The 72,089-nt window shown below is 38.0% G+C and overlaps 3 protein-coding genes across 3 annotated transcripts; 1 reads left to right on the top strand and 2 right to left on the bottom strand.

Annotated features, from left to right (window-relative positions):
* Positions 1–4,184: 4,184 nt before the first annotated feature.
* Positions 4,185–10,858, bottom strand: rnf2 (ring finger protein 2). Its single transcript, XM_084119089.1, has 7 exons — positions 10,735–10,858; positions 9,807–9,919; positions 9,169–9,329; positions 6,730–6,945; positions 6,318–6,590; positions 6,012–6,183; positions 4,185–5,254 (listed from the first exon to the last, which is right to left on the bottom strand). Exons 2-7 carry the CDS (start codon positions 9,897–9,899, stop codon positions 5,153–5,155), a joined length of 1,017 nt encoding a protein of 338 aa, XP_083975215.1. The 5' UTR covers positions 9,900–9,919; positions 10,735–10,858; the 3' UTR covers positions 4,185–5,152.
* A 2,141-nt stretch (positions 10,859–12,999) lies between these two features.
* niban1b (niban apoptosis regulator 1b) lies at positions 13,000–36,283 on the top strand. The gene is made up of 14 exons (XM_084118957.1): positions 13,000–13,180; positions 24,056–24,186; positions 24,323–24,451; positions 24,543–24,657; positions 25,037–25,201; positions 29,010–29,125; positions 31,002–31,106; positions 31,437–31,599; positions 32,608–32,795; positions 33,018–33,164; positions 33,443–33,553; positions 33,672–33,779; positions 34,351–34,462; positions 34,564–36,283. The coding sequence occupies exons 1-14, from the start codon at positions 13,126–13,128 to the stop codon at positions 35,532–35,534; spliced, it is 2,616 nt and encodes an 871-aa protein (XP_083975083.1). The 5' UTR covers positions 13,000–13,125; the 3' UTR covers positions 35,535–36,283.
* Positions 36,277–66,808, bottom strand: kifap3b (kinesin-associated protein 3b). Its single transcript, XM_084118958.1, has 20 exons — positions 66,656–66,808; positions 66,086–66,217; positions 65,829–65,980; positions 65,597–65,658; positions 64,966–65,107; positions 64,621–64,720; positions 63,102–63,226; positions 62,913–63,011; positions 62,646–62,824; positions 59,009–59,171; positions 56,916–57,016; positions 51,589–51,697; positions 51,291–51,403; positions 50,951–51,116; positions 50,155–50,280; positions 48,614–48,712; positions 47,539–47,624; positions 43,829–43,994; positions 43,395–43,476; positions 36,277–37,547 (listed from the first exon to the last, which is right to left on the bottom strand). Exons 1-20 carry the CDS (start codon positions 66,685–66,687, stop codon positions 37,463–37,465), a joined length of 2,319 nt encoding a protein of 772 aa, XP_083975084.1. The 5' UTR covers positions 66,688–66,808; the 3' UTR covers positions 36,277–37,462.
* Between the last annotated feature and the right edge of the window lie 5,281 nt (positions 66,809–72,089).

Here is a 72,089-nt window from a genome sequence, read left to right as displayed (position 1 = left end):
CCCAGTCCCAGAAGGCAACTTATTATGCAGCGTCTGGTTTTAGTTCAGATGAATCCCCTTTGCTCAAGCTGTTAAGCATCCACATCCCATGGGTGAAAAAAAAGTACTTCTGGGACTCATTACTAACTCTGCAGACTGTTCAGAGAGTAGAAGTGAAGAACATTTATTCTAATGGATGTCTATATCAAAATTCATGATTATTGCTAAGAAAGATTCTGAAAAGTGTCCATTCAAGTTAATGTATAACAAAAAGGTTACTGGAATCAGGAAATGTATTCTTTGTTTAATGACTTCCAAAATTTAGTTTGTTATTCAAATGTTTAGCTGAATAGAACGTCATAAATCACATGTACACAGATAAGCTATGTGTACGTGTGGTGCATGATCTGCTTAAGAAATGGCTTCAGGCTGTCACGTGATTTATAGTGAACACAGCGTTCCTCTGTGAAGTTCCTCTGATTTAGGAAGTCAAAAAACACCTTGTAGCAACAGCACACCAACAATTGTCCCAAATGCCCAAATGGTGGCATGGTGCCCAGACGTTTAGATTTGGCCCAAGAGTTTCTATTGCCCTCTAAACAAAGGAAGAAAGTGTTGGAAGCATTCACATACAGAGCACCAATCACAACACGGCACATTTTGTACTGCTATCTAATTGGCCAAGCAGGCTTGATTCAGAACAGAGTGAAACTTTATTGAACAACAACAAAAAGGTTTTGTGGCTTGAACGTGAAGAACATGTGCTTACCAACAAAATTTGCACATGATAAACTAAACAGTCAGTCCAGGAACATGATAAAATACTAGAAGATAGCTGGCAGCAGATGCATGCAGGGAAGGTTTAATCACACAGGGCATCAGATAGTTAAAGAGAACCTTGTTTATACAGAGAATATTTCATCAGTTGTGGTGTGTAGTCTGTGACCAAGCGTTTCCGGAAGTTTCCTTTTTCAGATGCTGAAGAGAAATACATGAATGTAAATGGCTTAATTAATTAATTAATTAATTAATTAATTAATTAATTAATTAATTGTATATATATATATATATATATATATATATATATATATATATATATATATATATATATATTAATATTATTTCATATGGTCTGATATACTGAATATGACCTATGTATTTTATTAATTAATTAATATATATAAATATATTCATATCTACATAATATTATTTCATTTACAGTATGTGAATATACTGTAAATGAACTATTATATGTATATACGTATATATATATATATATATATATATATATATATATATATATATATATATATATATATATATATATATATATATATATAAAATTATATTTATTATATATTTCCCCAGAAATTCCCAGAGATCAGGCAGAGATGGCTATATCCCTATATAGCCATCTCTGCCTGATCTCTGGGAATTTCTGGGGAAATATATAATAAATATATATAAACATAAATTTATAATTTTTAATATAGAAAATTATATATGAATGTATTAAGTAGACTTACATACTAAGTCTGTTGCTATATCATGTACTGTATCACAGCATGAACACTGTACTGATCAATCAACATCCAGGACCAAAATTTCATTCTGCATATTAGATGAGACATGGTCAAAAGTTTCTGGACAGTCAAACACCATTCTAGTAATTCCAAAACCATGAACATTGCTGCTATAATTGCTTCTGCTCTGATAAATGTTTTCCACTGGATGCTGGAACATTGAGCATAAATTCTGACCACAAAATAATAAAAAAAGTGAATGGAGGCTTTAATCATAGACAGGGGATGCGGTTCCTGTTCCTCACTGTGTGTCAAAGCATGAATATCTGAATACCCTCAACTCTCCAAACACACACTTACACTAAGGTCAACTGACTGCAAGGAAATATCAGCACAGCGTTGCCATCTGCAAACCGCTGAGTGGCAGGCGGCGTCAAACTACGAGTCCTGACGACGTAATGACAACCGATTATTGACCAGCTTAAAATGAACATCATCAGCATATTAATAGGTTTTCTAATCTCATGCTTACATCTGTTTATGAAAGCTGTGAGCATCAGATGAACTAACAACAAGCAAACACATGAGCAGATGCCAACTAATCTAAAGAATGTGGACATTCATGCTTGTATACTTCAGACGACCAAGAGTTAAACAGACTCTTTCAGTATCTGTCAAACGTCAACACCGAATGGTCCACGGAGATCATTTCTGATCTGTGAAAATGCCAGAGTGCTTAAGGTTATCTGGGCATACTGTCAGGGGCTTTTACAAATGCATTGGCCATCTTTTGATGTGGGAGGTAGCAGCTCTCAGGCCTTTCAAGGCAGCGGGGTGTAAGCGGCCCCTGCCATGACCTCGACCGCATTAAGTTCAAGACCGCCCTGAGAGCGCTAGTAAAAACACATTTCTGAGACTGCAAGTGAGGGTCAGCTGCCTCCTCGCTGTGAGGCTGTAAAAATCCATTCTGAATGGCTGCATATCAAACTATGCAGAACTGACACAGACAGGCACTGACTGCACATGAACCACATGGCCTGCCTGAATCTCTCTTCTCGACACATAAACGACTGGTAGGTAGGAGTAGGCCGCTAGTGAAATATCACAGTCTCTTAAGCTTCAGGGTACAGGAACTGAGAAGGTGAGACATATATTTGTGAATCAGTCCATGAATCAGATGTTTCACAATATACAGCGCGCGTCGAAAATGATTTCGACATGTATTTTGCATTAGAAAACAAAATATCAAACCAAGTGATGCTAGATCTTTTCTCAGACTCAGAACGTCTTTCCTGAGATATTTTGACCAAAAACTTGGAATCAAATTGATTTTTAGTGGCAGTATTAAGATATCTTTTCAGTTCTAGTAAGCACCGGTTGAGTTCATCACATTAACTATGAACATGTTAAACTGAGCTTGGATTTGCTTGGAAAGTTGGATTGTTATCTTTCTTTAAAATATATGACCCTTGATTTGATACTTTGACATCTAATGCATTCATACATTTTAAATACTTCAAAGAATAGTTCACCCAAAAATGAAAATTCTGTCATAATTTGCTCACCCTCTCGTCGTTCCAAACCTGTATAACTTTTTCTTTTCTGTGAAACAAGACAATATTTTCATAAATACTACTTGGGCCAATATATGTGCACAAGAGTGTGAACAAAATGAATTTATGAGCCTCGAGTTACAAGGCAGCTGTGAATTAATAAAGCAAGAGTGAGTTTGATCAAACACTGATTTAGTCTGATTCATCATAAAGCTCATAGAATGAAAATGTACACACAGCTTGTAAATGAATTAAAATCAATGTGTGATTATTATATTTATAATATATGAAGAAGATGACAAACACAAAGAAAAATATGCTGTTTGTGTTTCCACTGCCATTCAGTCATGAGGACGGGCAAAATGCATGTGTATGTGTATATAGTATTTGACTATTAAAAACTGTATAAGCAGACACCACGTGCATCATGTGTTAGAAGAACATGCTGAGCTCGTAGAAGAATAAATGATACCAGCCACTATGACCACAAGTCTCAAATGTCTGCAGTCCACTTCAGAGAGATGAGAGACAAGAAGAAGGAAAATAAGTCTTTGGGGAGAAAATGCAGCCAAAATTGAGTGTCACATGACCTGAACTATAATATATGCAGCATCTAACACTCACTTTAAGTTAATATTTAAGATGCACATTTTACCAAATATCAGAATTAATATCCATTTTCATGCTGTACATTCTTACGATGCCTTGATTCGCTTTTGTTTTCAAATGACTGATTTGTGTTTTAGTTTTTGACAAAATAGTACAAAAATAAATACATATTATTGGTCATAATAACATGAAAATAATTGTTTTATCATATTGGCAAGATTTTTATTGGTTCATCCTTAATTGATAAAATAGCTGGGTGGGACACATCACCTTACTGTACAAAACACGTTCTGCTTTTAAGTTAATCATTTGCTATTTGTATTGTGATATGTGTTTACACCATGGCAATTTATTGACTTTTCTATTGTATTAATTGTCATAGCCTTAAATTAACTGAGCACTAGCGCCACCTGCTGGTGATGTGTTGTTGCTACTCCACTGTCCCAAAGAACTTCTTAAAAAAAAAAAAAAAAAAAAAAAAAAAAAGCCATTGCATGACACAAAGAGTGTGACACCAGGATTTGCATACATTTTTTTTTATTTTCCAAACAAAGAACGCTGTATACATTTTTTCCCCCAAATAACAACATTAACTCAAATGTATGCCAAGGATGTCAAACTAAAAGTACTTCATGCTCTAAAAAGTTTTTCCATGTCTTGGATGAATTGTCTATGAAATGCAACTATCAAAAACTGGGTCCAAATGTACAACTGCCAACTTATGTTTTTATGAAATGGTACTAGTTGAAACAAAGGTTTCAATATACATTTTCCAGGTAGTTATTCTATAAAGTGATGTAGTATGTACAATCCCCGAAACATCTGACGACCAACATAGTAGTACAGACTAGTGACATGACAAGTGTCATGTGAACTAAGCCATCACATTGTACTGGTACACAGTGGCAAGATGCAGTCATGTTAGTGAACAAATGTTGCTGCTACAGGAGTGGTGTGTCAGAAAATGCACTTAAAATCTCTTACATGTTCTGTTGAACGTCATTGGTCAAGTCTGATATTAAAGAACAGCGCCATTGGCTATGAAAGCCACCTTCCGACAGAGTCTTTCATGAAGCACTCAGTATGATTTCCTCATGGTGTTACCGGTGCAATATCCATTTTGACTAAAATTTTGGCATGTTGAAGGCAACGTCTGAGTCCTCTTGACTCAAAAAGGACTCAACATGAAACAATGAAATGGTTGTGTCAACTGAAAGGGTGAGAAAATACAAACAAATCCACACTGGTTTGACTTCCATGGCCCTCCCACCCATTCCCAATGATCAACCCTGGTCTCGTTCTCATACAAAAAGACAATAAAAAACAAATCAAAGCAGCCACAGTTATTGAGGAGCCAGGGCTCCAGAGACTATTTTACTCCAGATGAGGAGGAACAGCGAGAAAAAAAAGAAAGAAACAGGTAGAGAGAAGAGAGGATGAACCATCAGTCTGTCCCGGGTCAGCTCGGACCCTCGTGTCTCACAGGATTCATTTGTGCTCCTTTGTTGGGGCGAAGTACAACTCCATGGGCTTGTTGACTTTCCAGTACTTCTCGCTCACCAGCTCCAGGGAGAAGGAGCCGTTCAGGACCTGTGAGGGGGAAAGAGACACTGTCATGCTGATGAAATGTACGTATGACACGTTTATAAAAATAGGAGTCCAATGGTAATCATAGGTTTCACGTGACTTCACACTCGTATAAGAATGACCAAACTACACGGATAAGCAGATGCGCCAAGAATATGAACGTAACACTAAATTGCATGTTATGCATAATGTGGCTTAATGCATTAAAGATGCGGTCATGTTAAGCGTTTTCCCATGAAAACCATTATAAAGACAATGCTTATGTTATTTCGTGCATTGTGTTCATATTCTGGGCTCATCTGCTTGCCTGCATTTAGTGTGCATCATTCAATAAGGTACATACTGAATTTGATCTTTTAACATCAGTGTCTTAATACATTAAGCCACAATAAGCATTGTTCCCTCTTCTTTTTGAGGGTTTTAGAATGTCCTGCTGTTTTTAGTGATTGAAATATTGCGTTGGGTGCTGTATACGGATCACAAGTGCCCCAAAAAAAGTTTTTACACGGCTTGAAACAGATGGAAAATTGACAGGGCTGTGCTACAGTTCTATGGGTTTGCCCTCCAGGTCTCCACGTCAGTCACATGACTGAAAACTATTAATTAACTGCATTAAAATGTTAATTGGTGTAACATCTAAGCAGCAGTATCAGATGTTAAATGTTTATCCTATCGTAATACATGTCAAAATAATCATATTTTGATTGCTTGATTGTGCAGTCCTAGATGTCTTTAGTATTAGAAGCGGCACCAAACTCACTGTGAACTGGTTGTTTGCTGTAGGGATGTAGATGGTGTACTGTTTTTCACTGGCTGCCTCTACGTTGATGGGGCTTCCTTCTTGGTTCTTGCGCATTTCCTCCAGAGCCAATCTGACAGCCAAGTATTTTGAGAGGTGGTCCACTGTGGCATTCCCCGAAGTCTTAATATACCTGATAACAAATTCCACATTCAAACTGAGACTAAATAAAATTAACAACAGAAACCTGCTTAAAACACAGCTGAACCAACATTAAATTTGGTTAAGAAAAAATTGATTAAGAAAAGATTAACAGAGATGGTCCACCTTGTCTGCGCGGCGTCTTCTTTCTCCATCAGCGTCGGATGAGGGCGGAACACCAGCTCAATCTCGCTGGCCCCGTCCAGAGCCAGGTCTCCTCCTCCGTTCTCTGTGGCATTGTCCATGTCCAGTCCTGAGTCGTCAGAAGTTTTGGTTCGTTTGATGCTGGGCCCGGCCTCTTGGTTACTGTGCACTGATGCATTGCTGCAGTGTGAACTGTCCCCATTATCCTCTGCCCCGCTGCCATTTTCGATCTGGTGCTTCTTCCCCCGCTGCAGTCTATAGTGGTGGAAGTGGGAACACAGTAACAAAAGCAGATGAATAAAAAAAGGCTAAACCTTTATGTCAATTACTGAATTCACGAAAATGAATATGTTATTAGAATACATTCCACATGGATGTACATCAGCCATCTAACCTGTTCATGGCCTGGATTTTTAAGCCCTCTTCAATACTGTGGCTGAGCGCCTGCTGGTTGTTGTGCTTGCTGATGCGGGCCAACACTCTTTCCTGGTGGGCTTCGTACTCGTCTCTGCTGGGGTAGATCTTACTGATCAGGGCGTCAAAGTTGGGGTCTGGACGGAGGGAGCGCTTAGACACCAGCTTCTTCCTGCATGTCGGACACTCCTTATTCCTGTGAACCAGAGAAGAAATGACAAATGATTAAAGATTACGAGAGCACATGAATTAAAAAAAAAAATATATATATATATATATATATATATAATGATGTGCACAGTTAAATCATTTATTAGAAATACTGCAATTTTTCAATTAATTCTCTGTAAAAAAAGAAAAAAAAAAGGAAGAATTTTTAATTCATGGTGACATTAATGTTTTTGATTAAAGATTATCAGGGTACTTGTTCTTTTTTAACAATGATATGCATTAACACTACAACATTCCATTAAAGAAAATTGTCAATTTTGTGTTTAGGGATGCAACGATTATAGATTGTGTTAGTACGATTATAGTCTGATAATCACAGATTCACGATTATCACTATTCATTAATTTCACAACAATGTATAAAATCACATGAACATTCTTTAGATTTTGTATGATGTTATATTTATTGCTGCCTTTTGAAACAGAAATAACACAGTAACCAAATAATACAGCACAAAATAATAATAAAAACAAGAGTCCATCTCTCCCTTTGGAATTAAAGAAAGGTGACCTCTGCCCTGTGAACATCCATGTCAGTATGAGGGGAATAAACTGAACTGTTACTGTCATCCATAAGTATTCATTTTAATATTTTTTTTCTATTTATATTACAATCATGTCTATTATTTTGGTTGATATAATTTTTTAAGTTTCAGTAAAAATTATAGAAAGAAATTGAGAACATCCCTCATGGAGTGTTACAGGGCCGGCGCCATGAGGGAGCAAAAGCGGACATTGCCCTCTCAGATCTAATTTGTGCCTCTCAGTTGCAATCTGTCCCCCCTCCACCCCTGAAACATGATTGATTTGAACCCATTGACGCATACGATCACACCGGTGCGATAGGGGTGTTGAAATTAATTGTTGCATCGATGCAACGCGGACGTGGACGATTCTGCATCAGTGCAGTAATAGACCATTATCGATTATAGCCCAGTGACATTTCTCTGACATCATTCGTCACATATACGCTTCTCGCGCTGGCGGAGGGAGGCGAAACACAAAAGCGAGTAATAAAAATACAAATTTACAATTTAGAGCATACGAGTGTGTGCGTGCAAGTCTGGATGTGTGTGTGAGTGCATGTGTGCGCGCGTTATTGTAACTAAAGCACATTATGTGACAGTATCATGCACTTTTAGTATTATTTACTACTGTTCTAAACGGTCCTGTCGTCTGCTGTGTTCAGACTTAAGTTGTGTTTGATGTTTACTACATTCAGGAAGTGTACTTTCTTGGAGCAGATAAATAAAAAGGGAGTTCATATATCTGACTTCTTGTATTCATTGACAAAAACATTGATATCGAATCGTTGACTGAAGTCTATGGAAGCTGCAATATTAATCCTTTCAATTATAATTTGATGTTGTGTTTTATTCATATCAGATGCACATTGTGTATGAAACAAAGTTTATTCTTCTCCCATGTTCACTGGCCGCTTACTTTTATGTATTTTGGGGAAAATGGATGAATTTACATGATGTAAATCCGACAGATCCTCTGAATTGCAAACTCATCACACTTTATATCAACGAACATGACAATTATTAAGGCGTTTAAACGACAACGCATTCACTTCCACATATTTGACAATAGGAATATATTATTGAATTCATGATATAGTTATGTTTGTGAATATTTTGAATAAAAATGGAAAACCGAAATAAACGCGATAGCTGCATATCTGTAAAGTGGCTGCATGACGCATCGGCATGGAAATAATACGTTCTAAAATAACGGTCGCCTTAAACTCCCTCTGGGGGTTCAGCTAGAATATAGACTGCAGACTTCAGGCGTTTCTGTGGAGGAAATAAAGCTTTGCTGTTTGGTTTCTCTGTCATAGTTAATCAAGTGTGTAGAGTAGTAGTAGCCTCCTCATCTCTGATAAGCACAGCACTTTATGCTGGTGCACCGCTGGTGTAACTTTGTTTTCGTTTTGTGCAAGTTGCAACAGTTCCATTCAGTGCAACAGAAACACTGTATTAGCAGATCCTTTACTATTAATTAACCGTGACGTTTTTAAGTGCGGTTAATCATGAAATTGGTTAATCGCTGCATCCCTAGTGTTAACTTTAATATAATTATACCATGCACACTCCAGTGGTACTATCATGTATTCGTTCACTCCACAAACAAAATGTACATTACAATATCTGAGCACATAAATCCTACGGATAACACAAACCCACCCTGATCTGAGTGCAGTGATGATGCAGTCGGCACAGAAGCGGTGCAGGCACTCCTTGGTGGTCATGGTGTTCTTCAGCATGTCCAGACAGATGGGACACATGAGCTCACTGTGTAAGCTGCGCGGGGACACAGCGATCTCCAGACCATCCGTGATGGCCTCCTAGAGGAGCACAACATCACAGAAGCTGCATTGAGGGTCAAAAACTAAGCAATATATATATATATATATATATATATATATATATATATATATTTTTTTTTTTAACTACAGTAATGTAGTGGTAACTGTATAATTTATTTATATTAATACAAAAAAACAACAACATTTATTTTAATCTAATTTAATAGATTGTTATATAACTAATATTTTTTATTTTACATTTTCACATTTTTTGTTTTCATTTTAATCTAATTTATTTCCTTATTTTATTCTTATCATTAAAATAATATATCATTATTATTACATATTTATTTATTTTTACAGTTTTTCTCTAAACTTTTCCATGGACCCCCTGTCACACCTTTGCAGCCACCTGGGGGTCCCTGGACCCCAGTTTGAAAACCCCTTGCACTAGCATAGTCAGAATCACACTTGGGAAACCTAAATGTACAATAATTGGCATGTGAATTTTCTTACCTGTGGAGTTCTCTGTAATTCATAGAGACTAAGCTCCCATGTCTTGCTGAGGGGTTGAACCCCATTCGTCTGGACCGTCTGTGTCATATTCATACACTGTGTCTCCTTCACCTCTGTGAAAAACAGCCAAAGAAAACATTACTGACATTATGTGCAGAACATAATTTGAAAATCTACTATAAGAGCTACATGATATGATGAGATACAGAATCAAAACAAAACAATAATAGCATGTTTTATGTCAAAATCCATACATGATGAAATATTTAGGACTTATTAAAAACCTATTGAAGACAATGATCTTACAATGTCCTTGTTTAGGACAAGGATAGCAAAGTGATTTTCATCATGATCATCTCTGACAACTGACATCTGAGGGATGTTATGGTCTGATGACGTTGGTTTAAGCCGAAAGCTGGCGCGTGATTACGTATATTAAACTCTATTCATGTTTACTTCAATCATCAACTCTGCATTGTTTTGTTTTGTTTTAGATCATCATACTATAATAAACCATTAATCTGTCTAACCCTGCAGTCACAGAGCTAGCAGGCTAAAATTAGCTTCTGAAGGCACTTATAACTCTTTGTCACTGAATAGACGAAGCATATTCCTGTACGTACAACGTGTCTTTTGAATGACTGTGCCTGCTCTCCAGCAACGGAGAACAAAAACAAAACGAAGAAATCGGAAGAGAAAAAAAATAAAGCGGAAAGGTTTTATCTCCTGCGCTGTCATGAAAACGTAGAGCTAACGGCTAACTCTCTCTGCTAATCCAGATGCTGTATTTACAGGCTGCATTAAATCAACTTTGAACTCAGTGTCGGCGAGATTGTGACATATAAAACCTTTTGCGCTAATGGAAACGTCAATCTCGACAACCAGAAAAAATATATTTTTGAACAAACGCAGCTGTTTACATACTTACATTTCAATGTTGTGAACACTCTCTCTCCTGCCAGCGCGTTCTGCTGAGCTCAATATGGCGGATTCATTGGGCCCAGATGAACTCTGGGAAATGTGGTATTTTTCAAAAACGGAGTCAGTTTTACAGTCACCCACTTCAATAGCCTACTGTGTAAAATGAAGACATGTAAGTACATAGTTTATTTTTCTTTACTTTTCTTCATATGTTAATTTGAACAAACTAACGTTACGTGTCTTGTTCATCTACGTTATACGGTAGGCTAATATTTATATGTAAAATAATATTTAAAGAAAATTGAAAAACTTGACTACAATTTTTCTGTTTATGCTAGCCCTTTGATGGACTAGCCACCTGTCCAGGCTGTTTCCTGAGACGCTGGGATACATTACACGACCTAACAATGTATAAACGGTAGGCCTACAGATGGATGGATGGATGGATGGACCACAGGTGTGTGACTATGATAGCTTTAACGTGATTAGCCTTTAAAAAAACTTAATTAGATTATTAACAGGTTGACATAAAATTAGATTTATTTGAATAGCATTATAACCAAACTAAGCCAATTCCCGCCACACAAGTAAAAGAAATCATGCTTTGGTAAATAATAACGACATAAAAAGTCATATTTAGGCCTAGGCCTATATGAGAAAAGAAATCTGAACTTCTGACAAAAAGGTACTATTCTGACATAAAATAAAAAATGAGATACTAAGTCATAATAATGGGACACAAGTCAATTTTAAGGGTTTTTCCTGGCTCAAAAAAAGGTCTTCAGTGGTGGCTGATGAACAATTTATATATTATAGAGATATATTATAGATATACTGTATTTTATCTTATAGTTATACAAAAAAAATGTCATATGGTATGCAAAATTAAAAACTCCATGTACACTTCTCATCTTTCCTTATACATCAGGGCTTTAGTCCATAACTGTGCTCAATTCAAATTTCTTTAGAGAAGAGTATTATTATTATTATTATTATTATTATTTTACATTAATTGAAAAGCATTATGGAGCATTAAACACATCATGTAATGTTCATACTGGACGCCCTCCTTCAGAAAGTCCACAATATAGACTCACAGAGGTAGTTGTTTTAAACACTTGACTGACGTTATATAGTGGGTTTGGAACAAAAAACATGATATTAATATCATAAGTTGTTGTGCACCTGATGTGCACCTGTTGCCAGGAGCGATAAATCCACCTAAGATCACTGGATCTTATTGGGAAGGGCACCTGATACAAACGCAAGAATGTGAAGTTAGATGTTTAATCAAAGAAATAAGACATTTTTATTCACACTGTTTTAATCGCTTTAAGCTTATAAATAAAGCGTGTCATGCCGCCATCACAAGTGCAGCTGACATTAGATGACCAAATAAAGCTTTGGTGGGACAAAAATCCATTTTGGTGATCACCAAAATAAATTTCAATGCAGGAAAAACCCAGCCAATTATGATATTATAATGATGTCATTATGACAATTTATGTCATAATTTCAACTTTTTATGTCATAATTTATGATTATCATTTACCAAAATATTGTTTTTCTTTTTATGTGGGGGAAATGGGCTAGTCCTACACAAAACTATCGCAGAACACCATGGAGATGAAATATTTCAGTAGCATTTTTGTACATTAACCAAGGAGAATAAAACTAACTTCAAACTGTGCCTCTAGGGAGTAGTAGAGTAAAAACATACGCCTTTTGGATAACTTATAAACTTTAGCTTTAAAAAAAAAAAAAATCTATTCTGCATAACAATTTACAAATTGCATGTGAAACTCCTTGCGTATTTCTACGCACCTTAGTGCACATTTTGCTCTTATTTTTTAAATGTGAGTAGCCTAATTTCAACAAGAGGACGCGTCGCGAACGTTTTCTTTTTTCGTTTTATACTTTGTAGACGGTCTCTAGATTCAGAATAATCGAGGCTGATTAAAAGAAATATAAACTGCGATGTACGTTCTATTCTACATTCTAATGCTATTCAAATGAAACAGTTGTTATGCCATATCTTGCCAAACCGTTAATCCATTGATCTGTTGAACTTTTTCCAAAATGACTTTTCTGGAGTAAAATACAAAGACGTTTTGGAGATACATTAAAATTATTTGTAAATACATTAATAAACAAACAAAACAGTCTAACGTTAAAAAAAAAATTTCTAAAAAAATGAGCAAAATATTGTTCGGATGTTGACAGAGCGGAGAGGATAAGCGGGCGGCGCTGCTGCAGTTTGAGGAAGTTTGAGATGCTTGAGTCACAGTTTATTTGCGCTCGTCAATATCTGACTGTCAAAATAGCGACTGCGTTTAGAACCTAATCGGACTAACGGGAAAAAGCCTCCGCTCGGGACCGGGACAAACCACACTGCACAATGGGAGCATCCTCATCCAGTCTGTTGGACGAGAGTAAAATAAGCTACATACGAGGTAAACGGATTTTCATTTAGTAGCCTACTCAAAATGTCTATATATCCTACATAACGGTTATAGCTCTCTTGTGCAACGTTAAGATTAATGACTATAATTGAATGGGACTTTCTCTCGTGTAGGCTACACTTTATTTATCCGTGTTGCATTGTGCTTTAAAGTAAAATTCAGCGTCTAACCACTAAACCATTATCATTATGTTAGTTATTGTAGGCAATTGAAATCCAAGAATACAACACATCAGACATGCATTTGACAGCCAGCCTAGTGCAGGAAATGTCACCAGTTTCATGCAGTGCACACCTACCCAAACCTACGCCCACCACACCTTTAACCCCACCTATTATCAGTTATCCCACAAGTTCAATGTCATGCAATAGCCCAGTTTAATCATCCGTCACTTAAAGTTCAGGTTGCTGTGAATTTACATAAACACCGAGTTATGAACTGTGAGAAAGAGTGCTGTTGTTCTGGATATCAGCAGACACCTAATATAATTTACAGATTCAGATATATGCAGCTCTTTTGCAGCACTCTCCGAATCAATGATATACTGCCTTTGTGAATGCACTGATATGTGATTTCACAGGAATGTCACACATTCTGAGCGCATATACTGCAGAGAATGGGTTTCCTTCCCCTGATGGGGTACACAGCTGTTTCTGCATAATGGGGATTGTTTTGCTCTTATTTCATCTGGCCAGCAGTGAGCAGGAAGTATTTGACCAGAGTGGAAACTCATTCCAACATTCACTTCTCTTTATTGTTCAGTCTTTTCAACGGAATATTTACCCACATTTGTTTGCTGACTTAAAGTAATAAAATTGTGTTGCCTAAATCCTGCATAAGTAAAGGACTTGCATGTGAACTAAAATGTAATTTAATAAACTGCACATTATAGAAATTATAATGTCCCCAGTTGCAATGATATTAAGGATACCTAATACAGCTGGACAGATACATTGTAGTATGATCAAATCAGAATGACACTATTTATAATTGCAGACATAGTGACATAAAATTTGTGCGGTTTAGCTGGTGAACTATTAGCAGAATAGGAGTCTATAAACTGAAACAGACAGGGCTTCAGTCTTGGAGTGAATACCGCTCTTGTGCTCCAAAAACTCAAGTTATTTGCCACGTCCCCTTTTTGGGCTTTGGCATGTATTTACTCAGTGCTGTCCAATGTATACACACACAGGTTAAATGAGGACTTCAGGGTTTGTGCTGTCGTTAGAACGCTGCATGTTTGATTACATTTGTTTTCTGTCCAGTAACACTTAATTACTCGCCATTAAACACTTCATGTGGACGAAAACATAAAGAATAGGCATACAACAGTATAGGGGTGTGGGCTGACGTAACAGATGGTAAAAATCAAACAGCACCAGCATATAAAATGTGTCCTTAATTATGATGCGCTATTCACCACTCCCTCCTCCACTAAACTCCTAAATGATGTCATGGGTTTTTGGCACTAACTTGGATTGATTTAGCTGAGAGGGGCCTGAAGTGCTCTGGACTCTGGATTCTGTAAAATGACCCATATGCTGCTGCTTAGCACAACTGCGAAAGCCAAAAATGAATGATCATGTTTTGTTTAGCTAACACTTTACAACAAGGTCCCATTAGTCAACGTTAGTTAATGCATTAACTGTTGCATTTTTCAATGCATTTGTTACAGTATATTTATCTTTGTTAAAAATAAAACTCTTCATAGTTAATGTTATTTAAGGTCCATTAAATAATATTAAGAGATACAACTTTTGATTTTAATAATGTATTAGTAAATATTGAAATTAATATTAACTACAATTAATACATTCTTAAGTACATTTCATTGTTAGTTCATGTTAACTAATGTAGCTAACTAACCTTTATTGTAAAGTGTTATCCAATAAATATAATTCCCAAGAAATTACAATACAGTACTCTCACTGTTTTTTAGCATTTAAATACATGCATACAATAATAATTAGTGCTTTCTGCAGGCCTGTAATCATGTACATCCAGCCAATTTTACATTTACACTATTAAAAATAAAGGTTCTAACATGTTTTTGAAATGCCATAGAAGAACCAGTTTGGGTTCCCAGAGAACCTTTCAGTGAACGGTTCTTAAAATAAATATTTTTTTAGTGTGATTTTAATAATCTAAAAAAAAAACGTTATCCACTATAAAGAACCTTTTGTACAATGGAAAGATTCCATCAATGTTAAAGGTCCCTAATGGAATCCAATATGCCAATAAAGAATCTTTATTTTTAAGAGTTGTAGAATGACATTCTAATAACCTTTAGAATGACATCCCATAATAGTCAATTTATTAGTCACATAAAAAGTTTAAGCACGGTACTGCTATTTTAAAAATGGAGTGTTTTAGATTAATAGATGAAGTAATGCTGATGATGACATCCAGTTGGAATCCAGTTTGTGTTGCTGTTTAGTCTTCACATCATTTTATATTCAGACCTTACATTTTGATAGATTATTAATCCACATATATCACGCAGTATAATGACGCCACTAAGTGTATCTTGTGTTGTGATGGTCTCAGCACAGTTTTAACACCACTATATTCTGTGCCCACTGAGGTACTGTATGATGGCACCTTGCTGAGGTGTCTTTTTCATGGGCTAATTCCTCTGAGAGGAATCAGATGACAGTCATCCTCTGTTCTTCAGATGTTCCTTGTCCTCTTTGCTTTTAAATGCTAGCAACTCTGGCATTAAAAGATAATTGTGCAAATCTATGATCTGGATCCACTTTCCTGATGCAGTGCTTGAATGAAGCAGTCGTTCTGTCCATATGTCCTTTGCCACTTACATTTAAAGTTTTCAGTGGGGCTCTAGGGGAATGATCATGGTTCACACTGTCCTTTCCTCACCATGTGTGAGGAAGATGTGTTGGGATTTCAACACAGGATTTTATGCTAAGGTTTTGTAGGTGATTGCTAGGGTTTCCTGGATGATTATTGGTCCAAGTCAAAAGAGCCTACCCAAGTCTTTATGGCATTCTGGCTCAGGTCCCTCCTCCATTGTAAATCTAACAGATTTTTTTTTTCTTCCTGTTTATAATCTGCCACACAGGTGACAAAAAATAAATGTAATCGCTTAGAAACATAATAGCACACCTCTGATCAACAAGACAAATGTTTTGAGGTATCATTATATGCAGAAACAGAAACAAACTTGGACAAGATGTTAAGAGGTTTTGAATAAAAAAAGCGTGTCTCTGGGTGTGTTTCTGCTGTTGGGAGGAGTATCAGTCAGTGAATCAGTTTGATTCTAATGGGAGGAATGAGAGCTTCATTCCGGGACGACGTCCCAAACCTCCAGAGGAGAACAGCTCAAAGCCTCTGACCCACGCCCTCACAGATTCATGATTCTAGTCACACACTGACATACACACTAAAACAAAACTGAAATATGTGTCACTCTATCATGTCTTATTCTGAACTGACAGTAATGTTAAAGGTTTGTATCTCAACCTCAACACCTTATTGTTTTGGCTTACAGTTGAGTCCAAATTTAACAATTATTTTATCTGCATAACAATTTGAGTAAAAAGTCGAGTTGACATTTTTTGGAGTGTCTCTCATTTGCTTTGAGATAGCAGACCTCGAGCTGCATGAACTCACAAAGTTTGTGTCACTGATGATAATGTTCTTCAGCGTGATTTGAGATGATCCAAAGAGCATCTTGTATATTTATCTTCCTTTATATACAGTGAGGAAAATAAGTATTTGAACACCCTGCTATTTTGCAAGTTCTCCCACTTAGAAATCATGGAGGGGTCTGAAATTGTCATCGTAGGTGCATGTCCACTGTGAAAGACATAATCAAAAAAAAAAAATCCAGAAATCACAATGTATGATTTTTGAACTATTTATTTGTATGATACAGCTGCAAATAAGTATTTGAACACCTGAGAAAATCAATGTTAATATTTGGTACAGTAGCCTTTTTGCAATTACAGAGGTCAAACGTTTCCTGTAGTTTTTCACCAGGTTTGCACACACTGCAGGAGGGATTTTGGCCCACTCCTCCACACAGATCTTCTCTAGATCAGTCAGGTTTCTGGGCTGTCGCTGAGAAACACGGAGTTTGAGCTCCCTCCAAAGATTCTCTATTGGGTTTAGGTCTGGAGACTGGCTAGGCCACGCCAGAACCTTGATATGCTTCTTACAGAGCCACTCCTTGGTTATCCTGGCTGTGTGCTTCGGGTCAGTGTCATGTTGGAAGACCCAGCCTCGACCCATCTTCAATGCTCTAACTGAGGGAAGGAGGTTGTTCCCCAAAATCTCGCAATACATGGCCCCGGTCATCCTCTCCTTAATACAGTGCAGTCGCCCTGTCCCATGTGCAGAAAAACACCCCCAAAGCATGATGCTACCACCCCCATGCTTCACAGTAGGTGGTCTTGGGATGGTACTCATCATTCTTCTTCCTCCAAACACGTTCAGTGGAATTATGACCAAAAAGTTCTATTTTGGTCTCATCTGACCACATGACTTTCTCCCATGACTCCTCTGGATCATCCAAATGGTCATTGGCAAACTTAAGACGGGCCTTGACATGTGCTGGTTTAAGCAGGGGAACCTTCCGTGCCATGCATGATTTCAAACCATGACGTCTTAGTGTATTACCAACAGTAACCTTAGAAACGGTGGTCCCAGCTCTTTTCAGGTCATTGACCAGCTCCTCCCGTGTAGTTCTGGGCTGATTTCTCACCTTTCTTAGGATCATTGAGACCCCACGAGGTGAGATCTTGCATGGAGCCCCAGTCCGAGGGAGATTGACAGTCATGTTTAGCTTCTTCCATTTTCTAATGATTGCTCCAACAGTGGACCTTTTTTCACCAAGCTGCTTGGCAATTTCCCCGTAGCCCTTTCCAGCCTTGTGGAGGGGTACAATTTTGTCTCTAGTGTCTTTGGACAGCTCTTTGGTCTTGGCCATGTTAGTAGTTGGATTCTTACTGATTGTATGGGGTGGACAGGTGTCTTTATGCAGCTAACGACCTCAAACAGGTGCATCTAATTTAGGATAATAAATGGAGTGGAGGTGGACATTTTAAAGGCAGACTAACAGGTCTTTGAGGGTCAGAATTCTAGCTGATAGACAGGTGTTCAAATACTTATTTGCAGCTGTATCATACAAATAAATAGTTAAAAAATCATATATTGTGATTTCTCGATTTTTTTTTTATTAGATTATGTCTCTCACAGTGGACATGCACCTACTATGACAATTTCAGACCCCTCCATGATTTGGAGAACTTGCAAAATAGCAGGGTGTTCAAATACTTATTTTCCTCACTGTATTTCCATGTTTAAATCAGATTTTGTATCTCAGGTTTTCACGGTGGCCTCAGACTTGTATGTCTTACTGAGTGATCAGCTTGCCACATTACAGTTTGGATTCAAAACTATTAAGGACTAAAACAAACTCCTCATAAGCCCACACTGACAAAATAAGCTCCTCCAAGAACTTCTCACTTTTGCTGAACCACATGCTATTTTTTTAGTTTGGACTGGAAGGACAGTGGAGAGAGAAAGAGAAAGAGAGCGCTACAATCTGATATGTTAGTCATGGAGCTGTCTCCCTCGTTGGGCGTTTCATGCTTCAGATCTCTTCTGCAGGCCAAGAGGTGATGGGAAAAGCAGGCTCTCAGCTGGCCATCCAAACCACTGGACTGATACTTCAACAAGAGTTAGACAAGTGGCGTCCCCAGTAAAACATTGTAAAGTGCAGTAAAACAAGACAATAAAGTGTAATTAGTTGGCTCTCTAAAATTGTTTTGCAAGCAATTTGAGCTGCACGCTCACTTTTAAAAATAAAGGTTTCAAAAGGTTTTTTTGTTTTTACATTTTAATAATCTAAATAACCTTTTTGCCAGTTGTGCAATGGAAAGGTTCAATGGATGTTAAAGGTTCTTCATGGAACCATCAATGCCAATAAAGAATCTTTATTTTTACGAGTTGTAGAAATATTTCCAACACCTTTAAACTTAAGCCATTTCAGGTACTTATTTTCAACTGAGAAACTGGTCCTGAAAAATGTTGCACTGAGAAAGCAGCAGTTCAAAGCAAACACTCAGTTTGCTTATAAATTCTGCATCTTTCTGTCATTTTTATGTTTCGGTGGTTCTGCTACATAAATGTTATGTATTGGCAGCATTTCAGGCTGTCGGCTATGAAATGCAGGACATTCTGAAATATGTCCATAAAGAAAAACTCTTTCCAGTCCCACTGTGACATCTGTAGATAGAGAATGGAAATAGCTATTCTTTCCTTTTTCAGTTTCAGATGGTAGTTTAAATCATTGGCCTCATCTGAGGTGTAAACTCTGTACTGAACCTTTCGCTTGATTTCACAGCTGCCTCGGAAGTTAGCTGCACTTGTATTTGCAGGAAATTACTTCACTTCACAAATAACAAATACGACAGATTCTTTATGCTACGTTTCGACTTTTGTCTGTGAAGAATTGTGCAAGCAAAAGCAGTGTCAATGCAATGAGGTTTTCTCATTACGCTTTAGGTCGCATGATTGTGTGTTTGATATGTTGTTTCAGATCAAAGTTGTTGTTGTCCAAAAGAGATTTGACATACGGGTGGGTTACACTTGCCTTTCTTTCTTCCTGCTCTTTCCTGCATCAAAGGAACACACATATGTAGGGCGAAGGATAAGGGACATATAAAACATCAAAACTGAAGTCCCAGACACCATCCTCTGTCAGGATATCACGATTGGGGAGAAACTGGAGACGGGGGCTATTTAAAACCCTGTTTGTGTGTGGGGAGATGAAGGGAAGTTTAAGACCAAAGTTATTGCACAGATGTGCACATAGCCATTCTGCTATCTGCAAAACAGTTGAGAAAACACTGTTTTTATGAATTGCCCTGGGAGACCCACAGATCTGCTTAACTCATCATTGGACACAATACATTTCAAATTGTTTAACACTGACCATCAGCCCCCTTATCTGTTGTGTGTCTGTTTTGACATTCACTGAGTTTTTTTTTTTAAAGAAAGTAATACTTTTATTCAGCAAGGACATTAAATTAGTAATAACAGTTATAAGACATTTATAATGTTACAAAATATTTATTTTTCAAATAAATGCCATTCTTTTTAGCTTTCTATTAATCAAATAATCATATAAATCCTTATCCTATTTCCACAAAAATATTAAGCAGCACAATTTTTCAGCATTAATAATAATAAGAAATATTTCTTGAGCAGCAAATCAGCTTATTATTGTAATGATTTCTGAAGGATCATGTGACACTGAAGACAGGAGTAATGATGCTGAAAATTCAGCTTTACCATCACAAAAATAAATTACATTTTAAAATAAATTCAAATAGAAAACAGTTCTTTTAATTTGTAATAATATTTTGCAATATTACTGTTTTTACTGTATTGTTGATCAAATAAATGCAGCATTGGCGAGACTTTGAAAAATATTTAAAAATATTACCGACCCCAAACCTTTGAGCAGTAGTGTATATATACATATATAAACCTCAATACTATTTCAGCCTTTTCTCTGTTTCCTTGACGGTTGAGGATGTATCTGCATCAGTGCATCCTGCAATTACACTAGATTATATTTAATTGCACCAATTACCTAGAAAAGGCCACATGCCATATAAAGATTCCATCATCACAAGCTGTTTGAAATCTCAGTCCACTAGCGGTCAGATGAAAGGATGCCGAGGACAAACATAAACATGTGTGTATTCAAAAAGCTGCAGAGGTTGATGTTTTCTGTAAGGACTTCCTGGGATGTGTAGTAGATTTGTCCTCAATGGATGCACATTTGCTCTCTTGTACCTCTTCATGTTTCTAGCCTGTGGAAGATTCAGTGAATTTGGACAGTGTGGGACAATATCAAAATGCTAAGTGCTCTGTTGCAACACTATTAGTTCTGACTGTACAAAGGGACATGTTAGAGAGGTGTTGTGATGTGTGTTGTTTTATAGCTTTTAGAAAGAAGAATTAGCTGAGTTGTCCAGGAGCTTCAACGGTCATGCTCTTAGCACAAGCGTGTTTGTGTGTCACAGGAAACCACTATCTCATCTCCCTGCCCTCGTCATGCAGCTGTCTGTTCTCTAACTCACTTTATTCACTTCAGCTAGTTAAGTCCAATTTTATTTGTATAACACCTTTAGAAACAACTTTACCCCAAAGTCCCTGAATTCAAACACTATAATAACTTAAGAGGGCGGAAAATTATTTTACAAGGAAAAAAGAAATCTGTTTAAAGCTAACTTTGTATCAAGTGCTTTTTAATAATTTATTCCAAAATAATAACTATAAGAACACAGTAACATATTTCATATTGGCTATATTTTATTTGTTTACTGATGTTCAGCTGTTCTTTTCGATAATTTATTTTCTGATCATCAGTCATCGAAGCTCGTTATATTTCTACTTAGTTTATATACTAATGGGTGGTGAGATTCAAAAGTAGGAATTAATTATATTTTTTGTATAATTTTATATCCAGCTTCACTCCCTTTTAACCCAGGAATTGTCACTCCAAGAAAGACAGAATATTCTTGTTGTCCTGTGTATCTTATGAAACTGTGGAGGATCCACACGCAGTAGTTATTAGAAGGGTAATTCAAAATCGTAATCCACACAAATAGTCCAAACAATAACTGAGTCCAGGGCAGAGGCAGAACAGAGAAATCCAGGAGACATGAAACCAGAGAGAATGCTCAGAAATGCAGTACAGACACATACAAGACTTAGCAATGAATGACAGAATTGACCAGGCTTATATAGGGCGAGCAATTAAAGTAAATGAGACACAGCTGAAAGTAATGAGTTCTGATGAGTCCAGGCAATGCATTATGGGGAATCCGTAGAGAATGACAGTTGTCTGTGATGGAGTGCCTCCTTGTGACTCTCAATGGCATTCCTGCTGGTGATCGTGACATTCTTCATATTATGCAATTGTTAACTGAATTCATGGAATATTTAACCCAAAATGGAGAATTTAAAGTCTTGATTGATTGTTTATTTTGGAGAATCTGTTCTGCACAACAACAGTTTGAGGAATATTGAATATTTTAGTCAGTTAAGCTCTAAAACAGGACAACAAAGCACAATATTCCTCATGACTAATGTGCTATATTTAAATATTCTAATGTAATGTGAGAGATTAATGTGTGGAACAGATAATCTTAAATCAGTTCAGATCATTGAGTCAGTCATCTGAAATCGAGAATTGGGATTTACGAACTGGATTTACATACCTATCATGTTCTGTGGCCATTTTAACACAGTGAGCAAAACAACACAGACAGGAAAAATCATGGTATAACGGGTGAATTGTGTATATGATGTATATTACGATGTTATGATGATCTTTATGTCTTTTTCCATTGACTTTATATGATGTTCAAAGCGTAAGGATGCTGATTTTTAGAAGGCAGCTTTCTGACTCTGAGATGGTGAATGGGAACATGGTTTGTGTAACGTTAGCAACACATTATTAGCTGTTTGATAATGTAGTCAAGCAAAAGGCTAATCATATGTTCACGTTATGTGCCTGACGTTGTAGAAAGCGACACATAAGACGCATTACCATTCTGACACATCGACTTGTAGACGAGCCTGTATAATTAGCTCTTCCTTTTCTTCTTCTGAATCATTTTCTGGTTCAAACAAATATGGCTTTTTTTAAACCATAAGTGAACCACAAGTCAGTAGTATTCTGTCATTTTCTTAAATGTATCAGACACTGTTTTGTAAAGCTCTTTTAATGGTTAATATAGCGTGTCTAATGAGCACCGTAAATTAGATACTATTCAGCCATTGCCAGTGGCTGAGCAGAACTCCATCCAGATAACTGTACTATTAAGTCCTTGGCAGAAAATAATATTTCCAAGTAAAATCAAAGGATATTTTCCCTTAAAATCTTGGAAATTGGGATCCAAGCACAAGAGCTATTGCAAATAAAGTTTTAGGTTGCACAGTGGAATAATGCTGAAATGGACTCAGGCCTGCACTCTGTGCCATGTCATTTTGGCAGTGCAGTGAAATGGTAAAGATGGCTCAGTCTTCTGGAATTAGTCACTGTCTGTCAACTCCCTTAGAGTCAAGAACAATAAGATGAATGTGCTAATTAGACCCGCCTCCACTCACTCACACCAGCTCAGAGAACCAATCGGCCAACTCTACTCGAGTAAACGCTGCACAATGGTATCGCTGTTTACAACGTCGGACACATAACGTTAATTAATATGATTAGCCTTTATCAAACCTTACCAACTGTTATCAAACAGCTAAAAATGTGTTGCTAATGTTACATGAACCATGTTCCCGTTCGCCATCTCAGTTTGCCTTTTAAAAATCAGCATCCTTAGAAACGCTTTGAACAACTCAGAACTCCAGTGGAGAAAGGCATATAGTTCACCGTAATAGACATAATATACATAATTCACTCGCTATTTTGCTAAATGTACATGATTTTTCATATCAACATAAAAATATACCTGGATAACCTGGCTTATCTTGAGACTCCTCTGCTTCAGAGAATATTTAATGATATGCTAAATGACAGGATTGGTTACAAGGTAGTTTGTGACGTTAGAAACTCTGCAATGACTTATGAATTTGCACATGGTTTGTCTTAAAGCTTATTAAAAAACACCACATAGACATATAAACAACATTAAAAACTTGATTTTCACCACAGGGACTCTTTAAGAATTAGGCATGAAAGTGTACTAAGGTTTTTTTTTTTCTTTAATGTTGTATTATCTGCATGTACATATTTGAAGTACGCTACAAGTGCACATTCAATACAGTTAATGGCACTTGTTTTTCACAAGGGTAATCTGATCTTTCATATGTGTGTAGGCCGGACAGAGGCTGAGCTGAAGAACTTCAGTCCTCATTACAGAAGGCAAAGCTGTGTTGCCTTCTTTTGCCATCTGAAGGATGAGGTGGAGCAGCACAGAGCAGGACAGGCCCAGCTCCTCAAACAGAAGGTGAGAGCAGAACTATCTTATCATGATGTGATTTATGATGTGATTGTATTGTGCTATCACTTACGATGTCAGTGTTATCTGATTCATGATGTTGCAGTGTCTTACTCTCACTGATTCTAATACGTTTTGCTTCAAGGAGCCTCCGCAGGCTTCAGAAGTCCTGTACAAGGACAGCATGCTTTACTTTGAAGACAACAGAAGATGGAAAGAGAGATTTGTCGTGGTCCGTGCTGACTATAGCCTAGAGCTACACGATAGCCAGGAGGTCTGTAAATGTTATCTTTCATCATCGACATTTAAAAGCTGCTTTTTTTGATAGAACATGCTCACGATTCTGTTATATTGTATGCATCCAGTCGTATACAAAGGGAACCCCTGCACGCCACAAACTCCTGCCAACAGGAGGCGCTGTATTGACCTCAGAGGAAAAATACACTGCTGTGGTAGACAAGGTCTTTCCCGACCTTAATGGTGAGTGTTTCTCTAGTTTACATCCTGATCTCTCTCTTCCTGTTGGAGTGTTCGGCGGCGTCAGAAATTGCATACTCTCTATTTTGAAAGTTTGTTCCGTATAGTATGAATGTGTGTAGTATAAATGACAGGCTAAATTCGCCATGTTGTCATTATCATGTGACCTGTGTCAGTTACGTCACTTCACCGGCATTCACAAATCCTCTCCCGTGGGCCTCATGGGATAGTAAAGTGTCAGAATCTCATCAGAAGTATTAGGTCATTACTCTTTTATGTGTACTGTGAATTTGGACATACTTTTTTTGTCATATACTGTTTTTCGCCTACTATATAGTAGGGAAGTATGTGATTTTGGATGCAGCCTTTGTTTGTTGTTCAGGTTCTAAGGAAGAGCCCTCCGTTCCTGTGGTGGCGGTTCCCGGTCCTCTTCCTGTGTACCTGAGACTGCCTTACAGACGGGACTCGTACTTCTGTTTCCAGCAGGAGGAGAAGCGGGCCCGCTTTGTCTCGATCCTGAACGACTGCGTTCGTCATCAGAACCAAGGTAACAGATCAGCACTACCTCAGTCTCAGAGGGCACTTTTGTTTTGCGTTGTTTGTGTTTGCAGTCTGTTTGATCAAATTCATGACTTATACCCAACCAGGAAACATTTAATTCCTACAGAATTTCTATTTACTCATTATGAAAGTACGTCTTGAATTTGGTCTGACTAATTCTATGTACACACACCCAAACTCAACCCTAAACACATGGTATATTATAGTAGTGAGGCTGATCAGAGGATACCTCAAGCTGCTCTGCTCTCTCCTCGGTTTACTACTGTTTTTCTTTGGTGGTCATGGTGATACCCTAATAATATTCAGAATTGCAAAGCTCTCTTCCTGCGTACATGTCACTTAGCGGTTACACAGCCTCTGCAGAGCACGAAGCTGTGTGCAATCATTTTCTACTTCATCACACAACTTAAAAAGTCTCTTCACACCTTAATGCATTACATACTAGATGAGAGGAGAATTAACCACCTACACAGAGTAAAATCAAACTGTTGTTAACACTATTTTAACATTAAACATAACCTTTTTTGTTGTTGTTTCTGCTATTGTTAGCTGAAAGTCAGATTAGAATAGACTTTGAAATAAGCCTCATGAACTGAGGTATCATTCATGTTTGTGACATAAATGCTGTAGGACGAGATATGCACCAAAGGTTCTCAGAGTTAAGGGCAGGGCTGCCAACTTTCTGAAATGGAAATAAGGAACAGTCAGTGAGCGGGGGTGGGGGGGTAGAAATAACACCTGAAATGGGGGGGGGGGGGAGATAATACCTGAAATGATGACTTCTGGTGAATATTGTGGAAACTAATTGATACATTTATATAAATATATTTCATACATTATAGCACATTATAATACAACTTATTAGGCCTATATATTTATAGAATAGCAAAGTAGGCCTAATCAATATACAAGACTGAACCACATAGATGTGAAATTTAAAGGCTATCATGATCATTTTGCCAACAATGAACCATGGATTTGTTTAGTTTATAATACGTTTTATTTTTAACTTAAACAAATACAACATATAACATTCAAAACTCATCGGCTTAGACTGCATTTGAAGAAAAATAAACACAACAGTTTTCTGTAGCCTTGTGCGAACTTATTCAATAGAATTAGACTTCTAGAATGTTCTTTCCAGTGCAAAAAATATTTTTAATTTAATTAGACAGCATTTTAAGGAAGTGTAGTGCAAATATCTTTATATAATTATACTTCCATTATAGTTAACTTTCTTTCCAGTGCAAAACAATACATAAAAAAACAGCTAATAAAGAAAACATAAAATATTGCACTCAGATACTGCATTCAAGCAATACAACACCGTAGGCTATGTATATTTTTGTGCTCTTTTCTTTTTCGCCGGCTGCTCGGAGGTAGTCATTTTTACATTTCCTGCTGTTGTCACTACGTGACTCACAATGACTGAAACGACCAATTAAAAGGGCATTCTCTGATGATGTTCCAAGATGTTAAAAACGCTACGCTGATCATAGACAAACAGAGGGAGAAATTAATATCTACCGCACCGTCGTTTTTTTCTTTCTTATTATAGCCTAGGCCTACTATGTCTTCGTTCATAGTCTGACATATATTAGAAGCTATGTGTCTGTCATGGATTTGCACTGAATTGATTCTCAAAAATACGGAACAAAGTGCGTTCTGTATCAGTTCAATACGGAACAAGACTTTTATGTGTCAAATACGGGACGATTCCGTATTATACGGAACGGTTGGCAACCCTGGGTCAAATCCCAGAACTTTATTATAGAAAATAATAATAACTGTGATGATGCATTTAGTTAGCAAGCAGCACAAATGACTGTATATATTATTAGTGTTGGGGAATCTACATCAAATCTGTAACTTGCCAAGCTAGCTACTCATAATGTAAAGTAGTTAAACTACATTCACACCACCCTTACAAAAAGAAGCACACCTACATTTAGTTTTATAAACTAAACTTAAGCAGTTCAATCATATTTTCCAAGCATACTTTATGTAGTAAGACAGTATCAATGTATTAGTAGTATATTTGTAAGTGTACTATTTTAATACTTCTTTTAGTTTATAAAAGTATACATAAGGCCGTGTGTCCACCAAAGCGTTTTTTCACGCGGCTGGCGTGTTTTTTCAATTGTTTCAATGGGAGCGCCGCGTTTTTAAAACGCCATGAGCGTAGCGAGGCGCTGAGCGTTTTTTTTTTTTTATGCTGAAGCGCCGAGCGCTCGGCGTTTTTTACAGGTCGCCGAGAGTTGAAGAATGTTCAACTTTGGGTAAAACCATAGGGTAAAACGCAGCGCTCATCACGGTCACTTTTTACCCAACCATTCAATCACAGTGGAGGAGGGGCGCGACTAATACCACACCGACCAACCGCCACATTCTGCTTGTACAACGTCAACAGATGACAACAACAAGCATAATAACGGAACAAAATCATTTAAAACAAGAGCCAGAGAAAATGCATTACATTGTATCGACATTGTTATGTAGAATCAACACAGAAACAAAATATGTGTGGAATGAGATACTAGTAACAATCTCGCGGATATTCCGTATCATAACAAGCAAAGTGTCTCAACTGAAAAAAAACCGCAACGCTGCCAAAACGCTCTCAAGCGCCCATAGATAGGCGTTTTCAGCAGAGCGCATTGCGTTTTCAGCTGGCTAAAAACGCTTTGGTGGACACACGGCCTAAGTGTTCTTTAAGTGTAACAGTGGTAAACTTCGAATACACAGCTAGTTTAGAAATTGTATTGCAATTACATATAATGTGAACTGTCATATAAGTGAACTTATAAGGCATAGTGTTCGTTTACTAGCTATATACTTCTAACCCACATTTTAGTTTATGAAAGTACACTTTGAAGTATACTCTTACTTTTCTTAAGTATATCTTGGTCAAAAGTTTAAGTATAAGTAAAGGCCTCATTTACTTGTCAGTAAGGCAAGCCAAGTATTAAACATAAGTACAATTTTGTAAAGTATATCTCTAATAGTAATAGCACACTTAAACCTCTTTTTGCATTCTTTTGAAGTTAGTTTAGACTACAAGAATTTAAGAGGACAGTATCTTTTAAAATATGTTATTAACAATTTATATAATTTAAAACTATTTATTTATTTATTTATTAAGCAAAAAAGGTTTTGATTGAATCCTGATCATGGTTATGATTATGGTAACGGTTAATTTACAAAAATGTAATGAGAGAAACTGAATAGAAAACATAAGGAAGAGCAGCATTCAAATATTTATTTTAAGAAGGCACAGGGACTTCTGCACTGAAGCTCAAATCAGTGAGTCGTTTCTTTTTAAACCGGTTCATTTACATTAACAATCCAAATGAACCGACTCACTAAAACAAATCGTCTTCCCAATGCTTCTTATGTGTTATTATTACCTCATCTAAGTGCACAATACAGTGTCATTAAAAGTAGCAATGTAGCGTTTTGTCGCGCTGCTTCGAAAAATTTAATTTATTAATGGATTTTTTGAAAACGGGTACTTTTAGGCTAAATGTAAAATGTAGTTGTGTCAGTGGTATTGCAGCAGTGATTGTTTATCCCTTATTTAACAGTACATGTAATTTATGATGGGTTTCTCAGCTTTCTCTTTTCATCATAGCCTTTCATCATACTTGCTGATTCCTGGACATTTTTGTCTTGGTCATTTTCCTTTTTTTTTTCATTAACCAGAAAAGAGAAGTTTCCGAGTAGCGCTCACATGATCCTGTATTACACAATTAATTCATCTGACAGAACTATTCTCCTCTCTCTATTATCTGCAGATTATCTGAAGAGTATGGCATGTGAAGTGCAGGCTTTCCTGAAGGCCATTCACTTCTACAGGCAGGAGAAGGGCCACTATGAATCATGGGATATGCTGATGGGCCGTGACTGTGAGGTGGGCATTCTGGTCTATATTACTCACAAGCAGAGTTCACTTGTTTTGAATGAATCAGATGAGTCATGCTTCTTTTCTGAAGTAGCAGCCAAAGAGATGAACAAATAGACTGGCTGTGGATGTCATAGTGTGGTCAGCAGACCGGTGGAGTCAGAGGATGAGTGTGGACAGAGCGGCTGGTCAGGGATTTAGGAGTGTGTCATGCTGTTAACATCCCATTAGGGAATCATTGGACTGTCATTTCATGCTTGACTGAAACATTTGTGTTCGCTCGCAAAGCTTTTGCATTCCCTAGAAAACTTTGTGTTTGCTCTCAGAACTTTTGTGTTCCCTCCAAAAACTTTGTGTGCAAATGCAAACTCTCTCAGGGGAACACAACTGTTTTGCAAGCCAATCCAATAGCATTATTTGCTTAGAAATAATACTTCTTCTCAATACGTCACATGATTTGAAGTACTGTATCATTCATGTTTGTAGCACAGATGTATTGGAAGTGTTTAGAATGAATCGAATAGCGATATCTGCCTAAGCAAGCACAACAAATGAATGATATGTTGTTCCTCATGCCAAAATTCCTCTTGTATGAAAATTCCTGTTGTTATGAAATCTTGAGATCACAACAGGGTCTTTTACAGGATGTCCTGTAGCCACTCAAGGAAACACCTCTGCCTTCCTCTAACTATTGTTAGGTCCCATTTGGAACCCTAATTCGGTGGACAAGGTGTTGTTGTGTAAGGGAACTGAAAGCAGACATGAAAATAGGCTATTTTAACAATCCGTCACTATCACAAAACAAATCCTGAAAAGGTGATCAGGACCAACACAATGTGCTTATTGTTCATTTACATAAATAAACACATGACATATTGCTAACAAAATTATTATATTATATTACATTATATTACCTTAACTTATATAGTTTAGAAGTTATGGTTCAGTAAGCTTTTAATAGGATACTTTTATTCAGCCAGGACACATAAAGACATTTATAGGGCCCTATCATATACCTGGCGCAATGCAGCGAGTGTTTTTTGCTAGTTTCAGCCCGATGGTCTGCTTGCACGTTTTAACCTCGCGCACGAGCAGATCCGTTTGCTCTCTGGAGACACGTTCAGTTTTTCCTCTTGTAAATTCCGTCATGTAAATAGCAATCCGCCAAGGCGTGAGCGTTACTCATTAAGAGAATAGGGACAACCCTTTTAGACCATGCGCCGGGCGAGCCGCCCATTTTTCCCGTCGTTAAACTGGCAAAAGTGGATTCGGACACGCCCTAAGTGCACTTGCGCCGTGCGCTTTAGACCATGCGCTTAGATTGTTCAAATAGGGCCCATAATGTTACAAAAAGGTTTATATTTCAAATCAATTCTGAGAATGCATCACGGTTTCCACAAAAATATTAATCAGCACAGCTGTTTTCAACATTGATAATAATAAGAAATGTTTCTTGAGCATGAAAGGCAGCATATTAGAATGATTTTACTGTATTTTTTTATCAAATAAATGCAGCCTTGATGACCATTAGTGATTATATTATATAAAAATCCAGTTTTCTGTGGCTACAGTTAATTAAATAATGTAATTATACAAAAAGTTTGATTGTAGAATAACCAATCAAAATCAAAAAGTTAAATACATATTTAGTGACGCATATTGATAGAGCAACACGACTCCGTATCCACGTCGGACTGCCACGTCTGTGTGGTGATTCAGTCTGATTCATTGCTGTGACATTACAACAACCCAGTGATTCAACACTTTACGGTTCCTCCATGAGTTGGTGCCATATGAATATTTTGTGTCTGTGACTCAGTCCGGTATCATTACAACTCTCATTCTGCCATGGGCTTCTGTAGTGACTCTCTCTGTCTGCCTGCAGGTGCTGGCTAACCTGGTGATGGAGGAGCTGCTGCCCTCACTGCAGACGGAGCTGCTGCCCAAGCTGAAAGGAAAGAAGCCAGAGAGGAAGAGGGTGTGGTTTGCGGTCAGTGAGATCAGCCTGCTCCTCACAGCTATTCTTAGAACTTTGACACGCTATGTGGTGAATGTCACAGTCAGGAAACATTTTGGCTGGTCCATTCTGAATATATAAATCCACTGTTTTTCTGGCCTCCAAACCATCCAAAACAATTAAAGTTTTATACCATGAAACATAATTCTCTTTCACAGACTGTATCAGTTGGATGAGGTCACTGCTCTATAAAAGGACTTTTTGCCATTAGTCAACATGTAGACAAAGGCAGCTCTGTGTTCTGTGATTATGGTGGCCACGTTTAGGATGTTTTTGAATATTTTTTTTATTTTTTTTTCTCAGACAGTGGAAGCGACCTATGAGCTTGTGCATGAACAACTGCAAGAAGGATTGGAGAGTTTGAAAAATGAGTGCAGAGATGCCACCAAACAGCAGGAGGCGCTCATCCGCTCAGACATGGACCAGATCATCAACTCACAAACATTCCTGGAAACTAAATTGCAAGGTATGGACAGAAGTCTATACTGCGTATTTGCCCTACATACAGTGTTCAATTACCTTCTATTTTGTGTTCATTTACACTACCATTCAAAATATTGAGGTCAGTAAGATATACACACAAAAAAAGTATACTTTTATTCAGCAAGGAGACATTATATTGATCAGAAGTGACAGTAAAGACATTTATAATGTTACAAAAAAAGTATATTTCAAATAAATGCTGTTCTTTTGAATCCTGAAAAAAATGCATCATGGTTTCCACAAAAATATTAAGCAGCGCAACTGTTTTTAACATTTATAATAATCAGAAATTTTTCTTGAGCAGCAAATTAGCCTATTATAATGATTTCTGAATGATCATGTGACACTGAAGACTGGAGTAATGATGCTGAAAATACAGCTTCGCCATCACAGGAATAAATGACCATTTAAAATATAATAAAATTCAGTTATTACAGTGTTTCTGTGATTATTTTACTGTTTTTGATCAAATAAATGAACAGACTTCTTTCAAAAACATTCAAAAAAATCTTAGCAACCCAAAACCTTTGAATGGTATACAGTATAGAATGTAGCATTTTTGAAAAATATTTTCCTTCATATCATAACACTCACAGATATCATATTAAGTGAGAGCACACCATAGGTTGAATAATATAGTTTATTTAATATTTAGTAAAGTTAGTGAATCATTTTCTCCTTTTTTGCTGTCATAAATATGTTTAAAGCAAAATAATAATTGGTAACTACATTACAATTCTGTGTAATGTGTGTATTTAGTCATACAAATTCATAGTTTTGCAAATGCCCCAGACCACATAACCATAATAAAATCTTGTTTAATAGCAACCAGTGAATGCGTAAACATATGACCACCTTCAACCAGAGTATTGACTTATATTATGTTAAGACAATCAGGTTACACAAAACTAAATATTACCATATATCTGAACATTTTCATGCATGTAACGCCATGCATGTAACATTTGACGTCCTTTCTGTTTGTGTTAAGCTTTAGCGTCAGAGCCAGCCATGAAATACAGTTCAGAGAGCGTGGCCCCATACCTGACCTCTATCCTGGAGGAGCTGATGGGTCCGGTCAGCGCAGGCTTCCAGGCCGTGAGACTGCTGTTGGAGGACGAGCTGACCCGAGTCTGCAAGGATTTCCCTGAGGGGGGAGTCACAGAGGAACTTCAGAGCGTAAGAGAGTGCACAACATTTAGAAATATGTGGTAATATGGCAAGTTCTGAAAATGAAATGATTTCAAACTTTTCCTGGCCAAGGCTATTGCACAACACTTGAAGCAAATCAGGTCAGTTTTTCCACTAAGAGGAAAGTGAAGTGTTAGACAGCAAAGCTGACGTGATTAGATCACGCTGGAATAATGATCATCTGAAGTTGTCATGCCTGTCCTTCTGAAGGCTCTGCAGCAGGCGGGTCGCGACCGGATTGAGGACTGTTACCAGCACGTGAATGTCCTGAAAGAACAGCTCCAGGAACTCCGAAACCGCTTCAAGTTCTCCAACTCGACTCGAGTAGTCCACTGCACCCAGAATCAAATGCAGCAGGTGTGTTTCCTTGCTCTTGGCTGGGTGTTGTTAGACTTAGTGGGGCTTCATGTAATGAAATATTTCATCTAGTATACTTGCATAAAACTTTTTTTTTTTAGACCTCAGTAGTGGATATAAACTACTGGAACAATATGTGTCATATAGACTAATGCTCCAAAAATGAAGTCAATGGAGAGCATTGCCTCATCTTGTCTTGAACTTTGGTTCCTCCTACAGGTCAAAATAATATAAATGAACTGTGGCATGGCTGTTGTTTTGTTCCACTCTTTTTTTAGTTGATGGAGAATGCAGTGTACACTTTTGAGCTCCTGCTTCAGGCTGCCTTAATGGATAAAACTGACAAACAGGCCTCAGTCATGGAGAAAGCCAAGCTACGCGTCCTCAAGGTAGGTTTTGCCCACATTTACAAAGTGTACACGTGCAATGCAGCAGTACAACTTCTTAGTAGAATAACTCTAATAAATGTGACATAATCATTATGGAAACTTTTGCTTTTGCCTTTAGCAATTTGACTATGACAGCAGCACAGTGAGGAAGAAGATATTCCAGGACGCCCTGGTTGACATCACCCTGCCAGCCATCAGGAGAAACCTGGCCCCCGGCTGCAAAACTGTACGCACTATTCAGCTCTTAACCAGTTTGTTTAAATGAATGATTCAATGACTCACTCATAAATACTTCTCTTGTTTGTATTTTATCAAAAGTTAATAGACAGGAGAATCATTGTCATTTTGGAATAAGATCGCATCTGTGTTTGAATCGAGATTACGATCTTTTAATGATTAATCGTGCAGTTCTACTACTTGAATATCTTTTTTGTCATCATTAATAGTTATCATGCTTGGTGTGAATGGGCCTTAAAACAGGGAATCAAACTACACTGGCTGTGCTGTATGTATTTGATTCACTAAAAAAGTACTGACTCTCATTAGTCATTTGTTTGGGAATCTTTCTTCACTGGTTGCACTGTGTTTGATTCTCTGAAAAGAACCAACTAACTAGAGTGATTCATTTGGGAATCGGACTACACTGGCTGCACTGTGTGTGTTTGATTCACTAAAAAAAGGTTCATTAGAGTCATTCATTTGAGGAATTTATTCAGAATCGACTGAAATCAGGCTACCTCTCAAATACAGCTGGTTTTGTTTGAACTGTTGACTGAATTTTTTTCTCGTTTCGGCAGGAGCTTCAGAAGTTTGAACAATTCATCTTTGCAGATTACACAAACTTTGTTCAAGTGGAGAATATCTACGAGAACATACTACTCAACCTTTTGAATAATGAAGTTAACAAAGGTAAACTGTTTTAGTTGCTTGTTTTGGGTGTCTTGAGAAATATTACTGACTTCAAAAAAAAATCTCACATCTACATATTGGTCCATATGTTTGCTGTACAGTGGTGAAGGAGGCGGCCAGTCTGAAGAAGAACAACCTGTTTGCGGACAGTACCGACCTGCAGTGTGTTAGTCAAAGCAGCCTGGCTGACAGCCGCACACCGCCCCTCTCTGCCCCTTCCAGTCCACCCCAAGTGCTGGCCTTTAAACAGGCAGTGCAGAAGATCTCCTCCCCATCAGGAGAAACCGTCAGTGAAGACACCCACCAGACACATGAGACTTCAGTCATTCCCACAGTGAAGATTACGGTGTCTTCTCCAGAATCCGTGGAACCTACATCACCGTTAAATGTGGCTGAAAGCCAGCCAGATGTTCCACCAACTTTACCTAATAATTCATCTCCCATTCTAGAGGTCACAGAGACTGATGTTTCCTCAACCAAACCCGAAACCATCGTATGTGCAGAGGATTCATCTTCTCCGCAACCAGAGACACTTTCCAAAGTGGAGGAGGATGACGTTACACCTGTTAGTTCAGACCAAGCACCAGTTCCTCTCGCTGATGCCTGTGAAACCCTAACTGTGGAGGAAGATGAGGAGAGTAAAGATGCAAGTACTCCACAGTCTGAAATCAAAGAGGAATGTGTCCATACTGTCCAACCTGATGCTACACTGACGATCAATGCAGAAGTTCTCCCAGATGGATGTGTTGAAGGCACTGATGTGGACGCCAGTGTTTCCGATGAACACAGTGTGGATAACAAGGTGTGCGAGGCAGCGCCATCTAGTGATGAGAATAGTAGTGAAACGCAAGACAGTCCTGCAGTGGATGCTTCTCCTGCTCTTGACTCTGTTCCTGATGGTCCGGAAGGGGGCGCTGTTGCTTTAACATCAGAGCTGGAGAACCATAGCAGCATTGTGAACACAGATTCACCAGAGGAGATTGCCGACAGTGTGCATGCTATCAGAAATCTCATCATGGAAGTCATCGAGGTAGAGGACATAATAAGACCTTGTGCTGAAAACCAGCCTTAAAAATGGTTGAATGAAAAGTTATCCAACTATTCAGTTATCCAACTATCCAAGTTATAAAACTATTTAGCTCTGCTAACAAAACAAACTACAGTGTTTCCATTATCTAATATATATATATATATATATATATATATATATATATATATTAGTATAGGCAGTTATATATATATATATATATATATATATATATATATATATATATATATATATATATATATGCACACACACACACACACATATATAAAAATATATATATCTAAAAATGACTTGCATCATTTACTATTTTTTTATTATTAATCTAAATATTAACATTTAAAGTGACACATAGTCATGTACATGTGCCTATGTAAACACAATTCTTTTTTTAACATCTTTTATCATGTTAACAAACAATGGTGGGTGTTTGTACCTGCACAGTTTTTATATAATGTTGAATAATTACATTTAATGTTGGAACATTTTTATTTGTTTTGTTTTTTTAAGACAATGTGAGGCTATTAAAATTAAATGACAAAAAAATAGAAACTCTACATTTTTAGATGGTACACAAATGTTTTTAGTGGACTAATTTATTTGTGTGCTGTGCTGTTTTGTACAGACATATCATTCTTCTAACAGGGGATCATGCTGATCACTAAACAATTATTTTGTACCATGCTGTAGTAGACTTTCTGGAAATGAGACAGTACCTTTGTACATATGATTATCACAGAGAGTCTGTTTAATAAATTTCCACAAAACAGACGGTTTATCAGTGCATTGTTTTATTTTCTTCTGTTTGCAGTTAAGGACAATTCACATTAATTTGTCAAACTCACAGGATCATTATAGCAGCAAAGGCCAAGATGTTACGAGGCACGTTTTGTGTCTGGAAATACAGAGCGGTCCTGAATTCATTGTGATAAATTAAAACTAAAGTACAGTACTCTAAAATAACACTTAAAAATTAACAGACATGCTACGTCTCAATCAGAAACATAATAATCAAGTAAAAACAATTAGCCTACATAAAATTGTAACAGGCAGCATTTAGCACCTTACTTGTGGTGTTATAAGATTCAAATGATTCTCGCAGCAATGAATCCTGGACATGGTTAGGCAGTTAATTAATAAATATTGAATAATGTCTACTTGTATATGCAATCTGACAGACACAGCGTATAGTTTTGTTATACATGACAAGTAGTGCAAGATATTTTATATAAAGTGAGTAATGCTACATCTTTATGAAGCTGTAAATGCAGTTTATGGTCGTCGGATTAATGAGAACAGTGGCTACATAATAATCCGTTTTACTGGCCGAAAGTTCATTATCGTAACGTCAGGATAAAATATTCAATTAATAACATTTTAGCTGATTATTATTTAGTTAATATGAAGATGAGAACATTTAATCCAGTTCAGTGAATATACTTAAAGTGCACTCTCTAAAAACTAAAAAACAAAACATGAAATGTATAAATAAATAGACTAAATGCTAAATGTAACTGTCATTAGGGAGTCAGTTGTTTCATTGGTGGTATGTGGAGCATGCAGGACATTACACTTCACCTGTATGTGTCTCTTTAAAGATGAGACACACTGAACTACAGCGCTTTATATTTCATAAATAATATTAATACATTGTATTACATAATGCAATAATGCTTAGCAGATTTGTGTACATTCAAAAAGTAAAAAAAAAAATCAATTTATAACTAAACATATGAATATAAAATATATAACAATGTATGTGAACTTTTGATTTGCTTAATGAATCATTTAAAGTTATTATAAAGCATCACCAAGCATTTTACCGGGTCTCGCTATTAAATCTGCTTTTAAATCCAAGGGTGGGCTTACATTTTGTGGAAGAGACTGGTTGGTTCACAGCGTTCGAGTTTTCAAGGAGATAAACACGGTCTTGTAGTGAACTGTTACGCACGGCTCTATCTGCTGGATCCGTACCCGTGGAAGAACGGCTCATCAGGACGAAAGCCGTAGGCGGTGGCAGGACGTCCTTCAGCTCCATTACTGAGGAAAGAGATTTGAATCAAGTGAGCGTAAACTCTGATCATCATGTTACCGTTAAAATGTGGCCTCTAAGAGTCACTAGATGGCCTTCTTCCATACATATCATCAGGAGAGACTATCAGGTGCGTGTAGATCAATTTGTTAGATTAATGTAGATTCTGTATTTGTGTCAGTGGAGTGCTGATACTACACATTAATTCATTAAGCTTGTTGTTGTAAATGTAAACATAAGTTAATATAAATTATATACAGTACTATAACTAAAGTATAATATTTTTTATATTTTACAGACACACACAATTTCTATGAAAATCATTATCTAACTGGCTTTTCAAATTCCAAGAATGACTTTTGAGAGCTTGAAGTATCAGTAGAATAAGCTGAAAATTAGCCACAAACCAGTAACATTTTGCAGCACAAGGGTATAGTATAAAAATGTGCTTAATTTATTTATCCCTTACATTTCAGCTGTACTAACGATTACTCCTGAAAATGAAAAATATTCTTATATTTTTGGTAAAAAAAAGGTTTAAGGTTTAATGAAATGTATATATATTCTCATATATATAGATTTTCCTAAAAATAAATGTAAAAAATTTATCCATTTTGGTGGTGGTCCAAGCGACTGGATACATTTCATAACCTTATAACCACCAACATTGATTAATTGTAATAATTACGTTAAATGAGAAGTGTACAAAGAAAATATACTAAATGAATGCACTAAAAATATACAGACTTGCAATCACAGAACAAGAATCAACCAACAAAAATAAGAGTCATCTTGTTTATGACGATATGAACCAGAAATGTAAAAACAAGTTATCCAAGTATAAAATGAAAAAGGCAAGCTTTCTATAAAACCTGCTGTCCAAGATTCGTAGTGAAGTATGGGACGCATATTGTCCCATGTAAGCCTGCCAAATGCCAAGATTTCAATTCAACGAGCTCTGCATGCCAATGTAAGCCATACCTCCAACAGTATATGAGCCTATACATACTAGTTTAACATACTGCATACTATTGCCCATTGGCAGCGTACAATACAGGCTATGACATGTATAGTGTCAAGTTACAAAATGATTTGCTTGTACAAAATATTTAAGTGTAAATAGACTGAAACTATTACATTATTCAAGTAAATCTGATGAGTCAAAAACATAGCAACTAAGATGAATGAATAAAACCAAAACGGTGATATTTCATTTGTGAGTGTCCTGGGTGTAAAGGGGAGTAAAACAGCAGAGGTGTGACACGTTCCTGTCCTTCTTGTACCTCGACAAGGTTTTTAACACTCATTCAGGACGAACAGAGCCAGGAAAGTGCTGCGGTTCTAGAAACAAATTGGCCGCTGGCTCTGTCTGCTTCCCTTTAAACCAACAGCTTCAGGCCTACGGCCTTTAAATTATGAGCTGTTTGCTTTGCCCCTCTGTGTCCATATTACATTGTGTTGTTTTTAGCCTCATATGACCTCCAGTAATCAAATACAGCGAGCTCCCCTTAGCACCCCGACTCTCACACACTCTGCTGTCTAAAATATGTCTTTTTCCTATTGGCCTGCCAGATCTGTCGGGCTGAATTTGAACAGCGGGTAAGAGGGATTCATGCACGGATCGACGCCACCCGTAGGTGCTCTGAGCCTCTGTTTTTGACTCCGACACCTGATTTTCCCTTGGAAGCAAGTTCTTCAGGGCCTGGGATAATTTATAGCTGCGAGTTATCAGGGTTAGTTTTGTGCTTCAACTTGGTATCACGTCATTAATTACAGGAAGATGTTAATGCCCAAAAATGACATTATGAATGAACTCGGATAAGAAAACTAATTTGAATTTGAACTGATTTGACGATTTATCTCAGTCCTGCGACCGACCCGGCCTATGATCCGTAGCGAGCACATTCCTGTCCAATTATGAGGCGGCCCGTCACCTCTTCCTGCACGGGGCTTCAAAACAGGGCAGTAAAAGCTGAGTGGGGGTTGGATTGACAGCTCATAGGGAGCCAGGTCGGCCCTGTCGTTCTGGGGGGAAACGGCCAAAGGTGCCAGTAAAAAAGGCCCTTTTAACCAGACATTGTTTCATTGCTCAGAAGAGTGTGTTTGCACAGGAAACGGGTCTCGGCTCTTTTATAAAAAGGACGTTTCTCCTCCTTTTTTCCCCAAGTTGTTCTCCAGCCCGCGCTTTGATCTTGTGTTCCTGTCACGTCTCCAGTTACATGCCCCTACCTTGGCTGTGTCAAATCAACAGCACCCCTTTTTTTTCCCCCTTTCCTTTGCCTGATTGCGTCTCCACATCCCTGTTTTCTATTTTCCTCCTGCCTTCTCGTCCAAGCTCCCCGAGGCTTTAGGGACACGCAGCGCCACACTGCTTGAATAAAGGCGGATTTGTCAGTCTGATGTGTGCACACAAAAGACACGCACACAGAACTGGTTTCCATCTGCAGACAGTGTGTCCCGCTCATGATTCAGCTTGATTCTGCATCTCATCTGTCTGTGGGAATCAACAGGGCTCTGGTGATAATCATATTGGTATGTAGGACACAATACAATAATATTGCAGTGCTTACTGTATGATTCTTCAAAACGGTCATATAGTGATCTTTTACTCATTTGTTTCTCTTTCATCTGCATTGGATTTTGGTGCATTGCGCAAAAAAGAAAAGAAAAAGCATTGCATATTATGTATATATTATATATATATAAAAAGTGTATATTATATACTGTTTACATATACAAAAAGTGTATATACATGTACATACACGTTACATTAAATATGCATACATATACATTTTTATTCATTATTTGATGCTTTTATCCAAAGCAACATAAATTGCATTCAAGGTTTACCTCTTTGTTCCTTTAAATCAGTTCATTTATTTCCTGGGAGAATATATTGGTGATTTCTCCAACAATGTCAAACTGCACTTGAAATGCAAACACTGGCTTTGATGCATATCTGCAGTAATGAAACAATCTAACAACCCTTTACACACATACACTACCGTTCCAAAGTTGTAGGTTTGGTAAAACTTTGTTTTTAATGCTCACCAAGGCTGCATTTTTTTTTTAAATCAAAAACAGTAAAAACAGTAATATTGTAAAATACTATTACAATTTAAAATACATGTGTTTTTTATGTATTTTAAATTCATGTAATGTATACCTGTGATCAAAGCTGAATTTTCAGCATCATTACTCCAGTCTTCAGTGTCACATGATCCTTCAGAAATCATTCTAATACGCTAATTTGCTGCTCAAGAATCATTTCTTATTTTTATCAATGCTGAAAACAGTTATGCTTTCAATTTTGATTAATTTAATGCATCCTTGCTGAATAAAAGTATTAATTAAAAAAAAAAAAAGTATTTATCTTACCCCAAACTTTTGATTGTTAGTATTTGTATCAAAAATGTTTTACTATTGTCGTCTGGTGATCTTCTCATTAATCTGTATGCAAAAATATATTTTGCTGATGATTATTAAATTCTGCCATACAGAATGAAGAATGCAAATGACTATAGTCAAGCAAACCATCTGGATTTCATTTATATATAAATTAAAGAATTAAACTGTCAAATTTATTCGATGTGAATGTAATTTTTTCATACTGCTGTACTATTTTAGAACCACACAACCCTACATGGAGTGAATCAAATACATGTTTCAGGTTGGCACGTGAAGTCAAACCACTCCAATTGGGCCTGCGTTCACACACATCTTTTCACAAGCGTCTTAAGTAAAGACGGAGACTCTATTTGATTATTATGGTAACCTCTGTCACTCAGAGCTGCCCACTCAAATTAAACCATTCATCCCAGGACCCTAATGTTGCCCCCCACCCCTCGGTGTATATTTGAAATGTATCACTTTACAAAGAGCCGCTGGAGAACTTGCCCCTCCATCTGGATCCCCGCCTCTATCCTCACCCACATGACAGCGCGGCGGCACTCAGCGCCACAGCCGTCAGTCCGCAAAGCGTCTAAATCCCCACCCAGCCAAAACAAACAGAGCATTCTCCATAAAAAGCACACATCGCATATTAAACACGTCCAGTGAAAGCAATCGTATCAAGTACGCACTATCAGGGCAAGTTTAGACTACAACAGCAAGTATGCACTATATCAGAGCTGCATCTCAAATACGAGTGGCGGATCCATTTCCTCACAGATTAGCTCTGTGGCAGCCTGAGATTCAATGTGAGCACTGGAGTGGACGGAGATGTGAAATGTTATTTCATCTGTCCGCATGTGTGTGTGTGTGTGTTTGCAGAGGAATGTGGACAATATATTTGGCTGCATGGGACTTAAAAGGCATGTTTATTTTCAGGCCATAGAGTTCCACTGACAGAGAGAAAGACAACGTCAGAGTACTATTACTTGGTGCTTTGTTGAAAAGCTGTACTTCAAATGAATAAACAACTTACAAAAGCCAAAAATACATTTAATGTGGAAATTTAAAAAAATACTGCTCTCTGAAGACCACAAAATCAAACTGGTGTACTCAAAGGGATCAACAATAACGATGGCCTGATGGTCTGTGACCAGTGTGCGAAAGGGACCATCACTTGCCCTGTTTTCACTACACTACATGTTTGTGTTTTTGTGACCAGCAAACCATATCCAAAATATTTTGCGATGTACTGCTATAGCACTATTCTTTTTTGTCCGTTTTTTTTGGGCGAAAACTGAGATCATTAATTATTGGGGTTGTCAATTCAACGATTCATTGAAAAATTAACTAAAGTACTCCAAACTACTTTTAACTAAACAAGGGATCCAAGAATGTGTCACTCATTGGTATTTCTTAGCAAATACATATACCGGTATGTGTTTTTATAATTCTTTTCATTAATTGCCATATCATGTATATCATTTTGTTTTTTCTTTTACATTAAATTAATAAATTAAGCGAACTGCATTACAATACATGTCATTAAATGCCAGTCCTACATATTTAAATTGATTTCCAATCCCGGAGAATCACTTTCTAGTCAGTAATATTATCGATTTTGACTGCAAACTTGAACTTAACAGACCACAGTCAGGTTAAGACGCCATATTGAACTTAACGCAGATGAAAACGAGGCTGTGAGGGATAGACATCCAGTCTATAAAATGTCACACACAGGATAACGGTCCTAGATAACGTAATTTTCACAACTCCAATTTTTTAAACTGTACTGAATATTGAAAGTTTTCTTTTTTCTTTTGGAAAGACGTTTCATCAGCTGAGCAATCGGATTGCAGTTAAACAACAATACAATCATTTGAAAGCACTCTATTTTATCCCTTACAGCCTCGATTTCATTAGTCAAAAATGAAATATGGCGCTACCCTGACTAAGGTCTAGTGAACTGGGTGATGACACCACTGTTTTTAGCAGAGCTGCTTTATAGCTGATTCGACTTTCATAATTCGACGTTTCATAATTGATGATTTTCGCAACAACTTCGACTTCGACACTTGAACAGTTACTGAACTGAATCAACACTGAACTGACACAAAAGTGAATAGTGACAATAATTGTCTTCTGTAGAGCTTCTTATATAATTGAACTCATTTTGTAATTGATGAACTTTACAGTTACTGAACTGAATCAACACTGAACAGACTTCAGCTAGTGACACTGTCAATGGAGAGCTGCTTTACAACAGATTTGATCTCTGTTTGCATCCATGATTCTGCTATTATCCTGTTTATCACTGTAAAGCGGCTTTGAAACAATGTGTATTGTATAAAGTGCTATAGAAATAAAGGTGACTTGACAATGATTTAAGAAAATACATTAAACAACTAATTTTACATAGTATTTAATGTAAGAGAAGCTGATGAGGGTAACAGCTGCTCACTCACCAGGCGTTGAAGTCTCCATTCTGAGAGTGGAACTGGCTGTAGAAGTCTGGACTGAGGCCTGGCTCAGGGGGCATCGTACCGTCTGTACACACACACACACACACAGAGTATATAAAGCAAACAAACGTACGAGACAGCGACCCAGCAGAGCCACTTCCACCCAGCAGCTCTCCTCATTTATCTTCCTGACAACCTCTCACTACGACAAGCCTTTGATGACACCAACTCGACGGACAATAGAGCCAAAATACAGCATCACAATTCTTGCGGAAAATCTGATCTAAATGTAAGGGTTTTAACTTTCCATGTCTGTCAGTTTGTGGCACAGGATGTCAGTCAAGGCTTGTCTGCAGACAAGAAAACATTGAGTGTCTTTTGTGGTCTCGGCCATGTTCCTCTGAGGGCTGTTTTGGTGTGTATGTGTGTTTTCTAACCAGTGCTGTAGAAGAGATCAGGCTGCTCTAGGGCGTCCGGGTCGTCTCCATACAGGTACGGCTCGCCATCCTCCATCTGTCTGCTTTCCACCATCTCCAGCCACTGCGAGTTATGCCAGCGAAACTTCTCACTTTGGATCTTCTTCCCCCACTCTTCATCATACTCCTTTGCAGAACACACACAAACACGTAGATTTATTTGCCTGAGATGTGTTACTCCCCCTCTAACCTAAATTATACCACACAGCTGTGCAAATTCATGTTTTTTTTTTTTTAAGTTGTCAAAACAGGGCTGGCATTCTGCATTTCAGCGCCAGTTCTACTTGAACTCCCCACAAGAGATTTCCAGTGAATATCAGAGCGAGAGGGTCCCATACACTGTCATGCCTGGCAATCTTACATTTACCGTTACACAGACTTCTAACACCACCCGGACCCTCCGCAGCAGATATATTTCATCCCACAATGAGGGCTTCTGTCTGAGCAGGGTTTTCCCTATAGGCTGTGGCCGCTGATGGAGCCACAGAGAAACAGACTCTGGTTTAATCCAGTGAGGTCAGTGATTAAAGGTGCAGAGCCCACAGACTGGGTGAAGTGCCACACACAACACACGTCGCATATGGCCGTAAGCTTTCTGCACAGCCTGCACTTTTGGTGAGATGGGGAATCAGTTGATTTTGTGCTATTGGATTCTTTTGCCAACGCATGTCAAGTTGTGTCAGTCTGTCTACCTCCATCTTAATACACCCCTTCCAATGTAACTGTGCTGAACTAGTGCTTTTCTGAGAGAAGTGTGACTATACAATCAGTTATTTAAGTATATAACAAATACAATTTAATCAAATCACATATACACTACATTCAAAAGTTTGGGTGTCAGTAAGATTTTGTAACGTATGTTTTTGAAAGAAGTCTATTATGCTCACCAGGGCTGCATGTATTTGATCAAAAATATAGTAAATATTTTTTGTAATTTTTAAATATTTAATATTATAACTATTTAAAATAACTGTATATTTTTTATATTATGTAAATGTAATTTAATCCTGTGATGCAAAGCTGAATTTTCAGCATCATTACTCCAGTCTTCAGTGTCACATGATCCTTCAGAAATCATTCTGATATGCTGACACCAACATATGGTGAGTTTTTGGGTAAACTATCCCATTATGAAATCTGTACTAAACTTTTATAACTAAACTTTTATACTTTTATAACTATACTAAACTGAAGACAATGAATGAATTTGTTACTCTCGGCACAGGGCAGTGGGAAACACGTCTAGCATTGTTTGCACAGAGCTCACCCCATAAAGAAAGATTAAAAAGTTAAACCATCTCTGCTGAGACAAAGTATTAGATGTACCAATACTAACTCATGCTGAGGTTGGGATTTTTTTTCAGCATTAGCTCTGTACGGTGAGGCAACAGAGAGGTGGAGGGTGCAGGAGGAGGGCTTCTGGGGCTCAGACCTCAAGGCCAGCACTCTGTCCCGGGGTCTAAAGGCCCACAGAGGCGCACTGCCGCCGCCTGCTCTGCTGAATGAAAATATGGATTAATCAGCCGAGGCCCCCTGTGGCAGAACCTGAGTAAATAAGCCCTGTTTCTCTTTTCTTTGCTGTGTCCATTCATCATGTGGACAGCAGCGCAGAACTGCGCGGGAGCCCGGGGCAAGAAGCCTAATGCAAAGCCCAGAGGGCCAGTGAGAATACACACTCATACAAACATGCACCCAATATTTTAGAGTTAGTTCACCCACAAATGAACAGTTTGTCATCATTTACCCACCCTCTTGTAAACCTGTACGACTTTCTTTCTTCTGTGGAACATAAAAGAAGATATTTTAAGAAATGTTTTTTTTTTCTATGATCAAAAATGTTTGGCTACTAACATTCTTCAAAATAGAAAGAAAGTTTTGGAACGACATGAGGGTGAATTAATTATTAGTTGGGTCAAGTATTCATTTATGTCAGTTCTAGATTGGTTTCCAGAAAAAAATATTAATTGATGCATCTAGATACTTTCTCAAAAAAGCAAAAACAAAGTCTAATCCTGCTTGTGGATGGCAAAACCTGTAGAGTTCCAGCCCCAAATAAACACCTGAACCAGCTAATCATGGTCTTCAGGATGACTAAAAATGAAGGAAAACCTGTACCATGAACCTACCCCCTGAGTTCGTGATGAGCAGCATTTACAGCAAAACAAGCTGCTCTGAGACACTGAAAACACAGAATCATGAGCTGCGGTATTTGTATTTGCAACACAATATTTTGCAGATGGTTTAGTAATTGATTAAGGCCATTTCATGATTCACGCGAGTCATACTTCTCTAGTCAGAAAATAAGGAAATCAGATGTTTGTTGGGGCAAGTTGGAGGTCAATTCTACAAGGATGTAGATGCTTTGAGAATCATTTTGAAATCGGATCACAACTCCATAAATCAAAATGGAGTAGATGTTAGTTGACAATGTGCAATAAAAAAATACTTTTTTCTTCTTTCTCTGTATGTTTGTCAATAGATGATCTTAGAGGGCTGGTATAATGCCCCTTTTCACAAGATGTAAAATAAGTCTTTGATGTCCCCAGAGTGTGTATGTGAAGTTTTAGCTCAAAATACCCCACAGATATATTTTAAATAGCATGTTAAAATTGTCCCTTTTTGAGAGTGAGCAAAAACGCACCGTTTTTGTGTGTGTCTCTTTAAATGCAAATGAGCTCCTGCTCCCGGCACAGTGGGAGGAGCTTCAAGAGCTTGTGTTCTTTTACCTCACACAGACATGCACTGAAAATTTCAAAATCCTTTAGGCTTTTATGTTCAAACCGGAGTCAGACAAAGATGGAGAGACTTAAGAAGAAGTGACAACATGTAGACAACATTTCTGAATGGTTAGTTGATTAATTGATGTAGCTGATGTGTAGTTATCTTCTATTCATTGATTAGCATATTCTGTCATGATAATCTATAAATCGCGTTCCCGTGGGCGGAGTTTTTGTAAATGTCGTGTAGTCCCTACAGCCGTTTGTTGTAGTCCTTAAAAAACAAGTTCTTTAAAAGAAAATATGTCCCTTTGCTTTGAACTTTGAGCATCATTACTTTGCAGATGTTGTTTATGCTCAAACAGCAACATTACACACTAACTAAAATTAAAAAAGTGAAATCATAATCAACCACCCCTTTAAAATATCAACTATGCTACCATGAAGTAAACAAATGATAATTATAAAGTGGGAATTTGAAAAAAAACATCTTAATGAGCTCAAGTAAGTCTTCATATCTAATTAATCTGTAAAATTAATTTAGCTTGAGATGGAACAGTGCAATTCATAAGAATGGCCGATGAAAGTGTAAATCTGCACACTTGATACCAACGTCAGCCTCAGCTCAAACATGTCAGTCTGCTGAGCCAGAGCTATACATCTGCACTTTCTCTGTCACCACGGATACAAACCAGATCTCACACGCACGCTTTCATGTGGCCGAGGCTTAACGAGCAGGCTAATAAAGTGAATGAAACACTTCCCCAAACAAACCTGGCTCTCAGAGTTCACCACCAATTACTGCTATCTAATGTCAGTGAGTGAACATTAACTGCAGAGATTCTATCGGCACTGTAAACACACATGGTCAGCATTGAGCAAAAACACACAGAGGTCTCTGATTCAGATTTGAGTGCAACCCCATGTGTAGTGGGGTTGTTTTAGAATACTTACGGCAATAATGTCCAGAGTGTTGTCACACACCTGTCGGATCTCCACATTTTTGTCATGCATAAGGTCGATGAGGTAAGCTGGGGCCTCTTGGAGATACGGTTAAGGAGTTCACAATTCACTGACAATTAAAGCCCAATAATTGCTGTGTTCAATCTCAATTACCATAATTACAAATCTTCAATCAGTTAAAAACATTAACATCTTGTAAAAACTCTAACCAAATTTGTGTTCAATCAATATTACATTTTGTTATAGCCAGTGACACCTAGCGCACCTTCTCCATTCTTAAATATTGAGTAAGAGCGTTGAAGTGTATTAATGTAAAGGTATTGATAGGATTTCAGTATTATTAATATTATGAATCGATCATATTTAGTATTATAATGTAGTGTAATATTTTGTTGTTAATAATAATAAAGCCACACATTTTGACCAATCTTGCCATAGAAACTATGCAAACTGATTAGTTAAAAGTACGAGGGTGTGAACAGCACATTGTAAAATTTCGTACAATTTATAATCTTATAATTACAATAATTTAGACACATTTTTTGGCAAAATTCTACATTTTGTGGTCTTGGTCTTTAGACTTCTTAAAACCAAATAAAAATAGCCTTTGTCTGAGTTTGAGTCCCATTGTTCTGGGTCTTATGTGGTCTGTTATTGGCCTGGATGTCGGTCTACCCCAGAGCCATCACAGTATGTACTATAAAATGTTTTGCCATGAAACCCAAAAAATGTGCTTTATGTTGTAACATAAAAAAACATTATTTAATATGTCTGAATCAACCTCAATACTTAAGCTACACAAACGAAAGTCATTTTTACGTGTTAGATCAAGTAGAAATAGATCTGTAGGGTAACAATTGTATCTTGCCACTTTTTTTACATTCTCCTTATGTCTAGATGTGAAAATAAGCATGCATTCTTACATGAAGCTGCAGTATTAAAGACTGAAGAACCCAACAGTACCAATGCATCGGTGAACACAGGCCAAACAGCTGTGAAAGACCATTTACAAAACATCTGCTGAGAATACCATACACTGAAAATCAATTTATTGTAACAAGGATACGAGTGTCCTTAATGATGACATCTCTGGTGGCCTGGTGGAAGACCATCTGGTAGAAGACGTAGATGATCTGACACACAAATTCATCGTCTTCCTGTTGGGCTGGAAACGGCAACACAAGCAAATGAAGAACATTACTTTGACCTCATGAAATAAAGCATTTTGCTTCAATTGAAGAAGGCACAATCCTTTCCTTATCACGAGAATATCTGCACATCAGCACTGAGCTGAAATGCAATACGGGAAAACTAACAAACACGCACACTCCAGAGCAGCTGCGCAGGCATTTCCTATCCAATGGTGCCTGTTCATGCGAGCTGATGTTCAAAACCTCCTCCAGTGGATCATGTTTATGTATGAAGGCTCTCGTGAGAAGCCGCCATTTGGCGAGAGTATCAACTTTTCCTCTGAAATGATACAGAAAGCTCCTATGGAGAACTGTGTGGTTGTAACGGCCCCCTCCTAACTTTAATAAAAGCCTTTATTTCAATTTTGATCTTTCTCAGAATGAACTCGTCCCCTGGGATCGAAATTCCTCTAGAAGAATGATAGCAAAGAGGCTTTAGTTGCTCCATGGGACCAGATACTGAATACCGCTACAGCAAGGCGCTGTACAAGCTTTGCACAAGCTACAAATAACATCACAGAGAACATGTCAACGCCTCTTCAGATGAGAAAGAGCCAATGAACGAGTATACGAACACAAGTGCTGAAATGATATGTAAATAAAACAATACCCAAGCATCTGTCAATGCAGCGTTGCCACATAACGCTTATCTCGAGGGAAACAAACGTCAGATTTGTTATTGCATTGTTGTGATCAAAGATACGAAATATTTTATGGCACGTAGTGCAAAAACATTTCAGATGTTGAATGTCATGTAATTGAGACCATTGTGTCTGGAGTGGGATAACAAAAAAGTGGCCAATTCAAGAACTTTCTTTTCTTTTTCTCTTTGAGAGGAGCTGTATATGTTGGGACGGTCCGTATCTTAGCCCTCCACCTCCTTGCCCTCTTAAACATTTATTCTTTTCATGGCAAGGAAAAGCCCCGCCATCAGGATTTATTGAAATGAGGGCTCACACTGAGCAGAACCAGCAAATCTGATGCATACCATGAGCCTGGTGCTTTCCTGTTCCTGAAAACACTGTCACTTCCCAGAACATAATGCATAAAGCGAGAACCAGCCCTCCGTGCCCCTAGCAGCCATGGGCTGTTTATTTATTCTAATTTATTCTAATTTAATATTAGTTTAGTCTAAATAAACTCTTCAAAACTCATTCCATCAGATCACATTAGGAAAGACAAAGCATGCCAAATTGAAATCTGGTACTTGATTGACTACAGACATGCAAAGCAGGGGGGCAGCTTTCGCAATTCGGCCAAACAAAAGTAGAAATCAAAACAGCACTGATCTTTTTTTTCCGGAATTTATTTTTATGGCTAGCGATAATGAAAAAGATGTTTTTTGTCGAGGGTTTGGAGATCCGTCTGCACTGGCTCAATGCTAATAAATGTGTGTGAATGTTGGCAGCGCTCTTACCATTTAACAGCTCAATAAGAGCAGGAATGATGCCGGACTTTGCCAGCATGACGGCACAGGAGTCATCCATTGACACCGTACCGATCATGATCACCACCTCCAGGATCAGGTCGTCCTCAGCTGAACCTGAAACACAGAGGTCAAAGATCAAATGCGGTTTAGTATGATGATACAATTTTTATATCGTACTACTCCTACAAGGAATGCACATGGATGATTTACTACCTTTGCCAAAATGTGTAATATATGCACATATAGTAATACTATACAGACCTATTATACAGAAGCATGATTGCTTATCATGATTGGACTGTCAAAAGTTAGGCCATTTGTACACAAAATTGGATTGCAAAAATGTAAAAAAAGGATGTGATGTAGCACAATATGCCATACTGCAAATTAAAATGTTAGGGTTGCATACTGGTTACTGTTTCATATAGTAATTGAACAAAATAGGATTAAAACCTTTTGGAAAGAGATGTTTTGCAGAGTATCTTGCAATACTCCATCTATATCTAATTTAAACAGCATTTTGAAAGATTCTACATACAGTTATACAAAGCTCACATTATTTGAGAGACGGCACAGACTATTTATACTTCTAAAAAATAATTTGTCACACCACAGGACCTTTTAATGAACAGACAAAGGCAAAAGGTGATTTATCGGCACAGAACTATGAAAAACTTGTTACATGATCTACAACACCTTGATGTCAATAAAAAAGGGCCTGTTATGTGTCAACTACTCATATACAGTGTAGTACACTACACAAACTGGTACATGTTAGCTTTACCGGGTTTGAGGTGGTCTTTGAGGAAAGGCACCAGGTTGTACTCTTTCAGCAGAAGCTCCCAGTCCAGGTCAGGTATTGTGAGGTTTGCCATTGTACCCAAGCACTCAATAACAAACTCTTCATCACCTTCCAGCTTGATCTGAGCTGCCAGATCACCCACATAGTCCTGGAGAGTAAATTACATCAAATATCTCTAGGGGTTTCTAGCAATCATTTAACATAGACTAACTAAAACTAATTTTACTAACATGCCAATGCTAAATTATGCTTTGATGTATTCAGTAAATTTATAATGTGCAACTTGTGACTCTTCATGGAATAACAGAAATATTGTATTTACAATGAAGAGCTGTTTCAAGGGTCCATCGTGCTGTGAGATGTTCCTAATCATTTTCATCAGCAGCGGGTCCTTTAGTTTGAGTGCTCTTTTCATCAGCATCTTCAATCCATTACCTGCAGAGCAAATGCCCAAATAATCAGTTTCAGCCAGAGATTAATCACAAGTTTGATCAGACTTCATGCATTATTAATTACAGAAAACAAAAGTCGCTCATGTGTGACAGTAAACACAGATGTTTGTGACAGTGTATTTCAGTGTTGCATGTCATTCCAAGGGGAAATGAGATACAGGCTCTTACCCTCACAGATAATCTGAGCATTAGTCTTGTTAGCAGCCAAGTTGATGCAGAAGGAAATGAGCTCGGTGTCGATTCTCTCCTCACCGTGTTCAAACAGCATTTGCATGAGCTGCTCACACACAACACAAGATATCATTCAAAATTTTAAAATACATGTATCATACATGAAAACATTGAATCAGCATGCTATAAAGGTATAGCAGGGCTTGACATAAAAGTTTGGTCATGACAGCAGAAAAAAGGTTGTCCAAACTTTCTTTACACTGCTGCAAACATGGCACAGAAAATATGCATTGACAGACTTTATTTTACAGAAGTGGAAAATGTATTTAAACAAAAATTGCAGGAAACGGTGTCTCACGTGCTTAAAGGCACACACTGATTAGCATGATAGCATGTTTAGAATGACTCTGATCCTTTTAGACCGGTTTAGTCCATTCGGTTTGCTTAAGGTTCACCTACAGTGTAAATAAGAGTGATTCCAAATGCAAGTAGTGAAGAAATAGAACAAACATTTTATTGATTTTATTTAGATTATATTCAGTATAATTCTGATGATGACAATTAACATAATTATTTATATTTTAATAATAAACTATTAATAATAATAATAATATTTAATATTTATTAATAGTAATAGTTGCACATTTATTAAAAATTATATTTTAATTGTAATTTAAAAATAAATAATTATTAAATAAATTACATCCATGTTATAACTACAACAACAACCACAACAATAAAGAAATCTATGTTATTTTTATTGTTGTTGTTGCTGCTATTGCTATTGCTATTTAAGAATAATAACTAATTACTACTATAAGAATAATCACAAATAAACATTCATCTGGACTGACACCTGTCTGACAGACAAGTAACTGAAAAAAGCTCTTTGTGACGCCCGGAATAGTACGTCACAATGAGGCACATATGAGATTTCCAAATGCCCTCGGAGTGTGACATCACAATAGACCTATTAAAGGACAAATCCAGTGAAAAATGAACCTGGGCTTAATTAACACATGGTTACCGAGTCGATCGTTCCCTGCGATGCGTTTTCATGAAAATCGAATGTAAAGAGTTTTATCTTTAAAAACAGATTAGCTCATAACAGTAGTATATGGGGCACAGAGTAAGTAAAAGTAAATCGCTAGTTAATACCACTAACAAGGCTCAAAATAGCCTCACACTAACACGGTAACATAATGAGGGTCCTTACATACAAACCGAAGCATTGAGAACTTTGTAAGTGTACAGACAGTTTAATAAGAAGATACTTTATAAAGACAGTACATTACGCGTTGACATGCAGGATCCATCTTGGAAAACAGTCTCGACTAATCGAGCCACGAACGCCGTCGATAGGATAGCTGGTCGATAGGAATTACGTTTGTGAAATCTAACGTAGCACGGCGTTCGTGGCTCGATTGGTATTAACTAGCGATTTACTTTTACTTACTCTGTGCCCCATATACTACTGTTATGAGCTAATCTGTTTTTAAAGATAAAACTCTATACATTCGATTTTCATGAAAACGCATCGCAGGGAACGATCGACTCGGTAACCATGTGTTAATTACCCCAGGTTCATTTTTCACTGGATTTGTCCTTTAAGGCACAATTTAAAACTGGAGTATCGTGCAACAACCAGAGGGAAAACAAAAGAAAAGAAATAAATGACGAAACAGACGGTTCCTGACAGGGAGAAGTATTAGTGCTGTCAGTGTTGGCGAAGGGATTGCTATTTGTGTTTTTATTCATGAGCCAGAGAGAGTTGAGGCAATATCCCACAGTCTACTTTAATCAGTTCAACGCTGCGGCTGATAACGGCCCAATGAGAGGGACACTGCAGGCCTATCTTAAGGAGATAACTGTACAGTGGCCAATGAATTGAGTGTGGGTGAAGACAAGAATGAGGAGATGAACAGATGAAGAAAGATGAGCAATGGTTACAGCCATGGTGTGGGCCAGTTGGAAGTTAAACAGGAAGGCCCAAACAGTCCAATGCAGGCTTGTGAAGAGGCAGCAGTGAGCAATCAGGCCTCTCCCATACTGAGTATCACATAACTTGGTCCCAGGCCTCCAAATCACGCAGTCTAGACTCACTGGCACCTGCTTGCTCCTATTTACCAGCAATGGGAGGCCCTGCCTCGTACCCCTGAGTCATCCCCCTCCCCCCCTCCCCCCCTCCGTCTCTGAGCTCTCCATGGTTTCATAGCTCCATAACCCCTGCAAGCATTTCCTCACACACAACACACCTCACAGCTTTGAGTAATTATAGCTAGACCCCTTTGTGGCAGAGGAATGGGTCCAATGCCGGGCCTCTCCTCGCCAGTTCAGAACCCAGAGCAGCGAGGGCCGTTTGATCTAAATCCTCCCTTACAGAAGAGGATCCAGGCTAACTGCCAGAGCAGACCTGCGGGACACCAGATCTACAGGCAGAAACTGACAGACTGACTTTAGCTATTGATGAAGAGTCACGGGAGTCTTCAAAATGAGGAAGAGAGAAAGAAAGAACAAAAAAAAAACACACAAAAGAACAAAAGAATAAACAGCTGAAGAATAAACAACTGAATAAACTGAAAGAATAAACCACTGAAGGAAAGAAATAAAAAGAAAGAATGAACAAGCAAACAAAAGAAAGGAAGAAAGGAAGGTAGAACTAAAACATAAGAAAACAAAAAATGAAACAACGAAATAAATAAAATAAAAGAACGAATGAAAACAAACAAACGATAAAATAATTAACAAACAAAAAATGATAGAAACAAAGAATGAAAGTATGTACTTAACAAATTGAAAGACAGAACAACCAAAGATCAAACAAAAGAAAGAATGAACCACTGAAATTTAATTTATTATTAAATAATAATTATTTAATAAATAAATAAATAAATAAATAAGAAAGGAGCAAACAAACAAAAAAGAAAGGAAGAAAAAAAACTAGGGACTATATACTACTTTTTCCAATACAGATACTTTTATTTTTAGTACTTGCCGATACCTGTATTTTCATTGCATTTTTAATGTTTTAAAATATTGGGCAGAATTTTAATCAAATTAGTTGGCTTAGTGAATAGATATTTCCTTCAGTTATTTTCATGCCTAATTATGCCTGTTAAAATGTATTGTAGGAGCTACTGTTACTTTCCCTGTTCATATTATTGCTCTATCATATTTTATTTTTAATTTAATAGCACAGTGAATATTTACAGCTGCTCCAGCAGGACTCAACCAGTAAAGAGCAGCGAGTGACTTTCTTTGTGTCTTTTGTAGTTAGATCGACATTGAGGACAAAGACAGCAGTAAGTTTATTAGGCTGCTGTCACTTTAAGAGCTGCACGTATTCAATATCTTGTTACACATGCATTTTCTTTTCAGCTGTTAACATTCACTTAAGACATAACCGACTATGTTTCACAAGGATACTTGTCTATACAGGCATGGCATTTTGACATAATTTTGTGTGAATTTGTTTGTTCAAGCGCAAGAAGGCATGAAAGAGAACTCGATTTAATAGGCTATCCACGCGCTGTCTGAGAGGCAGCTTTCTGTGCGCGCGCTTCAGATGTTTGCGCACAGAAAACTTCTTGAAAACGTCATGTGATTGCTGTACCACCTTCCTGTAATAATGTAGGGAACCACTCCTTACACATAAATCATGTAGCAGTTCATGTTTTTACTTTTAATTTGTACGAGCATGAGTTCACAAGCGCAAACATTTTTTTAAATGAAAAACAAACTGCTGAATGAAACAACTAAAAAAAGAAAGAAAGAAAGAAAGAAAGAAAGAAAAACACTGCATAACTCCCTGAGGAGTCCCGCAGCTATTCTGACTGACATCATGCCACAACCTTCTCCAGGCGGATTGGCGGAGCGATTAGGTTGAGGAATTTAACTTTTTTTTTAACAAGCATCTGGTAGGCATTTTCACCCAATTAGAGAAGACAAGCATTTTAAAGATGACAACGCTCAGGCAGAAGTTGTTTCAGAGAAATTGTACCCAGGCAATTGCTGGTGACCCCACAGAGGCCCCCTCCTATTAAATTAGCTCTGTTATCTCATTAACGCCATGTGAGAGAAAGACAGCACTACAATTAGCCCACTTTACAACACTGTGAGGTGCACACATGATACATACATGACACACAGCAGCAGCAATAACACAGTATTTGGAATAGCAAAGTACAATTCAACTTTCTGCAGTACAGTATGCACATAGTGTGCAGATACACTTTTTCTGTACCATAGAATACCAGGATGACTACTAGGTGCATACTGTCTATATTACTTACAAATGTCTACAAAGAGGAATCATTATTCACCACATAACAGATTTTGTTCTGCCACATGTGACATACTGTACATACAATTACAGCTTTTAGAATCCATAAATGAATTGCTAATAATTCGCTTGATAATGAAAATGATAAACAATGAATTTTGTAATCCGTTAGTCGGGTCTTTGCACTGCGCATGGAGAACCTCCGTCAGTAATGGCACTTTAGAAATGCAAAAAACATGAGCAAATGCCTCCATCACACTAGTATTTAACTCTACAAACTTCATAGAGCTTGCAATATGCCTGTCAATCAAACAGATGCCAATCATATTTATCAAAACCGTATAAGCAGGTCAATTAGGTTTTAAGTCAACAACAACTGAATATTTAACACAAGTAACAATTATTATAATACATTAAAATGTATTACTTTTTCATTACTGAAAAAATGTGTCTGATTACATGTAACGTGCTACTATAATAAGAGAAGGAAATGATGTCTATGTCCTGCTAGAACCTGTTCATTTCACTTAATTTTCTTTAGGTTTTGCTTAATATTATTATTTAATATAATTTATTTGGTCATTTAAACTGTATTGCTACATTTTTATTACTTTTAATATTAATATTATATACTTTTTACCTAATACTGGGCAAGTTGGAGAATATCTAATTAAGGTTACACTTTATTTAAAAGTGTCCTTGTTACAATTATACAGTTGTATGATAGTTATACAATTATTGTAATTATACATTTAAAATGTCTGAATGCATAATTAAGTACTGAGTAAAATTAATTAACTACATGTTCTTAGAATAAGTTTATTTATGGTTAAGACTAGGGTGTGTTTTAGGGTTAGTTGCATGTAATTATGCATAATGTACTGTTATTACTATAGTAACAACATGTAACATGTGAAACAAGGACATTGTAAAATAAAGTGTTACCCTAATTAATTTAGGAAATAATCAACAGACTAATGTTGATTATTAAAAGCCCTAATCTCAATAATCAAAAGTGAAGAAAAGTGAAGAAGACTCAGACCTGAGGGATGCAGTCAGTATACGCGAACATGGATTTAGATTTGTCATCAATGCTGATGTGGTACAGGATGCGCATCGCTACGTGCTTGTGCGTGTCATCACCTACAGAAAAAAAAGGAGAGAAAAAAAAAAAAAAAAACATTCAGAGAGATTCACAACGTGTGTAAACTTTTACAGCGCTATCTAAATTGATCAGTCGTGGTCAGTTACATAATGTATTTATACTGGCTCATGCTGAGAGCGAGTTATTTATCATAGAGATTGGAGATAAGAGCATGTGGCGTATGCTATCACGATCCAAACTCATTCCATGGGGGAGAGAGAGAGAGAGAGCACAGATACACACGCAACCCAAACACTCACACTTCTCCCTACAAACACTCTCATTAATAACACTTTACTCCCTCCTACTCTTCCTCCCTAATGTTGATACTCCCCTGTGAGATAGGAAACACTCGGATAGATCAATGGTATAATCAGTCATTATAAGTCCAACCATGGCAGTCGGGACCCGAGACACCCTAGAACACATTATCACATCGGCGATTAGAAGCAGATGTGACCGCTGGGGAGAAAAAAGTGAGGGAAAGCTGAGTAGGTAAAGAGAAGGAGAGAAGAGGTTTGCTTAGTTTGTTTAATTGGGGACACAGGAGGAGGCATATATTTTAGTGGCATTAATAAGCGAGGGCCGTCTTGGGCGGGCCCTCAGTGGCTGGAACATGTGCTTCTCGTTAGTGTCTGCAGACACAGATGACCCACGTCGCTGCCTCACCTCAGCGAGAGTAGGAGGACACGGACGGGCTTTACGACACCAGCCAGGTAGCCTCTTAAACTCGCCCCTAACTGGTGGAGCGTTAAAAAAATGTGCAGCAATTAAGTCCTTAGATGTAATCACGGAAATGATTTCCAAAGCAGCATTTGATGCGGAGGTGTCATCCGAGCTGGTTAGCAAAAGAGCAGCATGTGATTGGCCTCGAATTACCCAAAATATTGTGGTTGACGCCAAACCTCCATCATCTGCACTTGAACCGGCAGCTGCCAAAGCAGGTTTTTGCTTTCAGTGTAACTGTATATTCTTTAGCTTGTACAGAAAATCATTCAGATGTAGATCATATAGCTCAAAGATTTTGAATCCTTGAATGCAACCTTAAATAGTCTCTTTCTAGTTTGAAGATAAGAGTGTATAATGTCTAAAGATGACTTTAATTCGAAACCTTACAAATATAATTTGTCCATTAACCTCACTCGTACAAGTTTTGTCCAATTTCTTGCTGGGCCAAAGAGGTTTATTTTAAATGGAAAAGAAGAAAATGATATTATCCTGTTCATTCTTAATATACTGCATTAAAAACGTAACATTCTGGGCTTGGATGAGATTGTCAGGATTTTTTAAACAGGTCCACGGAATGTGCAGGAAAAAGTGAGCAAAAAGAGAAAAAAAAAAAAGATTTCACAAAATGTATTTTAGGGCAGTCAAAGTTAACTTATTACCATTCAAAAGTTTTGGGTCAGTAAGATGTTTTTTTTTTTTTTTTTAAAGAAAGGAATACTTTTATAAAGCATGGATGTATTAAACTGATCAAAAGTGACAGCAAGACATTAATAATGTTAAAAAGATTTCAATTTTAAATAAATGTTATTCTTCTGAACTTACTAACCACAAAATGTATCGCGGTTTCCACAAAAATATTAAGCAGCACAACTGTTTTCAACATTGAGAAATGTTTCTTGAGCAGCAAATCGGCATATTAGAATGATTTCTGAAGGATCATGTGACACTGAAGACTGAATATAAGAATATTTCATAATATTACTGTTTTTACAGTATGCATGCAGCTTTCATGAGAGACTTCTTTCAAAAACATGAAAAAAAATCTTACCGACCACAAAGTTTTGAACAGTAGGGTATATAATTGTTATTATTTCTACAGAGTTTCTCAGTGAGGGTTATAGGCAATATCTCTTATAAAACTACTGTGGAACTATATCCGATGCAAAGTCCTTGGCATTACAATGTGTGAAAACATTGCTGTGCAATTCAATTACAGTGGAACGATGGTCCAATCTCATTTGTATGAAAGGTAAGAGAGTTACCCAGCAGAGTAGTGAGTTTGGGCAGTAAACCCACATGCACCATCTTGGTGCGCAGGCCCGTGTCAAAGGAGAGGTTGTGGAGGAGTCTCAGAGTGACGTTCATCATGTCTTCGTGTTCACATGGAACCAGACGAGCCAGCTTCTCCACCGTGTCCATCTCTGCCTATTACAAACGCACAAGTGAAGTACACGTAATACATTTTAAATTAGATGAAATTATTTAAACAAGCTTTTCCCTTTGAAAATCGCTTAGTCTGGAGAAACAAACAGAATCATCTTCTTTTCTCAGTTGTTCCTACAACAGCCAGACATTTTTGTCCAACATGTGTTTTTATGTATGTACATGATGAAAGATTTTCAAATCCAATAGTCCATTTCTTTTATCTTCAACAAGGATTTGGTTAAGGGATACAAGAATAAAAACAACTTCTGCCTTGATAAATGCACATTCATAGCCAGAGTAGATTGATTCCAGGTGGACTGACAGCGGAGCAGAGTAGGACAAGCAGGACAAAATATATACTGTATATCATGGTCACAATTTACTAATTCATTCCCTTGTTTTAAATAAATCGAGCACACTACATAATTTGTTTCCCTCGTATCTCAATAAAATGAGATTCCCTCGTTTTGATTTAACTAAATCAAGGGAACAAATTATTACAACGTGGCTCAGATTTAGTAAAGCAAGGGAACGAATTATTAAATTATGTGCACGATTTAGTAAAATGAGGGAACAAATTATTATATTGTGTGCACAATTTGGTAGAACAAATGAATATATATCGTGCACATGATTTACTTAAAACGAAGGAACGAATTAGTCAAATGTGCTGACGTAATAGCAAGTTAATTAGTAGCCAGGAAATACAAATTTTTTTCCTGCATTTCATGGGTAAAATTCAAAGTGTATAAAATACATACATATATATATATATATATATATATATATATATATATATATATACACACATAAATGTACATGTATATAAATCAGGGTTGGGAATCGAAAATCGAATCGAATAATTGATGTCAGAAATCGGATACTTGTTATAAAATAAAAAATTCTATTAATCTTATCGATTCCTTTGTGAGCATTTTAATTAGTGGTGTTTTAATTAGTTTTTTACATGAAAATCACAATTCACGATTTTATCACGATTCTTTTTCATGTTGGTTTTAATATTTTGCAAGTGACTGAGCATTACAGCCAAACTAATGTCCCTATTTTAAAAACAAAGCCTTACAAGGTAACAAAATATAAAATTAAAAAGAATGGCAGACATTTAGGCCAAAGTGGCGAAGATAAAAATCCTTGTCATTATTTTATATGTTAATAAAAGATAAGAACGAAGATACACATTACATATACAACAACACAAAATACAAATGAAATAAACAGTGCTTTATTTTTTCCGCTACAGTAGGTGTATTTAACAGAAGAATTCAAGAAAAAAATTTAAATGAACAAATATAAAAATAAAACACTACATAGACTTCACTGTATAAATTATACATTGATACTTATTAAAGCTACTAAAGTTCTCAGAGCAGTGAGTGAATTTCTTTTTGTTTTTTATTGTTTTATTATAAAATAAATATAAAATAAAAAAGAAGTGGCCAAATAAGTAAAAAAATTTCTGTTGAAAATAAAAGTTATTATGAAGAATGTGGCTTACCAAACAGTTGTTGGTCCTTAGTGACACCGGCACGGATACGGACACCGGCACGGATACAGACACCGGCACGAACACGGCATCAGATGGCACGGACACTGGCACGGATACGGACAACGACACGAACACGGCACAGATGGCACGGACACTGGCACGGATACAGACACCGGCACGGATACGGACAACGACACGAACATGGCACAGATGGCACGGACACCGGCACGGATACGGAAAACGGCACGGACACAGGCACCGGTACGGATATGGACACCAGCATCTATACGGACACCGGCACGGATATGGACACCAGCACAGAAACTGGCACAGATACGGCCACAGGCATGGATACGGACACCGGCACGGACACGGAAGAACGGCAGACATTTAGGCCAAAGTGGCCAAATAAGATTCTTTCTTCTGTTGAAAATAAAAGTAATTTGAAGAATGTGGCATACCAAACAGTTGTTGGTCCCTAGTGGACACCAGCACAGACACCAGCAAGGACACCGGCACGGATACAGACATCGGCACGGTTACGGACACCAGTATGGACACCGGCACAGATATGGACACCGGCACGGATACGGACACCAGCATCGGCACGGACACCGGCACGGTCACAAGCACCGGCACGGATACGGACACTGGCACGGACAAAAGCACAGATACAGACACTGGCACAGACACCAGCACGGATACCAGCACGGTTACGGACACCACCACAGATACGGACACCGGCACGGATACCAGCACGGACACCGGCACAGTTACGGACACCAGCACGGATACGGACACCGGCACAGTTACGGACACCGGCACAGATACGGACACCGGCACAGTTACGGACACCGGCACAGTTACGGACACCGGCACGGATACGGACACCGGCACGGATACGGACACCGGCACAGTTACGGACACCGGCACGGATACGGACACCGGCACGGATACGGACACCGGCACAGTTACGGACACCGGCACAGATACGGACACCGGCACAGTTACGGACACCGGCACGGATACGGACACCGGCACAGTTACGGACACCAGCACGGATACGGACACCGGCACAGTTACGGACACCGGCACAGATACGGACACCGGCACAGTTACGGACACCGGCACGGATACGGACACCGGCACGGATACGGACACCGGCACGGATACGGACACCGGCACAGTTACGGACACCGGCACAGATATGGACACCGGCACGGATACGGACACCAGCATCGGCACGGACACCGGCACGGTCACAAGCACCGGCACGGATACGGACACTGGCACGGACAAAAGCACAGATACAGACACTGGCACAGACACCAGCACGGATACGGACACCACCACAGATACGGACACCGGCACGGATACCAGCACGGACACCGGCACAGTTACGGACACCAGCACGGATACGGACACCGGCACAGTTACGGACACCAGCACGGATACGGACACCGGCACAGTTACGGACACCGGCACAGATACGGACACCGGCACAGTTACGGACACCGGCACGGATACGGACACCGGCACGGACACCGGCACAGTTACGGACACCAGCACGGATACGGACACCGGCACGGATACGGACACCGGCACAGTTACGGACACCGGCACGGATACGGACACCGGCACGGATACGGACACCGGCACGGATACGGACACCGGCACAGTTATGGACACCGGCACGGATACGGACACCAGCACAGATACGGACACCGGCACAGATACGGACACCGGCACAGATACGGACACCAGCACGGATACGGACACCAGCACGGATACGGACACCAGCACGGATACGGACACCGGCACAGTTACGGACACCGGCACAGATATGGACACCGCCACTGGCAAGTACACCAGCGGATACCGGCACGAATACGGACAACGGCACGGATACACCGGCAAAGTACATTGTGAGATCAGAATTACAAAAGGTAATATATGAGGGTTTTTACCATGTCGTTCTTGTTCTCCAAGAAGATGCTGAGCTTTTTGAGGAAGGAGACCACCAGCACCAGCAGCTCCTCGTTCTCCCTCTCTAGAGACTTGACCAGCAGGTGCACAATATTCTTGTTCCTCATCTTGAGCTCTGTGCGGGTGTCCTCAGACAGGTTCAACAGCAGGTAGAACGCAACTAGAGCCATGGGGAGGAGGAGGAACATATAAACAAACCTTAATGAATGATTTCATGTTTTTAATGAAAAAAAATTCACTTCCTGTACCTCGCAGCAGCTGCTCCTGTTTGACCAGGAGGCTTTGGTATTTCTTTAGGGTTTTCTCGTGCTCCTTACGCAAGCTCTGGTTGTCGGGGTCCTCATCACGTGGATATGTTAAGGAATAATCTAGTTCATTTAACATGTTAATTTAGTGATTCATTTTTTACTCTAAAAAGTGATTGACAAAAAGGATATAAGCCTTGCTCTTCTTCTCTAACTCATCCTGCCACAGGTCATATTTCTTCAGCTCGTGTTCGATGATGTTCATGCACAGCGCGCCGATCTTATAGTGCGTGATGAGCCCGTGGAACTGAGAGAAACTGCAGGAAGAACACGAGTCGTGAGGGTCTGTCCTCCTTCGACCTCTACTGGCACATTCAGCCAGACACTGATGCATGCGATACAATCTGAGAACTAGACAATGGCTGGTATGCAGAGACACCGAGATGGACGTGCCAGATGAATTTCTTACTCTAGTCCTGATTAGTACATAAACAGAACTGAAAGATTGGGCCAAACAACTCATCACACATTTCAAATACATCCTTCAAACGTCAAAGTCATTCTAGCTTGTGGAAAGAAATTTCCACATTAGCCATCTGAAAATGAGAGCCAAGGAAAACCTTCAAATGAGAACACAGTCTTTCATAGCTCAAATAAATGCTGACAGCTATCTCAGTGAAAGCAGTAACCTGATCTGCAGCCACTAAAGATGTTTTGAGAACATATCATGGTTTTCTTAAGGCTTTCAACCTTATACAAGCGCTATATCAGAATGATATATGGTATGCAATCTGCTTCTTAAAATAAAAAATTAAAAGTGAAAGGTAGCATATATATCCTCCAAAATACCTCTCTCAAAACACAGTAAGATTTTTTTTTTACTTTACTTAAAAGACAGCAAGATAAAAAAACAGTGAGATGGGACAAAATGGATAATGATATCCATCTGAATGTATTCATAGGCCAACAATAGGCAAATATGCAGCCCTTAAATAGTGTAACTAACAGATATATTCAACAAATAAATAGGTCAAATATCTATGAATTATACCACACAATAATATCGGTCTGATGTCCCCACGAACAGACACTTAAAGATCATGATCTGATCATAACAGGAAAAATGCTCAGAGTAGGTGATTTAAAGTAACTGTTTAAAAATATAAATTGTGAAGCAATGGATTTGTTATTTGCAGTGTTTTTTTTCACCTCTCAGAGAGTTCACCATGCCAACAACACTTTAAAGGGATAGTTCACTCAAAAAATGCATATTCTGCCATCATTCACTCACCATCAAGTTGTTCCAAACCTATACGTTTCTTTCTTCTGCTGAACACAAAAGAAGATATTTTGAAGAATGTTTGTAACCAAACTGTTGTTGGGCACCATTGACTTCCATAGTATGTAAAAAAATATATACTATGGAAGTCAATGGTGCCCCACAACGGTTTGGTTAACCACATTCTTCAAAATATCTTCTTTTGTGTTCAGCAGAAGAAAGAAACTCATATAGGTTTGGAACAACTTGAGGGTGAGTAACTGAATTTTCATTTTTTGGGTGAACTATCCCTGTAAACATCAGCATGATTATCCGCATGCTAAAATCCTCCTTGACCAGTGTCTATTCTATTCTATTCTCTTTAAAGCACCACAACAAAATGAGTATGGCCGTTGACAAAAGGACAAAAAAAGCTGTAAAGGAATTGTGTACCTTGAGAAGCAAAAGAAGACGTAGACGATAATAGTTGCTAACTCCACACTGTGTTTCCAGTCCTCTCTCAATACCCGGGCCAGAGCTCCAAGTGCTGTCTCTGAAAAACATTTAACACATCACAAACTCACAAACAACTGGATAATGATCGCTGATACAGATTAATCCCACACACACTCCACCACAAAAATAAAAAATATATTGCAAGAGAAGTCAAAACCGTTAAAATTGCTGCTGTTGTGCGGCAGTTCATGATTTTTCATATGTTTTGAGACGGAAGTTTGCTATAGAATAACAATACTGTTGACACTGAATTGAGGAAAAAACAATTGGTTAATTTAGTACCATTGTGTAGGAGCTCCTCCAGGTTATCAGGGTTACGGGCCAAATGGAGGATCAGAGTGGACCCTCTGATCTTCTCTGGGATGCTCTCATACAACAGCTCTATGTATTCATCGATTTTATTAATATTGGCATCCTCCTCAACCTGAAAAAAAAAAAAAAAAAAGGATTATGGAAAATTGGGAATACATCACCTTCAGTTAAAACTATGGCTGTCAATCAACTAAAATGTAAAAGTTTTTCACAGTTAAAACATTCAGGAAACTAAATAATAGGACTGTTATGTAAAGATGCAGTCCTTTATTGATATTAACATTTCTATCAAGGAGGTTGTGCGTGATATTTTATTTGTTGAGCTTCATTGTTGATTGAATTACACCATTCAAAGACTGTAAATGACTTTACTTTTGCTAGACACCCCATCAGGGTTTAGTTTATATACAAATTGGAAAGGTTTGTTCCATTAAAAATCACACGGAACAGAATGAATCAGTTATCATGTCAAATTAGATAAACGACATTCAAAATAAGCAGCATTTACCATTTTTAAGTAATCACATGTGTTAATATATTCACTTTGTCAGACCTAATTACATAAAACTTCAAATGTGTTTGGGTGGGAAACAAGGCGTACTTCCATTCCTTCAAACGGCAGGAGTTCTCTGGGTTTCGGTGGTTTCTTTTCCTTCTTCTCCGCTAAGGACAGACAACATGAAACAACAATCACCATTAAAATGTCATATGATATGATACAAATAAATAAACAAACACTACTAAAAACAACAAGATTGTGAGTTGCTCATATAAAAGTACAACTAAAAAAAACGTTTTATTGTTTACAAAAGGGAGTTTTAAGAGGGATTTACATTTACTGCTGGGCTTCTTTCGGTTCTTTAAATACAGCAGCAGATGCTCCACCTCCGCCAGTTTTGATGGATGAATGATTTTACACTCTTCCACCACCTTCCTGGCCAGGGAGGAAATATCAGTGCTGGAATTCAGACTCCTCAGCCGGATGCTAAAGAACAAACATAGACACACACAAAAAGTTGAATGAAATGTAATAAACAGAATAGAGAATGTACAGAGTGTGTGCATACACAGACAGCTTATCTCTGCTTACATTTTCTGGCATTCCTTCTTTTCCTCATGCCTGGCATTGCCCGACTCTCCTAAAATGGATGCTTCCACCTCATAATACACCACTAGAGCCTTTTCTGTGGGATGCACATCTATATCACCAATCCTACATTTCCTAATAGACACAGGAGAGATCAAGATTGGATGTGACAGTGAGTTGCAATAAACATTGGCAGTGTCTCAAACCCTAGTGAGCTGTCAAGCCTGAAGAGAACAAGAGCGTGCATCATAGGTGCAGCTCACTCGGGACGCGCCCAAAATACTACATAAATGAGCAGATTGGAGACACTGGCATCACAACGGGATGGTGACAGTAGGCCACGCCCATCTGCAAGTGGAGCGGATTAATTTGACCCAGATTTACACTATGACTATTAGAATGAACTAATTAGCTTGGAAATAAAACCAGCGGGAGTAACGTTAAATACCCAGATTAATAATATATAGTATACACGGATTATATGCAGTGTCTCTCCATTAATACATGGTCATAATTGTAATAGCATAACGCTGTCATACTGCGATGTACGTTTAGGTTAAATGTAATGGTTACCGCTGCAAATACTGCGAATCGTCCGGCTGCATTTTATTCCGTTCATGTGAAAGTGCAAGACGTCGGTTTGGCTGCTCTTCAGACTGTTGACATGAATGAGAATCAAAGCATCGTTCATCCGCACTGCACTGATCCGCTGTCACACTCACATCTGATGGGGCGAGCCGGGGGGACAGAAACCTGAACTGAGCGCGGCCGCCATCTGTAGGACGGGAGGAATAGCAGGGAGTTTCCAAATTACCATGGTGTTATGGTTAGTATGTTGCATCGTTGGAAATTAAAACTTAAAAGGGGTCTCTCAACAATATGCAGTATTTTTACCCACATGTCATTTGATCACACACACGCACACACACACACACACACACACACACACACACACACACACTAATTTAAATAAGTAGCCTAAATGTAAATAAATAGTTGACCAGATTTTTTTTTAAAAAAAGTAAAGTACAAAGCAAACAATTTATTTATTACAGTTATACTGTAAGTTGAACAAATTTCATGTTTTCATAAGACAACAATCATGCATTTCATTGGAAATTATTGATTGTAGCAGTGGTTATATGCAAGTAATTTGTTTAGATATGTTTTTATAGTAGGGAATATAATCAAATTTATGCATAAGTAAAAGCAGTTAGACTATATCTGCAGAGAATATGATTGACTCTAACGGTATGAGTTGAGCTGGTCTTTTTTGAGAGTAATATATAAAGAATAAATTATAATGATTAATTCAATTTAAGGGTGTAGGACTTCCAAAAGTATAAATAAGTACATTCATAAAATAAACTTTTTGACCATTTTTATAATTTTCCTTTGCGGCTTTGCTTGTGTGTCATGTTGGCTATGGTCACCTATGTGTTCTGGCTGATTTTATGGATGGGTTTATATTCAGTGAGCAGTGATATGTTTGTTGACATTGCTGATTTCACAGCTATCTAGCAGCAGAATTCATATATCCTGCTGATTTTTCTAGCTCTGTTTTTCACTCCAAAATAGGATGATAGATTTGTTTTTCCTGGCAAGTAATCCAAACGCATAGGTGAATGTTTAGAAAAAAAATTTAAATGAGGAGTTTCCCCGTTACAGTTTCACAAGTTTTGCTCTGACTAGATGACAGTGTTCCAAAAACAAGTCACCAGATGTTTATAATATCTTCTGCGCAATATAAAAATATGCTGTACCATAAACATCAGCCATTCGTATCTTTTATGCTGATGATCAGCTCTTAATTTCAGCTGTGAACACCAATAGATTGTGTTACGTTTTAAAAGAGTGAGAGAATCCATAATGTTTGGGACTAGTGAAAGCAATATCAACAGCATTGGGTGGCCTTTATATAGTGGCGTTCCTAAACTCAGCGGCCTATAGCAGAGGGCAGCGGATATACTCTCTGCATGAGTTCCCACGGATTCAGTCTAGTGACCTTTACCAGTTATACTATACTATAATGATCTACACTGGCTCACGCATGTGAGTCATAACATTACCCAAAACCGGTTTACCATAATTAAATGTTTTCATATCTCATAATGAATCATCCAGTTGGATCCATGCACCGGTCCAGTCAGCCCTTGAAAGCTGGCCAGCATTTTTTTAGGGAAATTTTCAGGTTTAACGTTGCACTCACGTGAAACTTTTTCTTTTCATCCAGATGAATCACAGTCAGGGCTATACTATTAAACATTTCACTGGCTGCTGATGTTGTTGAGGATTCACCGTATATAATGCTATAACAACACATAGAGTGCCCGCTCTGCTTTTGGTTGTTTGCTATAGCACATTTTTGTCCAACCACGAAACACGATGCTCGTTTTCCCGGCCCACCCTGCAAACCACCCTCTGACACATAAGAGCTGTCTAGCACGCACTGCAGCAGTAACAGCAAAGTAAAACAGTAATCCAACTAATTTGAAACATTTCAGGGTGATTTACAGGCAAAGCTGTGAAATATGACTTTAATAATGGCTACAAATGGCTCCACTGCAGTCTGTGTGAGAAACGCAGAAGAGCTCGAGAGCTTATGAAAAAGGTGGCCCGTTTGGCATTCTGGCAGCACAATCAGTGAAATGTGACCCTGGACCACAAAACCAGTCACATGGGTAAATTTTTTGCTGAATAAATAAGCTTTCCATTGATGTATGGTTTGTTAGGATATGACAATACTTGGCTGAGATACAACTATTTGAATATCTGGAATCTGAGGGTGCAAAAAAATCAAAACATTGAGAAAATTGCCTTTAAAGTTGTCCATTTATGTTCGCGATTGTGCTGCATTCACTCACAAAAATAACAGTTTTATATATTTACGATAGGAAATTAACAAAATATCTTCATGGAACATGATCTTTACTTAATATCCTAATGATTTGTGGCATAAAATAAAAATCGATAATTCTGACCGATACAATGTATTGTTGGCTATTGCCACAAATAAACCCGTGCTACTTGTGACTGGTTTTGTGATCCAGGGTCACAAATGTGAAAATGACTGTGGTGGGGCTGTTACGGTTATTGCAGACTGAACTGTTGATGAAGTTGCTGTCCTGTGGTTCTGTTGTAATTGAGCTGAAGGTACTTTCATGTGTCAGACTGTGGGATGTGTGTGGTGCCAGTGGGCTGACTGGATTGGTGCTGCCCTACATTTACGAGCCAGCTTGTTTGTTTCAGGAGTTCATAACAGTGCGATTTTACAGTTGACAATCTGCGTCAATAAGGCATTTAGCTATATTTAGTGATTTTACCGTTTTGACAGATTGAAAAAACATTGGGATACTGATGCTAAATGGAAAAAAAATAGTTTTTATTAAAACAGAGCAACTTAATTATTGGCAGAACTTGTTAAAATTGTGCCCAGAACATTGAGGGAACATTTCTCAAACTACTGTGTGACCTTCAGGGTCTTTACACTCACTTCAGAAGTCATTACACTTCAGAAGCTACTTTGACACTCGTTCGGTCCTCTGGCTTCCCTCTCATGTTTTATGCACATGCCTTGTACGACCCATAGGTGAGCGGCATGCCACGTCTGACACCAATAATATGCATAAGGTAACAGAGCAAAATGAGATCAAACACGGGAGCCCTCGTACTACACCACCACACCAAACATTTATACCATCAATTTAGAATGTCTCTTTGCTTTTTATATCATAAACACTGTTAAATTTAATTCTTCAAGGACACATTTCACTGTAACCTTCTGAAAACAATTAACTGAAGGACTGCTTAGCATGGAGGCTCCCCTTGAGCATTATAAGCATCTCAGCCACGTTCATCATTAATCAGAAGAACAAACATGGCCACTGATCATAGTTCTGTTTAAAAGAGATTTATGTCGGGGCTGATGTGGAATGAAGATGGGAAGAGTTTCACAATGTGCGCCTGCTCCAGAAAGAGTTAAGGAATGTTGTTCATTGTCACATGATGTGGGAGAAGACAGGCAATATCCAACAACCCCCCGACACCCCCTCCCTGCTGGGCGCACATCTTGCCCGCAGATGTGGTGATACCACAAACACTTCAAAGTGCCTCCCCTCAGACCAACTGATATTCTGACGCCAACTGTAAATGTCCTGGACACGCAGGGTGGAAAATATGAAACCTTATAAATGACTCTGGAGGAACTCCTTGAGGAAAAGAAGCACTTCCATTGTGACTGTAGAAAAGTTAAAACAAAAGAGTTTTTCTATCTGAAGAGTCATTGTATCTGAAAGTGAATTAGGCCTCTGTTGCAGAAATACATTGGCTCTCAGTATTTGCAGGGGTAAAAAGTGTCCAAGCTGTTTTGGATTATGTAATTATTATGTATGTTTTTTTTATTTTGGGTAATTTTAAGTGTCAAATGCTTTTATACCTGCAATAATGCAATATTGTTCAATATATATATATATATATGAAGAGTTCAGATGCAAAAGCCTCTAAGTGCCATCTGAAATTTTTATAAAGCTTGTATATTTAAGTTAAGTTATTTCACTTAAATGACAATTAATAGGTAATTTGCATTGCCATTTAAAGGGACACTCCACTTTTTTTGGAAATAGGCTCATTTTACAACTCCCCCAGAGTTAAACAGTTGAGTTTTACCGTTTTCGAATCCATTCAGCCGATCTCCGGGTCTGGCGGTACCACTTTTAGCATAGCTTAGCATAGATCATTGAATCGGACGAGACCATTAGCATCTCTCTCAAAAAAAATGACCAAAGAGTTTCGATATTTTTCCTATTTAAAACTTGACTCTTCTGTAGTTACATCGTGTACTAAGACTGACGGAAAATGTAAAGTTGCGATTTTCTAGGCTGATATGGCTAGGAACTATACTCTCATTCCTGCGTAATAATCAAGAAACTTTGCTGCCGTACCATGGGTGCAGCAGGCGTAATGATATGACGCAGCGCCTGAAAATAGGTCTAATAGGTTAGACAAACTTAGTCCCGGTCACGTTGGAAGTTACCAAGCTGGGGACTATTTTCAGGCGCTGCGTCATATCATTACCGAAACTCTTTGGTCATTTTTTTGAGAGAGATGCTAATGGTCTTGTCCGATTCAATGATCTATGCTAAGCTATGCTAAAAGTGGTACCGCCAGACCCAGAGTTCGGCTGAATGGATTCGAAAACGGTAAGACTCAACTGTTTAAAGGCACAATATGTAACTTTTTTTGCTTTAAAAATAGCAAAAATCACTATATCTATGTTATATTTTTTTTTTTTTTGTGTACTTACATTATCCCGACTGTTTCCAACAACTTTCAAACCAGGAGAAATTTGTAATTTAATTCGAAGACACGTCCTGTTTCTTTATTTCCGTTTTGTCGCCGTCAATGGCGTCATATCCGCGTTGTCCCTGGTTTCCGCTCGTACTGCCATAGCAACCAGAGCCCTCTGATAGTAACCAAAGCAACTGACGCGGACAACTTTGTAGTTCGCAATGTCTATTTGCAACGCTGTTGTTGTTTCGTTCAAACATTATGGACCATGGCAAGCAGACTTTGGATAAAAAAGGAGAACTAAAACGAGAATCAATATCAGCGCGGTGTTTTCGAGATGCCTAGAGCTCCCATAGACAGTATAAACGAGTGCTCCACGTCCGAGACTTCGACCGCTCCTACATTTACTTTATTAAACAGGTGAGCACATTTACATAAAACTAATCAATGTTATATAGTTCAACAATGATAAAATGTCAGAATATGATCTGTATGTTATTCTAATGTTGATCTAGCTTACTGCTAGTCTCATACAGACAAACTAACACATAAATTTCAACACATTCAAATGCAGTTTAAATGTCCATATTCCTTTTATATCCACGGGACTCGCGTCGCGTGTGGAGCTGATAGCTGTCTCTTAGCAATCCCGAACTGCTTCATATCACAGTCATGATAAAAGCATCGATGTATTCAGTCATCCATAAACATTATTAGATCA

This window comes from Abramis brama, assembly GCF_963993115.1.
Source record: "Abramis brama genome assembly, chromosome: 7".
NCBI classification, from domain to species: Eukaryota; Metazoa; Chordata; class Actinopteri; order Cypriniformes; family Leuciscidae; genus Abramis; species Abramis brama.
Note: the sequence above shows the minus strand (reverse complement) of the source record. Positions and strands in the feature narration are given on the sequence as shown.

Coding starts and splice junctions, on each gene's coding strand:
- kifap3b (XM_084118958.1), bottom strand. CDS start 66,687: ATGCAGCCGGACGATTCGCAGTATTTGCAGCG. Junction 62,825..62,912: donor ACAGGAGCAGCTGCTGCGAG/GTACAGGAAGTG, acceptor CCATGGCTCTAG/TTGCGTTCTACCTGCTGTTG. Junction 43,477..43,828: donor TGATCTCTTCTACAGCACTG/GTTAGAAAACAC, acceptor GTGTGTGTACAG/ACGGTACGATGCCCCCTGAG.
- rnf2 (XM_084119089.1), bottom strand. CDS start 9,899: ATGAATATGACACAGACGGTCCAGACGAATGGGGTTCAACCCCTCAGC. Junction 6,946..9,168: donor ATCACTGCACTCAGATCAGG/GTGGGTTTGTGT, acceptor TCTGGTTCACAG/GAATAAGGAGTGTCCGACAT. Junction 6,184..6,317: donor GAAGACGCCGCGCAGACAAG/GTGGACCATCTC, acceptor ATTTGTTATCAG/GTATATTAAGACTTCGGGGA.
- niban1b (XM_084118957.1), top strand. CDS start 13,126: ATGGGAGCATCCTCATCCAGTCTGTTGGACGAGAGTAAAATAAGCTAC. Junction 24,452..24,542: donor AGCTACACGATAGCCAGGAG/GTCTGTAAATGT, acceptor GTATGCATCCAG/TCGTATACAAAGGGAACCCC. Junction 34,463..34,563: donor GAATAATGAAGTTAACAAAG/GTAAACTGTTTT, acceptor TTTGCTGTACAG/TGGTGAAGGAGGCGGCCAGT.